The sequence below is a fragment of the Hyperolius riggenbachi genome, chromosome 9, assembly GCF_040937935.1.
Source record: "Hyperolius riggenbachi isolate aHypRig1 chromosome 9, aHypRig1.pri, whole genome shotgun sequence".
NCBI classification, from domain to species: Eukaryota; Metazoa; Chordata; class Amphibia; order Anura; family Hyperoliidae; genus Hyperolius; species Hyperolius riggenbachi.
The window spans coordinates 141,046,173-141,118,261 of record NC_090654.1 but is presented as its reverse complement, the minus strand read 5'-3'; positions in this window follow the sequence as shown (position 1 = coordinate 141,118,261).

Genomic DNA, 72,089 nt, shown 5'->3' with positions numbered 1-72,089 from the left:
GTATTAGACAGACTAGGGAGAGCTGCTGCAGACTTGTTCTTCTAGGGACAGATTAGTTAGGTTCTTGGCTGCTTAGCTTGCTCCTGGCTGATTGTTATTGCTTTTATAGCACCCAGCAACAACTATTGTCAGAGCTCATCCTGTACTTTTTTTTTTTTCTGTGTGTCAAACTGACACTTTTGTTGCATGCACAGCATTGCTAATTGATAGTGTGTGTGCCACTGCCAGCAGCCCAGTACATTCAGTGACTACCTGTGTGTGTGACAGGGAGCTGCACATTGTACTACCAAGTACTGCATATACCCCAGTGCCTGTTGTGTATACTTAACCCACCTCATCACTGCATATACCTAGCTTTGTGTTGAGTGAACCCAGCTCACTGCATCTAAATACCTGTTGTGTTGAGTGAACCCACCTGGCCACCTCACTGCATCTAACTACTGGTTGTGTTGAGTGAGAACCCAGCTCACTGCATCTTAAGTACCTTCACTGTTCAGTGTACCCAGCTCACTGCATCTAACTACCCAGTACCTGTTGTGTATACTTAACCCACCTCATCACTGCATATACCTAGCGTTGTGTTGAGTGAACCCAGCTCACTGCATCTAAATACCTGTTGTGTTGGATGAGAACCCACCTGGCCACCTCACTGCATCTAACTACCGGTTGTGTTGAGTGAGAACCCACCTCACTGCATCTTAAGTACCTTCACTGTTCAGTGGACCCAGCTCACTGCATCTAACTACCCAGTACCTGTTGTGTATAATTAACCCACCTCATCACTGCATATACCTAGCGTTGTGTTGAGTGAACCCAGCTCACTGCATCTAAATACCTGTTGTGTTGGGTGAGAACCCACCTGGCCACCTCACTGCATCTAACTACCGGTTGTGTTGAGTGAGAACCCACCTCACTGCATCTTAAGTACCTTCACTGTTCAGTGGACCCAGCTCACTGCATCTAACTACCCAGTACCTGATGTGTATACTTAACCCACCTTATCACTGCATATACCTAGCGTTGTGTTGAGTGAACCCAGCTCACTGCATCTAAATACCTGTTGTGTTGGGTGAGAACCCACCTGGCCACCTCACTGCATCTAACTACCGGTTGTGTTGAGTGAGAACCCACCTCACTGCATCTTAACCACTTCCCGACCGCCGTATTGACAAATGGCGGCTGGGAAGTGGACCCCGCAAGGACCGCCGTATTGACAAATGGCGGCGGTCCTTGTAGGGGCATGGGCGGAGCGATCGCGTCATCCGTGACGCGATCCTCCGCCGGCGCCTGTCTCCGCTCACCCACCACAACATCCCGCCGGCCATACGGAAGCGCCGGCGGGATGTTAACCCGACGATCGCCGCATGCAAAGTGTATAATACACTTTGTAATGTTTACAAAGTGTATTATACAGGCTGCCTCCTGCCCTGGTGGTCCCAATGTCCGAGGGACCACCAGGGCAGGCTGCAGCCACCCTATGTCGCACCCAAGCACACTGATTTCTCCCCCCCCCTGCCCCAGATCGCCCACAGCACCCCTCATACCCCCCCTGCCCACCCCCCAGACCCCTGTTTGCACCCAATCACCCCCCTAATCACCCATCAATCACTCCCTGTCACTATCTGTCAACGCTATTTTTTTTAACCCCCCCCCCCGCCCCCTGCCCCCTCCTGATCACCCCCCCACCCCTCAGATTCTCCCCAGACCCCCCCCCAGACCCCCCCCTCTGTGTACTGTATGCATCTATCCCCCCTGATCACCTGTCAATCACCTGTCAATCACCTGTCAATCACCCATCAATCACCCCCTGTCACTGCCACCCATCAATCAGCCCCTAACCTGCCCCTTGCGGGCAATCTGATCACCCACCCACACCAATAGATCGCCCGCAGATCCGACATCAGATCACCACCCAAGCGCAGTGTTTACATCTATTCTCTCCTCTAAACGCCCACTAATTACCCATCAATCACCCATCAATCACCCCCTATCACCACCTGTCACTGTTACCCATCAGATCAGACCCTAATCTGCCCCTTGCGGGCACCCAATCACCCGCCTACACGCTCAGATTGCCCTCAGACCCCCCCTTATCAATTCGCCAGGGCATTATTTACATCTGTCCTTCCCTGTAATAACCCACTGATCACCCATCAATCACCCCCTGTCACTGCCACCCATCAATCACCCCCTGTCACTGCCACCCATCAATCAGCCCCTAACCTGCCCCTTGCGGGCAATCTGATCACCCACCCACACCAATAGATCGCCCGCAGATCCGACATCAGATCACCTCCCAAGTGCAGTGTTTACATCTGTTCTCTCCTCCAAACACCCACTAATTACTCATCAATCACCCCCTGTCACTGCTACCCATCAGATTAGATCCCTATCTGCCCCTAGGGCACTCAATCACCCGCCCATACCCTCAGAATGCCCTCAGACTCCAGCCCTGATCACCTCGCCAGTGCATTGCTTGCATCTATTCCCCCATCTAATCACACCTTGCGACACCCATCAATCACCTTCTGTCACACCCTAGCACACCTACCCATCAGATCAGGCCCTAATTTGTCCCGTGTGGGCTCCTGATCACTCGGCCAAACCCTCAGATCCCCCTCAGACCCCCTTCCGATCACCTCCCCAGTGCATTTATTGCATCTATTTTCCCCTCTAACCACCCCCTGAGACACCCATCAATCACCTCCTGTCACCCCCTAGCACTCCTATCCATCAGATCAGGCCCAATACAACCTGTCATCTAAAAGGCCACCCTGCTTATTTCCGGTTCCACAAAATTCGCCCCCTCATAGACCACCTGTCATCAAAATTTTCAGATGCTTATACCGCTGAACAGTCATTTTGAGACATTTGGTTTCCAGACTACTCACGGTTTTGGGCCCGTAAAATGCCAGGGCGGTATAGGAACCCCACAAACTGACCCCATTTTAGAAAAAAGACACCCCAATGTATTCTGTTAGGTGTATGACGAGTTCATAGAAGATTTTATTTTTTGTCAAAAGTTAGCGGAAATTGATTTTTGTTTTTTTTCCACAAAGTGTCATTTTTCACTACCTTGTGACAAAAAATAAAATCTTCTATGAACTTGCCATACACCTAACGGAATACCTTGGGGTGTCTTCTTTCTAAAATGGGGTCACTTGTGGGGTTCCTATACTGCCCTGGCATTTTAGGGGCCCTAAACCGTGAGGAGTAGTCTAGAAAACAAATGCCTCAAAATGACCTGTGATTAGGACGTTGGGCCCCTTAGCGCACCTAGGCTGCAAATAAAGTGTCACACAAGTGGTATCGCCGTACTCAGGAGAAGTAGTATAATGTGTTTTGGGGTGTATTTTTACACATACCCATGCTGGGTGGGAGAAATCTCTCTGTAAATTGACAAATGTGTGTAAAAAAAATCAAACAATTGTCATTTACAGAGATATTTCTCCCACCCAGCATGGGTATGTGTAAAAATACACCCCAAAACACATTATACTACTTCTCCTGAGTACTGCGGTACCACATATGTGGCACTTTTTTACACCCTAAGTACGCTAAGGGGCCCAAAGTCCAATGAGTACCTTTAGGATTTCACAGGTCATTTTGCGACATTTGGTTTCAAGACTACTCCTAACGGTTTAGGGCCCCTAAAATGCCAGGGCAGTATAGGAACCCCACAAATGACCCCATTCTAGAAAGAAGACACCCAAATGTATTCCGTATGGTAAGTTCATAGAAAATTTTATTTTTTGTCACAAGTTAGCGGAAAATGACACTTTGTGAAAAAAAACAATTAAAATCAATTTCCGCTAACTTGTGATAAAAAAATAAAAACTTCTATGAACTCACCATACTCCTAACGGAATACCTTGGGGTGTCTTCTTTCTAAAATGGGGTCATTAGTGGGGTTCCTATACTGCCCTGGCATTTTAGGGGCCCTAAACCGTGAGGAGTAGTCTTGAAACAAAAATGATCTGTGAAATCCTAAAGGTATTCATTGGACTTTGGGCCCCTTAGCGCAGTTAGGCTGCAAAAAAGTGCCAATCATGTGGTATCGCCGTACTCGGGAGAAGTAGTATAATGTGTTTTGGGGTGTATTTTTACACATACCCATGCTGGGTGGGAGAAATACTTCTGTAAATGACAATCTTTTGATTTTTTTACACACAATTGTCCATTTACAGAGTTATTTCTCCCACCCAGCATGGGTATGTGTAAAAATACACCCTAAAACACATTGTACTACTTCTCCCGAGTACGGCGATACCACATGTGTGGCACTTTTTTGCACCCTAACTGCGCTAAGGGGCCCAAAGTTCAATGAGTACCTTTAGGATTTCACAGGTCATTTTGAGAAATTTCATTTCAAGACTACTCCTCACGGTTTAGGGCCCCTAAAATGCCAGGGCAGTATAGGAACCCCACAAATGACCCCATTTTAGAAAGAAGACACCCCAAGGTATTCCGTTAGAAGTACGGTGAGTTCATAGAAGATTTTATTTTTTGTTACAAGTTAGCGGAAATTGATTTTTATAGGTTTTTTTCACAAAGTGTCATTTTCCGCTAACTTGTGACAAAAAATAAAATCTTCTATGAACTCACCGTACTTCTAACGGAATACCTTGGGGTGTCTTCTTTCTAAAATGGGGTCATTTGTGGGGTTCCTATACTGCCCTGGCATTTTAGGGGCCCTAAACTGTGAGGAGTAGTCTTGAAACGAAATTTCTCAAAATGACCTGTGAAATCCTAAAGGTACTCATTGGACTTTGGGCCCCTTAGCGCAGTTAGGGTGCAAAAAAGTTCCACACATGTGGAATTGCCGTACTCGGAAGAAGTAGTATAATGTGTTTTGGGGTGTATTTTTACACATACCCATGCTGAGTGGGAGAAAGATCTCTGTAAATGGACAATTGTGTGTAAAAAAAATTAAAAAATTGTAATTTACAGAGATATTTCTCCCACCCAGCATCGGTATGTGTAAAAATACACCCCAAAACACATTATACTACTTCTCCCGAGTACGGCAATACCACATGTGTGGCACTTTTTTGCAGCCTAACTGCGCTAAGGGGCCCAAAGTCCCTTTAGGCTTTACAGGGGTGCTTACAAATTAGCACCCGCCAAAATGCGAGGACAGTAAACACACCCCACAAATGTCCCCATTTTGGAAAGTAGACACTTCAAGGTATTCAGAGAGGGGCATGATAAGTCCGTGGCAGAGTTCATTTTTTTTTGTCGCAAGTTAGAAGAAATGGAAACTTTTTTTTTTTTGTCACAAAATGTCATTTTCCGCTTACTTGTGACAAAAAATAATATCTTCTATGAACTCGCTATGCCTCTCAGTGAATACTTTGGGATGTCTTCTTTCCAAAATGGGGTCATTTGGGGGGTATTTATGCTATCCTGGAATTCTAGCCACTCATGACAGGTGGTCAGAAAAGTCATAGATGCTTGGAAATGGGAAAATTCACTTTTTGCACCATAGTTTGTAAATGCTATAACTTTTACCCAAACCAATAAATATACACTGAATGTTTTTTTTTTTTTAATCAAAAACATGTTTGTCCACATTTTTCGCACTGCATGTATACAGAAATTTTACTTTATTTGAAAAATGTCAGCACAGAAAGTTAAAAAAATCATTTTTTTGCCAAAATTCATGTCTTTTTTGATGAATATAATAAAAAGTAAGAATCGCAGGAGCAATCAAATAGCACCAAAAGAAAGCTTTATTAGTGACAAGAAAAGGAGCCAAAATTCATTTAGGTGGTAGGTTGTATGAGCGAGCAATAAACCGTGAAAGCTGCAGTGGTCTGAATGGAAAAAAGTGGCCGGTCCTTAAGGGGGGTAAAGCCCACGGTCCTCAAGTGGTTAAGTACCTTCACTGTTCAGTGGACCCAGCTCACTGCATCTAACTACCCAGTACCTGTTGTGTATACTTAACCCACCTCATCACTGCATATACCTAGCGTTGTGTTGAGTGAACCCAGCTCACTGCATCTAAATACCTGTTGTGTTGGGTGAGAACCCACCTGGCCACCTCACTGCATCTAAATACCTGTTGTGTTGAGTGAGAACCCACCTCACTGCATATAGCTAGCATCCCCCCGAGATGGACAAAAATGGACAAACCAGGTAGAGGAAGAGGTAGAGGCAGGCCCAGAGGAAGGCCACCAGGCACCGGCAGGTCTGTGCGAGGTGGTGTTTCTCTGATTTCGTGCGGACTTGCCCCACAATACAGTGCTCAGAAGAAGGCACGTGCCATCACTTCCCAAAATCGTGAGGAGGTGATTGAGTTTTTAACACAGAACACCTCATCTCCCGCAGCCACCAGCGCTACAACAAGCACCACATCCGCTGCATTTGACACTTCGCAGGAGTTATTTGGTGGTGGTGGTGAAATCACTGATTCCCAGCCACTACTGCCACAACAACAAGAAGGCGCAGGTACACCACCACATACGTCTGAGTTAGGTGGCGATAATATGGACGTAACGTGTGTGGATGGGGATGATGGTGGACCACCTGAAGTTGGTGCACTTGAGGAGGTGTCTGAAGAAAGCACAGCTGGCCAGGAGGATTATGATGACGATTATACGGATACCACATATGTTCCCGGTAGAGGAGATGACCAGAGGGACAGTTCAGAGGAGGAGTCAGAGAAGAGAAGGAGGAGACGACTCCATGATAGAAGCAGAGGGAGCCTGTCCTCAGAAACAGCTGGGGGCAGTGTCCGGCGCCATGTATCGCCAGCTATGGCCAGCCAGCACACATGCCCTTCAACGTCAGCTGCTGATGCCACCGTAGCACCATCAGCCCAGGGGGGCTCAGCGGTTTGGAAATTTTTTCACGTGTGTGTCTCAGATCGGAGCAAAGCCATCTGTTGTCTCTGCCAGCAAAAATTGAGCCGTGGAAAGGCCAACTCTCACGTAGGGACAAGTGCCTTACGAAGGCACCTGGAGAGAAGGCACAAACAGCTATGGCAAGAACACCTGAGGAAAAGCAGCACCCCTCAAAAGACAAGCCACCCTCCTTCTCCTCTTCCTCCTTCAGGTGCATCGTCTTCATCCACTTTCTCCCTTGCACCTTCACAGCCACCCTCTCCACACCGCCTCTTCCCTTGAGCGGTTCCTTCTCCTCTGCCCACAGCAGTACCCAGCTGTCCGCGAAGGAAGTATTTGAGCGGAAGAAGCAAATGTCTGCCAGTCACCCTCTTGCCCGGCGTCTGACAGCTGGCGTGGCGGAACTATTAGCTCGCCAGCTATTACCATACAAGCTGGTGGAGTCGGAGGCTTTCCGTAAGTTTGTGGCCATTGGTACACCGCAGTGGAAGATACCAGGCCGCAATTATTTTTCACAAAAGGCCATACCCAAACTGTACCGTGCAGTTGAGAGGCAAGTGGTGTCATCTCTGGCACACAGCGTTGGGTCAAGGGTCCACCTGACCACGGATGCCTGGTCTGCCAAGCACGGGCAGGGCCACTACATTACATACACAGCCCATTGGGTCAACCTGGTGACCGATGGCAGCAAGCAGGGAGTACGTGGCTGCACAGCGGACCGACTTGTCACACCTCTACGGCTTGCAGGCAGGCCTCCAGCCACCTCCTCTCCACCTGCTACCACCGCTTCGCTGTCGTCATCCTCCTCCTCCTCCTTGGCTGGTGCCACGATCTCCTCTCCAGCTACACAGCCCCAGCACCCCAGGGCCTATGCTGCATGCCAGGTACGACGGTGTCACGCAGTGTTAGACATGTCTTGCCTGAAAGCGGAGAGTCACACTGGAGCAGCTCTCCTGGCTGCTCTTAACAAACAGGTGGAGCAATGGCTGACCCCGCACAAGCTTGAGATCGGCAACGTGGTGTGTGACAACGACAGCAATCTGATTGCTGCGTTGAATTTGGGAAAGCTGACACCAGAGGCGTATCTAGGCAATATAGCGCCCATGGCAAACATTGAGATTGCGCCCCCCCCCAAGTAGTCACATGCCTCCAGATAATCAAGTAGTCACTGCCTCCAATTACATTTTTAATTAGTAGTTTTTATTAAGAAGTTACACACCTCCAGATGCAATAATTCAGTAACCAGGTGCCTCACAATAAGCATTACAGTCAGGGGCATCAAGATCAAATAATTAGGTAGCCAAGTGCGGCAAAAGTTAGATTGTAAGCTCCTCTTGCACAGCCAGCCCGATCCCCTCCTCCCCACACAAGGTATACCTGCACCCCTGTAACAGAATTAGCAAATGCATTGCAGAGGACAAATGATTCCGATGATAAATCACAACTAAATGATATCCCTGTGATGGTAAATTAGATGAGACAACAGAGTCTAACAGCATCTAATTCTGGATATCCTGCTACTGTAACATCATCACTTCACTAATGCCAAACATTGCTTCATACAAGAGTCCCAGAAATCAGCCTCCTGTGATGTAAAGAAAACCAGCCTATATTGAGCAGAATAATAAAACGTGATTCTGTAATATTATACATTGTTATTATACCACCAAAAGTGTGGATGGAATCACATAAGCAAATTACAATGATAGCAAGAGGCCCTGTAGTGACATGTAACAGAGTGCAGTAAAGAGGCCCTGTAGTGACATATAGCAGAATGCAGTAAAGAGGCCCTGTAGTGACATATAGCAGAATGCTGTAAAGAGGCCCTATAGTGACATGTAGCAGAGTGCAGTAAAGAGACCCTGTGGTGACAAATAGCAGAATGCAGTAAAGAGGCCCTGTGGTGACATATAGCAGAGTGCAGTAAAAAAGGCCCTGTAGTGACATATAGCAGAATGCAGTAAATAGGCCCTGTAGTGACATATAGCAGAATGCAGTAAAGAGGCCCTGTAGTGACATATAGCAGAATGCAGTAAAGAGGCCCTGTAGTGACATATAGCAGAATGCAGTAAAGAGGCCCTGTAGTGACATGTAGCAGAGTGCAGTAAAGAGGCCCTGTAGTGACATATAGCAGAATGCAGTAAAGAGGCCCTGTAGTGACATATAGCAGAGTGCAGTAAAGAGACCCTGTAGTGACATGTAGCAGAGTGCAGTAAAGAGGCCCTGTAGTGACATATAGCAGAATGTAGTAAAGATGCCCTGTAGTGACATATAGCAGAAAGCAGTAAAAAGGGCCCTGTAGTGACATATAGCAGAATGCAGTAAAGAGGCCCTGTAGTGACATATAGGAGAATGCAGTAAAGAAGCCCTGTAGTGACATGTAGCAGAGTGCAGTAAAGAGGCCCTGTAGTGACATATAGCAGAAAGCAGTAAAAAGGGCCCTGTAGTGACATATAGCAGAAAGCAGTAAAAAGGGCCCTGTAGTGACATATAGCAGAATGCAGTAAAGAGGCCCTGTAGTGACATGTAGCAGAATGCAGTAAATAGGCCCTGTAGTGACATATAGGAGAATGCAGTAAAGAGGCCCTGTAGTGACATGTAGCAGAGTGCAGTAAAGAGGCCCTGTAGTGACATATAGCAAAAAGCAGTAAAAAGGGCCCTGTAGTGACATATAGGAGAATGCAGTAAAGAGGCCCTGTAGTGACATGTAGCAGAGTGCAGTAAAGAGGCCCTGTAGTGACATATAGCAGAAAGCAGTAAAAAGGGCCCTGTAGTGACATATAGCAGAAAGCAGTAAAAAGGGCCCTGTAGTGACATATAGCAGAATGCAGTAAAGAGGTCCTGTGGTGACATATAGCAGAATGCAGTAAAGAGGCCCTGTAGTGACATATAGTAGAATGCAGTAAAGAGGCCCTGTAGTGACATATAGTAGAATGCAGTAAAGAGGTCCTGTAGTGACATATAGTAGAATGCAGTAAAGATGTCCTGTGGTGACATATAGCAGAGTGCAGTAAAGAGGTCCTGTGGTGACATATAGCAGAATGCAGTAAAGAGGTCCTGTGGTGACATATAGCAGAATGCAGTAAAGAGGTCCTGTGGTGACATATAGCAGAATGCAGTAAAGAGGTCCTGTAGTGACATATAGCAGAATGCAGTAAAGAGGTCCTGTGGTGACATATAGCAGAATGCAGTAAAGAGGCACTGTAGTGACATATAGCAGAATGCAGTAAAGAGGCCTTGTAGTGACATGTAGCACAATGCAGTAAAGAGGCCCTTGTAGTGACATATAGCAGAATGCAGTAAAGAGGTCCTGTGGTGACATATAGCAGAATGCAGTAAAGAGGCCCTGTATTGACATATAGCAGAATGCAGTAAAGAGGCCTTGTGGTGACATATAGCAGAAAGAAGTAAAGAGGCCCTGAGACTTGCAAAAGGAGGAGGGATGAAGTGCTCACCTCTACCACATTCCCGGCTCTCTGTTCCTGGACCGGAGTTAGATTTTCGCCACCTCCGCATCTTGTGCCTCCCTCCCATGGTAGATGCCTCCGGTCTTCCGCGCCCCCGCCCGCCAGCTCTCTGTCCCTGCTGTCAGTCAGACTTTAGTTTAGTAGCAAGAGGCGAGACAGAGAGGGCGCACACTTCCCGCCCGGTGCGCTTCAAATGCAGGAAGTAGTTGATGACGTCACTTCCGCATGTGACGCGACGGGTGTATGGAGTGCGCCCTCTCTGTCTCGCCTCTTGCCGCTAAACTAAAGTCTGAAAGCAGGGACAGAGAGCCGGCGGGTGGGGGCGCGGGAGACCGGAGGGATCTAGCATGGATGGGAGGGAGGGCTGGGAAGCACAAGATGCGAAAGTGGCGAATAGCATATCCCCCATGGAAAGGAACGAGGGGGGGGGGGGGGGGCGCGGGGGACCGGAGGCATAGTGATAGTGGAAAGAGCGGCAAGGATGCGTAGGTGGCAGGCAGCATGGGGGCAGGCATGGCGCCCATGGTGTGCTGGCGCCCATGGCACTAGCCATGCCTGCACCCCTCTAGATCCGCCACTGGCTGACACACATACCGTGCATGGCACATGTGCTGAATCTGGTCGTGCAAAGATTTGTGTCCAAGTACCCAGGCTTAGAGGACGTCCTGAAGCAGGCCAGGAAGTTGTGTGGGCATTTCAGGCGCTCTTACAAAGCCATGGCACGCTTTGCGGAGATTCAGCGTAGAAACAACTTGCCGGTGAGATGCTTGATTTGCGATAGCCCGACTCGCTGGAATTCCACCCTGCTGATGTTCTCTCGCCTGCTAGACCAGGAGAAGGCCGTCACCCACTACCTGTATCATTACAGTACAAGGACACAATCTGGGAGGATGGGGATGTTGTGGCCCAACAACTGGACACTGATGCGAAATGCATGCAGGGTCATGGAGCCCTTTGAGGAGGTGACCAAACTGGTGAGTCGCAATGAGGGCACCATCAGCGACTTGATCCCCTATGCCTACTTCCTGGAGCGTGCTGTGCGCAGAGTGGTGGATACAGCTGTGGAGGAGCGTGAACGAGAAGAGTTACGGCAGCAGGAGTCGTGGGAGCCATTTACACACGAACCCGATGTTCCCACAACACCTGCGGCAGCACAGAGGGGGGAGGAGGAGGAGGAAGAAGAGGAGTCGTGTGGGGAAGGAGAGTGTGATGATTTGCTCAGCTGCCTGTGCAGGCAGCCAGTCTTTTGACCATTGTGTAGGTTTGCATGCTGCAGGACTCTGGAAAGAAGAGTTTCTGTCAGTTTTGCAGCTTGTGCTTGCAGAGGAATTTGCATACGTTGTCATGCAAATTGCCTGGCCACATTCATTGGAGGCGTGTACTATAAGTACTATGCCTTTCCCACAATGCTGCGCTGTTCATAAGGATTTCGTCCTATGTAACACTCCTGGTGGGGTGTCAGCCTTGCTCTCTGTTTGAACATCAGCTTAGAGTAATTCCTGAATCTGCGCTAGGCAGATTTCCCTAGTGCAGTTAGGATTGTATTATCTGTATTGCCTGTTCTGTCTTGTCTTGCCTGTTGCCATTGTCCAGTCCCTACGGTGGTCGACAGGAAATGGTTCTGATCTCTGTTCTTGGAGTATAGCTGGTGCAGCGGTTGCTACCAACTATCTCTTCTGTTCTGTCTCCTGGGATCGCGCTAGCTACTTTTCGCTAGCGCTGGGGATCCTTCTGTTCTGTCTCCTGGGATCGCGCTAGCTACTTTACGCTAGCCCTGGGGATCCTTCTGTTCTGCTACTCTGTACTTGGATCGCGCTAGCCACTTTTCGCTAGTGCTGTGGATCCTATCTCTCGCTTGTCCTTGTTTTCGTGTGTCTGTCTGCTACGCTTGCTGGAGGCTTGGTGAGGTAACCGTTAAGCAAGCGCTCGCGTCCTCTGTTTCATGTTTGTCTGTTAAGGGTTAGTTAGGCATGCTTGTCTCTATTGTGCTTATCACGTGGAGACCGCGCATAACCGCGTGCACTGTTGCGAATGAGTGAGGTGTTCACGGTTAGCTAGCGTTTGTTTTTTTTCCGTATCTCCTCATTGTATTATTTGCTGTGCCTTTGCTAACCTTGTATTCTGTCCTGATCTGCCTTGTGTCTAGTCTGGCGATCGCACCTCTCGCGATCGCGTTCCTATTTCATATCTGCTGTTGTGTGTGTGCGGTCGCGGGGTGGCGACTGGATTGGCGCACACACATACAACCTGTCCCTTTGCTCATTCTCATTCGCAATCGCCTCTCTTGCGATTGCGTTCTGCGTTTCGTACAATTCCTGTCTGGCATTTGTGGAGGTACAGAGGATTGGTTCCTCTGCACTCCCCAGCACCATCTGCCGACAGGAATTTTCCCTCTACGGGTGCGTAGCACCTTTTGCTGGGTTCCTGCAAATTATACGCTTGTGGAGGATTTCCGCCTTGTCAGCGCACGCGTTGTGCGCTGATCACGGGGAAAGTTCCACAATCGTTACAGAGAGGAGTCAGACTCTGATGATGGTGATGATGAGGAAGGTGTTTCTGTGGAGGAGGAAGAGGCGGTGGAAGAAGAACAACCGCGGCAGCCGTCACAGGGGGCTTCTGTTGCTCCACGTTCCCGTGGTATTGTTCGTGGCTGGGGGCAGGAAGAGGAGTTGCGTCCCGTCACTGAGGAAGAGCAAGAGGAGATGGAGAGTACGTCTGCATCCAGCTTTGTGCAGATGTCCTCTTTCATGTTGTCCAGCCTGTTGAGGGACCCCCGTATTAAAAAACTAAAGACGAATGACCTGTACTGGGTGGCCACACTACTAGACCCTCGGTACAGGCACAAAGTGGTGGACCTCTTAGCAATTCAACAAAAGGCGGAAAGGATGCAGCACTTGCAGAACAAGCTGTCGATGATGCTTTACAATGCATTTAAGGGTGATGTGGCCGCAATCAAGGTACCACTGGCAGTAACCCTCCTCCTCCCAAGTCCACGCAGGCAAGAACAGGACGCTCCAGCGATCTCAGGGTGATGTCGGACATGCGGACGTTCTTTAGTCCAACTCCTCGCCATAGTCCTTCCGGATCCACCCTCCACCAACGCCTGGACCGGCAGGTAGCCGACTACCTGGCCTTGAGTGTGGATGTAGACTCTGCGAAAAGCGACGATGAACCCTTGGACTACTGGTTGCGCAGGCTTGACCTGTGGCCAGAGCTGTCCCAATTTGCCATACAACTTCTCTCTTGCCCTGCCGCATGCGTCCTGTCAGAAAGGACCTTCAGTGCAGCTGGAGGCATAGTTACTGAGAAGAGAAGTCGCCTAAGTCACGACAGTGTTCAGTACCTGACCTTTATCAAGATGAATGAGGAATGGATCCCGGAGGGCTACTGCACGACCGAAGACTAAGTCAGTCCCCACACACAGCATCTCTGCCTGCAGGCTGCTTGACTGCCTTCTCCGCCACCACCAACAGGGTCCAGGACTCTAGGCGGATTCCTGAATTTTTAAGGCCGCTGCTAGCAGCGGCCGCTACACTAATTTTTCTGGTGCGTGTACATGCCTGCCTAATTTTTCTGGCTGCACTGCGGGCGGTTGCAACAACAAAACAAAAGGCATGTACATGTGCCCATCCCCCTTCATGATCATTACCTTGCCGCGGTGAAGGGGCTTGCGCATTACAATGAAGCAATGACCGCCGGCTATTTGAGTGTCTCGGGTGGGGGTGGCACACAAAAGATAATAAGGTCGTTGCTTCATTGTGGTCAGACCAAATTTGATCAGCTGGACAGTCACTGTTGTTCTATCATTGAGCTACCACAGCCCGGCGACCATATGGGCTTGAAAAACGCCACGGCCTACACTCTGGCCACGGTGCACACAAGTCCAGTACGGCCGTCACTATGCAAACAGCTGTTTGCGCTGCGTTACACAGTGAGTTTGGTGTGTCAGTGTGAAGCAGAACTCTAATTACACTCCCTGATTGATGTATACACATGCAAGACGTTTTAAAGCACTTTAGGCCTGCAATTTAGCATTCGATGTGATTTCTGCCCTTAAAATGCTGCTTTGCGTCAAATCCAGATTTTTGGGCATGTATCCCACTCCGCCATGCCCCCCTCCAGGTGTTAGACCTCTTGAAACATCTTTTCCATCACTTTTGTGGCCAGCATAATTTTTTCTATTTTTGAAAGTTCGCATCCCCATTGAAGTCTATTGCGTTTCGCGAACTTTTCCCGCGAACCGAACCTTCCGCGGAAGTTCGCGAACCGAAAATCGGAGGTTCGCGACATCTCTATAAGTGATACCTTTAATGACTAACTGTACACAATTTCTTTGCAAGCTTTCAAAACTTTAAGTTTCTTCTTCAGGCATGTTTCAAAACTGGAACAGAACGATACTACATCTGTCTGCCCGACATTAATTAGGAGGATTTTTCTGACATTAGGGAAACCTATTTGTCTATAGGCCTCTGCTAAATTCTTCTCTCTCCCTGATGTTAGGGAAGCTGAAGCGACCTGTCCTCTGGTGGATACTAAAGCTGAAGAGGGGAGGGAGGGAGTAAACTGTAGTATTCCTTGGCACTTACCAAAAATCCTGATGGAGCAGGCATCACTGGCAAAGTAGACAGCACCTCTGTTTCTACTTCCTCACCATGTTTCTCTGTCTCTCATCAGTCAAAAAGGATAAGTGGTTTGGCTGCAGGCTGTAGCTTACTTGCTCCTAGGTCAGTACTGCTTATTTCTTGTGCGAGTAGGGCAAATTGTCTCTCTCTGGAGAAATGAGATTTATGTGCATAGATGTGTTCTCTTTTAAGGTAGAACCTGCTTGAATCTCCGGTTCAAGAGCATTAAAGGGGCACTATGGTGACAATTATGCTGTTCCATTATCCCTACATCAGTTATTAAATATGGACAGCATATGAACAGCATAAATTTCACCATAGACATTGTGTTAAATAATATCTCCTAACATTAATTCTGCCCTCCTACAGAGCTGAGCTGCATCATTACCATGCTCTTAGTGATGGACACTCTAAACAGCTGACTGTAATGGATGGCGGAGACACCGCCGCGCGGTGTGGCAGCGGGGCGGCTGTCTCCGCGTTCAGACCGGCGGTTTCCGCACAGCAGCATGCGTCTGGTTTGTCTGAGCCTAGTAGTGCACACAGATGGATAGCTACGTGCTTGCGCGCTAGGAGGCAGGACCTTTATGCCAATAGGAGAGGGATCAGCTGATCAGGACGATCAGCTGATCCCAGCACTGTGGGTGATTGGCTGAATGGGACTGGGCAGCGCTGAGGAGCGCTGCACTATATATACTTCTTGCCTGTCAGTTGCTTGTTGTCTGCCGTTGCGAATACTTACGTGTGAGCACTCAGGCCAGTCAGATCTCTCAGTGTGTTAGAACCAGGAGGACCTGGGAATTCACACTTAGCCAGATTACGTGTGTGTTATACTTTGGACCAGTTTCAGGGTGTTGTGACCGTGGACCTCGCACCCAGGCTTGGGGATACTGTGTCATTTGATGTGTTATACTTTAGACCAGTTCCAGGGTGTTGCGACCACGGACCTTACACCCAAGCTTAGGGATACTGTGTCATTTGATGTGTTATACTTTAGACCAGTTCCAGGGTGTTGTGACCACGGACCTCACACCCAAGCTTAGGGATACTGTGTCATTTGATGTGTTATACTTTAGACCAGTTCCAGGGCGTTGTGACCATGGACCTCACACCTAAGCTTAGGGATACTGTGTCATTACTGTGTTATACTCTAGACTAGTCCCAGGGTGTCGAGACCAAGGAACTCACACCCCAGTCTAGGATTTTGTTACTTATATGTTATGACCATTTGCTCTGTCGACCTTTCTCTTGCTTTCTGATTCGGTACCTCTGCATATCTGCTTACCTGTTGCCAGACCCTGCCTGTACCCGGTTACCGAATCAGTCTCTCTCTCTCTGTACCTGATCTGCTCATGTGTTGTCGACCTGGCCTGCCCGACCACTCAAGCTGTCACTCACCCTGAGTGCTAAGTCTAACTGTGCTAGCAGCAACACCATTCCACCAGGTGTTGGCTGCAGTATAGTCTTATTCCCAGTATTGCAGGGAATCATTGGCTCCCAGGTTATCTCTATCCCCTCTCCTAGGAGATAGTTCCCACACAGCCAAAGGCCACCTGCTCCTCAGGTGGTCCATGCTCATAGTTGCTGCATCTCCCGCTCCACGGGAGATAGCCTACTGTTGCACCAATACATTTACTCATTACTAGGTGTCCAGAGGTTAGTCATACTTGTATTATTGGTGATTCTGCAGATCATCAATAATCGGGTATACATCTGTATTCTTGGTGAATGGTGATACTGCAGATCACCAATAATCAGATTCTCTCTGTGTGCTGACACCAATCGTTACACTGACACACTACAGAGCTGCTGTAGTTTTCACGTTTAACTAAATAAACAGGCTGATAATTTGTTACTAACCAACCTGTTTATTTATTTAGTTACTTACTGTTAAGTAAGTAAAAAATTAGCAGCCTGTTTATTTAGGTAAACGTGAAAACAGCGGCTCTGTAGTGTGTCAGCCAGCCGGGTTAAAAATCAGCTGTTTAGCGTGTCTGCTAGCAGTGCAGTCCATCACTAAGAGCATGGTAATGACGCAGCTCAGCTCTGTAGGAGGGCAGAATTAGTTACATAGTTACATAGTTATTTTGGTTGAAAAAAGACATACGTCCATCGAGTTCAACCAGTAGTGTCAGGAGATATTTTTTAACACAAGGTCTATGGTGAAATGTATGCTGTCCGTATTAAATAACTGATGTGGGGATAGTGGAACAGCATAATTTTCAACACAGTGGACCTTTAACTGTTCACTTGCTTGCTGACTGATGCAGGTATTGTAGGCAACAATTCTACAGATGGAGCCGCAGCGCTGGAATTGATCTAACATAAATTAATGTCCATTCTGAAAGTAGTGTTGGGCGAACACCTGGATGTTCGGGTTCGGGCCGAACAGGCTGAACATGGGCCAGATGTTCGGCATGTTCGGCCCGAACGCCGAACTCAATGGGAGTCAATGGGACCCCCGAACATGCCCATTTTGGGGGCCCCATGGGGTCGCAGGCATAAGGGGGGAGCATGCCCCGGTCGCGGGGGGGGTTGGAAATTCCCCCCACCCCCTCCGCTAGCGCTCCCCCCTCTGCCCGCTTCCCCATACAAAAAGTTTGAAACAAGTTCAATAGTACCTGGGCTGGTGGCACTGGCTGGCAGTGGAGTGAGGAGGAGGAGGAGTCCGAGTAGCAGAGTGACGTTGAGGCCGGGCAGCGAGCGGTTCAGCGCTAGTACCCTTGTGGTACTTCCGCCCTTTCTCTGACCTCACGTCCTCTGCGTGATGACGCATACGAGGGTACGCGTGATGCGTACCCTCGTATGCAGAGGACGTGAGGTCAGAGAAAGGGCGGAAGTACCACAAGGGTACTAGCGCTGAACCGCCCGCTGCCCGGCCTCAACGTCACTCTGCTACTCGGACTCCTCCTCCTCCTCACTCCACTGCCAGCCAGTGCCACCAGCCCAGGTACTATTGAACTTGTTTCAAACTTTTTGTATGGGGAAGCGGGCAGAGGGGGGAGCGCTAGCGGAGGGGGTGGCGGGAATTTCCGACCCCCCCGCGATCGGGGCATGCTCCCCCCTTATGCCTGCGACCCCATGGGGGGCAGTATTCGGCCGAACAGGGCCCTGTTCGGCCGAACAGGGGCCCTGTTCGGCCATGCATTCAGTAGTTCGGCGAACCCCGAACAGTTTGGCCGAACACCACCAGGTGTTCGGCCGAACTCAAACATCACCCGAACAGGGTGATGTTCTGCAGAACCCGAACAGTGGCGAACACTGTTCGCCCAACACTATCTGAAAGCTTCTCCTTTTTTGCAACCAAATACAGTTTTGCACCTTAGTAGTTCTAGAGTTACAGTTTGCTGTGTGTTCCTTCTGTAATTTTCTGGTAACAGGCAAACAATTCATTAAATTTGGACTTACTTGTAAATTTAAACGATTTATGAATTGCAAAACAAAAGGGATTGTATATGCTTTAGTTTGCCCCTGCCAGATTATTTACATAGGGGATGTTAACTAGAATAATGCAGGACTGCCACCAACAACGTTGTAGATTCCTTGGTAATGATCAGATAAAAGGTTGCCCAAGGAGTGTGAAATATATGAGACAGGTACATTTAGGGGACTCCACAAAACCGAGGTTCTTTGGGGTGGAAAAAGTTGTCAAGGATAGAAGGGGTGGAGATTGGCTTAAAAAATTGCTGAGAAGAGAAAGTTATTGGATCTCATTCTTCGATGCAGTCGGACCTCTTGGTTTAAATAAAAGGAATGATCTATCAGTGTTTTTGTAAGTAGTTGCTTATATATTTAAGTTTTTATGTACAGTATACCTTATTACTAAATATTCTTTTTTCCTCTTGTACTTTTTTATTTTTGCAACTTATTGTGTAATTATATATTTATTTAGTGGACAAGCCGATGCCACCGGGCATTGTAGTAACCTTTAGTCCTTTGGTATGGGTGAGTTCTCCTTTAAGATTCTAGCATTTGATTACCGTTAAAAATATATGTTTATATCATGGTTCCCTAGGTAGTGGAGCATGTTAGACATTACACTGACTGTCTTGAGCACTCATGGTTAGAGTTGGGCCGAACCTCCGATTTTAGGTTCGCGAACCGGGTTCGCGAACTTCCGCGGAAGGTTCGGTTCGCGTTAAAGTTCGCGAACCGCAATAGACTTCAATGGGGATGCGAACTTTGAAAAAAAAAAATAATTATGCTGGCCACAAAAGTGATGGAAAAGATGTTTCAAGGGGTCTAACACCTGGAGGGGGGCATGGCGGAGTGGGATACACGCCAAAAGTCCCCGGGAAAAATCTGGATTTGACGAAAAGCAGCGTTTTAAGGGCAGAAATCACATTGAATGCTAAATGACAGGCCTAAAGTGCTTTAAAACATCTTGCATGTGTATACATCAATCAGGTAGTGTAATTAAGGTACTGCTTCACACTGACACACCAAACTCCACTGAACAGAACAGGTATGCAGTGGCGGGTTCACTAAACAGGTATACAGTGGCGGGTCCACTGAACAGAACAGGTATGCAGTGGCGGGTTCACTGAACAGGTATGCAGTGGTGGGTTCACAGAACAGGTATGCAGTGGTGGGTTCACAGAACAGGTATGCAGTGGCAGCAGGATCACTGAACAGGTATGCAGTGGTGGGTGGGTTCACAGAACAGGTATGCAGTGGTGGGTTCACAGAACAGGTATGCAGTGGCAGGATCACTGAACAGGTATGCAGTGGTGGTGGGTGGGTTCACAGAACAAGTATGCAGTGGCAGGATCACTGAACAGGTATGCAGTGGTGGGTGGGTTCACAGAACAGGTATGCAGTGGCAGCAGGATCACTGAACAGGTATGCAGTGGTGGTGGGTGGGTTCACAGAACAGGTATGCAGTGGCAGGATCACTGAACAGGTATGCAGTGGCAGGATCACAGTACAGGTATGCAGTGGGCTGAGGGCTCACTGAACAGAACAGGTATGCAGCCAGGAAGAAGTTAAGCCTAACTAATCTTTCCCTATATGAGAGACTGCAGCAGCTCGCCCTACTCTCACTAATGCAGGCACACGAGTGGCCGTAATGGCCGCCGCTGCCTGCCTTATATAAGGGGGGTGGGGCTCCAGGGGCTAGTGTAGCCTAATTGGCTACACTGGGCCTGCTGACTGTGATGTAGAGGGTCAAAGTTGACCCTCAGGTGCATTATGGGGCGAACCGAACTTCTTCCGCAAAACGTTCGCGTGCGGTACCCGCACGCGAACCACGTTCGCCGGCGAACCGTTCGTCCCAACTCTACTCATGGTGAGTGCCCAACAGTTTTTGTGAGGTTTACCACTCTTAAGCATCATCTACACGCGTAGATGAGGCTCCGATGTTACTTATCAATCGAGCCACTGATGCGGCCCGATTGATAAGATCCCCGCGAGGGGACAATGGCAGGGAATCGAGTAGAAGATAAGCGTCGCGGCGCAGGGACGAGCGGGTATCGAATCCGGCTCACACGCAGGCGAGCGGGTACGCGGCGGGATGCGGAAGAGGCGATCCAGCGGCTAATCGAGCCGGCGGATCGGAGGCTCATCTACGCGTGTAGATGAGGCTTTAAATATTGAATAAATATATAATTTCTTTTTTATGCCACGTTTTGCTATTTAACATTACTTCTAACTGCTCCACTCTAGGGGCTTCCTGATTTAACTTACCATGGCTGCGCTTCTGCGTCATGCAGGCAGAGCTTGGTTGTAATCCTTTTTTGTTCACCTCGCTTGCTGTCTGGTGACAGAAATGCTGTTGCCAGGGGGAGGTACTTTACCCCAGTAATACTAGTCAGCGTCACAAATTAGAGCAATGGTTACCAGCTATTGGTGGCTGGTTTCTGCGAAATTGCATTCCTTCCCGAATGCAAGTGATAGTCAAATAAAATCCCTGGATCAACTCTGCTGGGAGTTACCTAGTAATTATAGCCATGAATACCATATTTATTTCCTTCCAGTTGCCTGGAAGTCCTGTAATCTCTTTGGCTGTTGTTGTGTCTGAACTAGCACACAGCAGCTAATCCCGTCAGATTGTAGTCAGAGACAGCTGATCTGCATGCTTGTTCAGGGCCTATTGCTAAAAGTATTAGAGGCAGCGAGTCAGCAGGACAGCCAGGCAATTTGCATTGTTTGAAAGGAAATAAATATGTCATCCTCTGTGTATTATTTACCTTAGGTTCCATTTAATATTGACAGGGGGCACTAGACAGGGTTACCAAGTTTGACCAGCCCTGACCATACAAGTTTTTATCTTGACAAGAGAATTATTTTGGAGAACAGGCAAAATGATGGAAAGAGAAGGAATACAAAGGGGAAGAAGAGAATGTGAATGAAGAGTGGGATAGAAATTAAAAACTCAATTTATGAAGCTTCTCTGAGACTGGAATTCATTAGAGAATAAAAGTGACCCAGAAAAAACTCACTTAGGGCTCACCTCGGGGATATCTCCTAACTAACATATTTTATCTTTTCAGCATCGCTCAATATGGCTAGCAAGACATTTTTAACACAGGATGATACCATTTATTGGCTAACTAAAAAGAATAAGAATAAGCAAGCTTTCGGCTTTGCAGCCTTCATCAGGCTTAAATCCTATTTGCTTGCAGGCTGATGGTACAGACAGCTTTATACATGCAACATCAAAGGGGATACATAGATTTTTTTCAAGCATAAATACATGTCATTAAGATGCCTTAAGTGAAACAGAACATCTAAATGGTGTGGGAGGTTGTTAGCTGAAATAAGAATCCTTGCTTACACCATGCTCACAGACCTGGGAGTTGGACTGTCACAGAGGCATCGTAAATTCTGAGTTCACACATTTATCTATATAGGCTGAGAAAGAGTTTTGGCATTAAATATCATCAGCCTCATACCAATATAAAAAGTTTTTGTCCTTATTCAAGCCTTTGTCCACCGCTTTGAACTGATGGCTAACACGGTACAATACCCTACTGCTACTCAGTATGGCTAGGTGAGTGTGCTGACTCTGAGACAAAAGTTAGTTTAGTTAAAAAAAAAAAGACCATCCATCAAGTTCAACCAGAAAATATGGTACAACACTAGCTTGCACCCTCAGAAATCCCATGTGAGAAAGGTGAAAACCCTTTCTAGGCTTGGGCCAATTAGCCTTAAAGCGTACCTGAGGCGACATGTGACATTAATGAGATAAACATGTGTATGCACAGTACAAAACATAATAACCAGGCTGTTTTACTTATTTTATTTTGCTGCCTGAAATAATTAATATCTAGGCATGGAAGTGACAGCTTCTGTCTTGTTGATACCATAACAACATACTGTATAGTAAACATCATGGTAAGCAAATTACATCCATAAAAGCTGTCCTGGCAGAATACAACTGCTGAGCTTGGTGAGAGATATAAAAAGGTCAATAATTTATCTAATTTAAATCTGGGACACTTAATAGACTGCCACTGACAGTAAAACATTTAACCTACTTTGTAAATATTTAAATATTAAAAAAAAAACACAATGGAATACTTAAAAAAATCATTTTTAGGAGTAGGAGGATAGAGCAATATAACTGTTTATCTCATCAGTTTATTTTCACCCCGGGCTCAATTTAAAAGGGGAAACATTCCTTCCCAACTGTAAATGGCTCTCTGCTAGGCATTCAAAACTTCAGCAGCAGTGGCTCCAGCACTGGACAGGTCAATGCATAGCAATGGCTTTCTGGCAATAGATCAGACCTAGTCAAATCCTTTGATCTGAATCTGAACATCTTGTGTTGCATGAAAGGTCTTTGTGGTTGAAATAAAATAAATAGCTCAACTTGAGTGGAAGATGAAAAACACTTTAACATTCCTTTACACTCAACAAACTGTCTGTAGCATATTTTTTCACTACAGATGCCTGTCGATTCTTTTAGTAGAGATATTCATGGTATGGTTATGGTTGGAGGGTGTGGACATCGGCAGTAACATGGCTAATGCCTCGTACATATTTTAGACTAATATTTCCTGGTGGGGATTGGGGCATGATCCCTCGGGTGACATTATGTGGACTAGGTTGTACAGACACCTCGCTAGCCTGGAGGCTAGCTATGTGTTTAGTAACTATTGTGGGAGGCCAGTGTGCAGCACACATCAAAGGGGTGAAGCACGGGGGAAACCAATGTAATCAGACAGCGCTGCCGGATCTCTTGCCATGTCAGGGCCGCCATCCACACACTATGTTCTAGGCAGAGGCGGTCTTTAGGAGCCCCCTTAGCTGAGTTTAGTCTAGTGGGTGTATGAACCTTTAGGACAAGAACATTTCTTATGCATTTGGATGCAGAGGTGGGTACTATTTAGGTAAATGCCTTATTATTATTATCATTCTTTTGGAATAACATAGCACCTGCATCTTTTGTGGCACTTTTAGAGAATACGTAGTACAGACATTTACAAGGCAATGGGTTACAGATAAACAACAATTGAACAGGTCAGCAATGCATCATACACAAAGGTGGAAAATATGTAACAGGTTACACAGCAGTAATAACACATAAGGGTAAAGAACCCTGTACAAGTGTGCTTGCAATCTAAGTTACGGTGACCATACGTCCCGCTTTACCCAGGACACGTCCCGCCTTCGGAGGGCGCTGTCCCAGGCTGCATGAGGTCCCGGGAAACGTCCCGCTTTTAGCAGCGGGATGTCCAGGCCTCGGGACTCTGGCCACCGTACAATGAACTAGCCGCAGAGTCTACTAGACGCTGCGCTAGTTCATTCCCCGTAGCCCCGCTCCAGCCTGCAATGTTCTCCTCCGGCAGGCACAGGCAGAGCAGGGCTACGGGAAGATGGCGTCCGGAGGCGGAGCCCTGTATTGGAGACTATTTGTCTCTAGTACAGGGCTCTGCCTCCGGACGCCATCTTGTCGTAGCCCTGCTCTGCCTGTGAGAGGCTGAGCGCGCGGGAGATTGAAGATTGCCCAGGCCAGGGGGAGCTGCACACACCAGAGGCCGGCTGCGTGAGGGGACGTCTTCTGCCAGGTGAGTAAATGCTTTTTCTTGCAGGTGAAGTGTTTGCCCACATTGTGTTCATTTTGTACTGACATGTTTGCCCGCAGTGCGTTTATCTTGTACTGACATGTTTGCCCGCAGTGCGTTTATCTTGTACTGACATGTTTGCCCGCAGTGCGTTTATCTTGTACTGACATGTTTGCCCGCAGTGCGTTTATCTTGTACTGACATGTTTGCCCGCAGTGCGTTTATCTTGTACTGACATGTTTGCCCGCATTGCGTTTATCTTGTACTGACATGTTTGCCCGCAGTGCGTTTATCTTGTACTGACATGTTTGCCCGCAGTGCGTTTATCTTGTACTGACATGTTTGCCCGCAGTGCATTTATCTTGTACTGACATGTTTGCCCACAGTGCGTTTATCTTGTACTGACATGTTTGCCCGCAGTGCGTTTATCTTGTACTGACATGTTTGCCCAAATTGTGTTCATTTTGTACTGCCATGTTTGCCCGCAGTGCGTTTATCTTGTACTGACATGTTTGCCCGCAGTGCGTTTATCTTGTACTGACATGTATGCCCGCAGTGCGTTTATCTTGTACTGACATGTTTGCCCGCAGTGCGTTTATCTTGTACTGACATGTTTGCCCGCAGTGCGTTTATCTTGTACTGACATGTTTGCCCGCAGTGCGTTTATTTTGTACTGACATGTTTGCTCCCATTGCGTTTATTTTGTACTGACATGTTTGCCCCCATTACGTTTATTTTATGCTGACATGTTGCCCGCAATGCGTTTATTTTGTGCTGAAATGTTGCCCATTGCGTTTATTTTGTGGTGTCTGGGGTAACTGTTGCTGCATTTATTATTTAATGTTCATAGTTGGCTGTGTTTGCTGCTTTGGGGTTATGGCATACTATTAAATAGCATCACACAGTTTCTGCACACCTATGATGTGAATCCACGTTTGACCACATCACGGCGTAAACACTGCTTTCTTATGCCTCGCTGTTGCATCATTACGTTAGCTCCGCCCATAGAATGTCATGACCACGCCCATTTTCACGCACGCTGCAGCGCCGCAGCTGCCCGCCCCCCCCAATTCCCCCCGTCCCAGGTTGAGCCTACAAAAATCTGGTCACTCTATCTAAGTTGGAGAACAAAAGGTAGGGGAAGCTGTGTACAAGAAGGTGGTTGGTGACTACAATCAAAATCAGAATCATTTATCTCGCCAAATACAACGGGGGATATACCTGAAAGTATTTTAGCCTCATCCAGGGTCAATGATGGTACATACAACTAGCATCGCAGAGAGAAACCAGAGGGGGCATCTGAGTGCTATGTTGAGCGGAGCTGCCACATTTCGCTGCTGCACTCACCTGCACTGCAGCAATTTCGAATGCCCACTTTATGTCCTTGGAAAGGGAAAGTGCAGCGAGAAGAGAAAGAGAGAGAGCAGGATAGAGAGAGATGCGAGAGAGGGAAAAAGAGAGAAGAGAGGAAGGAAAGAAGAGAGGTGAAATGAGAGAGTACTTTTTATTTGGATGTGTTCACATGTATTTAAACTTAATAATTTTTCAAGATAGTGGTCCTTTAATATGCTTAGAAAGATATTAAATCATTATTGATTAAATGGCCTGTATGGTAGTTATTTTCTATATATTTATGCAGAGGTTGTCTCATTTTTTACAATCACTTCATTGGTTGGTTAATAATTAATCCCTGATTATACCATTTTGTAGAACATGTCAGAAGCAGTTTTACTTGAAGTGCTCTGCAAAGGCTTGATTACTGCATGAACGACAATAGTGAAAAAACAGCGAAACAAAAGAGACAAATGTGACAAACCCTTATGGCCCTGACACACTTGAGAGTGTTTTGTGGGTAATTTTAGTTTTTAAATAAACCTACCTATCTAACCTATACTGAGGGAACCTACCTATCTAATCTACACTGGGGGCACCTACCTATCTAACCTATACTGAGGGAACCTACCTATCTAATTTATACTGGGGAACGCTGCCTATCTAACCTATACTGAGGGAACCTACCTATCTAATCTATACTGGGGGACGCTGCCTATAAAACCTATACTGAGGGAACCTACCTATCTAATCTACACTGGGAGCACCTACCTATCTAACCTATACTGAGGGAACCTACCTATCTAATTTACACTGGGGACGCTGCCTATCTAACCTATACTGAGGGAACCTACCTATCTAATCTATACTGAGGGAACCTATCTATCTAATCTATACTGGGGGAACCTACCTATCTAATCTATACTGGGGGAACCTACCTATCTAACCTATACTGAGAGAACCTACCTATCTAATCCATACTGGGGGAAGCTACCTATATAACCTATACTGGAGGAACCTACCTATCTAATCTACACTGGGGGAAGCTACCTATACAACCTGCACTGGGGGAACCTACCTATCTAACCTACACTGGGGGAACCTACCTATCTAACCTAGCTGGGGGAAGCTGCCTATATAATCTATACTGGAGGAAGCTGCCTATATAATCGATACTGGGGAAAGCTGCCTATCTAACCTACACTGGGGGAAGCTGCCTATATAATCTATACTGGGGGAAGCTGCCTATCTAACCTACACTGGGGGAAGCTGCCTATATAATCTATACTGGGGGAAGCTGCCTATCTACAGCCAAGCAAAGCCCCAGCCCAGCAAAACAGAGCCCTCAGCAAAGTAAACCCCCCAGCCTAGCAAAGCCTCCTGGTCCCAGCCCAGCAAAGCATACAGCCAAGCAAAGCATAGTAAAGCCCCCAGACCAGCAAAGCCCCCCAAAATGCCCCCAGCAAATTGCCCAGCCCAGCAAAGCCCCAGCAAGTCACCTAGCCAAGCCAGGCCGGCTCAACATCACCGCCAGCAAGGCCGGCACAGCATCACCGTCAGCCAGGCCGGCACAGCATCACCACCAGCCAGGCCAGCACAGCATCACCACCAGCCGAGTACAGCACACAGGACAGGACAGCCAGCCGAAGGCAACACAGAAGCCAGGTGAGGGGCTTATATATGTGAAATACTACCTATTGAATATATTTAAGTTACGCCACTGCTATGTTCAAGTACATTTGGCCCCACCTATGACCACGCCCACTTTACATGGCATGACCACGCCCATTTTTGCCACCGCACACTCGTTTCCTCTTGGTGCCCAGGGGTGCCCTGAATCTTTCAGGAACCTAGAAACGCCCCTGGGCCTAGCTAATACAGTACTATACCCCACTCTATATAAATACCATGAACTCTGTATTAAATGTTAAAATACAGTAATTGATAGTATATTAGCCTTGGGGAGCGTGGAACCCAGTCTTTAAGCACAACTGAGCCCACAAACAGCCTAAGAAGTTGTAGGTACAGGCGGCCATTTGCGCTGGTTGATTGAGACTGCTGGTTAGTTGAGTTCCGGATAACCAGGACTCTACTGGACAAAAGTAATTAATAATGTTTTCCCTAACATAACAGACTGTTTCTGTAGGACACATGTCACTAATACATTATTCTTTTTTCTTTTTTTTTATCTCTGCAGCATTTCAAACTGAGCATGATGTAAGAGAGGGTGAGATGTGTGGCTCTAGCTGGGCACTCCAGGGACAGAGTTTAGCAGAAGGAGATTTTTGTTGTAAGTCTCTTAGTTGTGATAAGGCACAGTGGGCCCCCAGTGTATTAGGGTAATCAGTCAGTGCGAGGCCACAGGCTTCACTTTACAACAGAGATGTTCAGCCAGCGCTTCGTGCTTGCAATAGAAGGGACCCGGGGGGCTGCTGAGCTGTCTGGGCAGCAGAAGATGTCAGATTCTGTCTGGCACCTCGTCCAAGGTAAAGGTGATGGAGACAAAGTGGCCTTGTGGGAGACAAAATGAATCATGCTGCAGCTGTTACCATTACAGGAGGGTATGTTTTCACAGAAGTTATCATCAACAACAACAAGGGACTTGCAGACCGTCTATTGTAACCCACTTTGTAACTAAGAATTTACTTCTGGATCTTTCTAATTTACATGGAATTCCAGCCATATTTTAACCTGTTGCGGATGCATGTAATTGAAATCTATGCCCTGCTTGGGCCTGCAGACCATACCCTTCCAGATTTCCTAATAATTCCTGGCTATCATCTATTAATTTCTCTGTTATTCCCACCATATCATAGTTTGTGTCTCTCACTCTCAATTCAAGGTGGTTAATCTTGTACCTTTCTTGTATTTGTTAGCATCGCACTACATGCACTTTGTGTTTTACTTCTTAGTACAGCTTGTTGTAGCACATAAACATTTAATCACATCCTCTCTCTTTTTTTACTAGCCCCACCCTCTCTCTCACCCATATAATCCCAAAGCATTAGCTATCTAATTGCCGTATTTGCCGCCATATAAGATGCACTTTTTCTCCCTCAAAAGTGGAGAGGAAAAGTGTCTTATATATGAATGCACGTAATCCCCGACTTCTGAACGCCTGACAATATGAACCACCGACCCACTGCCATGTTTGGGACTTCCTACATTGCCCCTTCTGTCCCCAATGTGTCTGCTCTAACCCCAGTGTGTGTCTACTCCCCCGTGTGTCTTCGATCCCCCTCCCCCGTGTCTCCTGCTACCCGTGTGTAAGCAGAAGTGCAGCGGCAGCTGTCTTACCTAATCCAGCAGGGATAGCGTACCTCTCCTGTCCTGCACATATCTCCTGAGTGACGGCATCTGCTGATGATGCGATCAGCAGAAGCCATTACTAGAGGAGTAGAAGTAAGAAAGATAATAGGCCTGCAATCTCCGCAAGAGTTGCTGGATTAGGTAACAGCTGCCTGTACACTACTACTTATACAGAGGGAGCAGGAGACACTGAGGGGGGGGGGCACTGGGAGCGGAAACACACTGGGGACAGAGCGGACACACAGGGGGAGCCAGGGACACACTGGAGTCAAAAGTGTGTGGGGGGGGGGGGGGGGAGACAGAACAGAACACACGAGAACAGGAGGGGAGGGGACACATGGAAGACACATGGGGTCACAGGAAGACACATGGGGACACAGGAGCACAGGAGGAGGGGGGCGGAGACACACAGAGGGAGTGGAAACACACTGGGGACAGAGCGGACACACAGGGGGAGCCAGGACACAATGGGATCAAAAGGGGGGGACAGAACCGAACACAAGAGAACAGGAGGGGACTCAGGAAAACACATGGGGACACATGGGGACACAGGAGGACACCAATTGGGGGAGAGCATCTAAAACATGCTGCTGGAACATGGACACACCAGGCTTAATATCCGTATTTATTCCCTGTTTTTCTCCCTCTAAACCTAGGTACACTTTAATATTCCGAAGTGTCTTATACAGCTGAAAATACTGAAAAGTCAGGTCCACAATGTGCTGTGTGTTAGTGATGATTATAATCTGTTTAACCACTTGATGACCCACCCTTTACCCCCCCTTAAGGACCAGCGCTGTTTTGAGTGATCTGTGCTGGGTGGGCTGTGCAGCCCCCAGCACAGATCAGGTTGCAGGCAGAGAGATCAGATTGCCCCCCCCTTTTTCCCCCCTATGGGGATGATGTGCAGGGGGGGTCTGATCTCTCCTGCCTGCCTGGGTGTTGCGGGGGGGGGGGGGGCACCTCAAAGCCCCCCTCCGCGGCGAAATCCTCCCCCTCCCTCTCCTACCTGGCCCCCCCGGTGATCGAGGCTGCACAGGACGCTATCCGTCCTGTGCAGCCAGTGACGGGACGTCCCCTGTCACATGGCGGCGATCCCCGGCCGCTGATTGGCCGGGGATCGCCGATCTGCCTTACGGCGCTGCTGCGCAGCAGCGCCGTACAATGTAAACAAAGCGGATTATTTCCGCTTGTGTTTACATTTAGCCTGCGAGCCGCCATCGGCGGCCCGCAGGCTATCCACGGAGCCCCCCGCCGTGATTTGACAGGAAGCAGCCGCTCGCGCGAGCGGCTGCTTCCTAATTAATCAGCCTGCAGCTGGCGACGCAGTACTGCGTCGCTGGTCCTGCAGCTGCCACTTTGCCGACGCACGGTATAAGCGTGCGGTCGGCAAGTGGTTAATATGATTACGTGAACTTTAGCATAAAATTTTGCAGTTACATCCATTCGTAAGTACAATTTGGAAATTAATTTGCATAATCCCTTTACAATTATGTGAAATTTTGCATAATTTGTGATGTTTACATTTAAGGGGGCTTTGCTGTTAACTACTTAAGTTGGAATAAAATTCTGTGTAATTGCGAAATTACGGTTCTTGATTATGGTTACAAACAAAATTAATTATGTAGAAAAGGTAGTCACTGTGGGGATACCACGGTCACCTGTATGACAAGAAGAGACCAGGAGCCAAATGGTGTAGTATTGTGGGGTATTAGATGTTAGATTGTAGTATAAGAGTACACTCACAAAGGTGGGCTGCAGTCCCTACCAGGGGCGTTTCTAGGGTCCCTGGAGATCAGTGGCACCTGTGGGCACCAGGAGGGGAGGTACATGCGGCGCGCGCAGCGGCAAGAAATGGGCGTGGCCATGCGGTGAGTGGGCGTGGCCATGGGTGGGGCCAAATGTACATGAACTTAGCAGCGGTGTAAGCTACGGATAACGGGCCTGCCCATCGAAATATTGGACGGAGCCCCCTGTCCTTTATTTCGATCATTTACAATCAGTATAGGCATAGATCAAAGATGTATACGCACATACAATTTTGATTGGTCAATCACTGACCCCCAATTTCCCACCCCCGTGCAGTAAGTGGGCCAACAGACAATGAATTTTATGAACAGAGCTAAAATTGGCTAATCAAAATTGTATGTGTGTACCAGGCTTTACAGCTAATACTGTACATACTGAAAGTAGCAGGGATCAGCATACAATACAGCTGGTTTACAATCAATAAAGGCACAGAGTAACACCTTACACTGTACACACTGGAGGTAAATCAGCACACAGTGCAAGCACTAGAGAACAGCGTATACTGTACATACTGTAGGCAGCAGAATTCAGCACACTGCAGCTAGCGTGCCAAAAATATGACGATCACGTTGTGTGGCGTGCTTATCGCGCCGCACCAAAAAATGGGTGGGCCATGGACCAGAATATATGTGTGGTAACGGGTGGAGACAAATTTACATGAACCTAGCAATGGTGGGACATCAGATTAGGACAGTGGTGGCGAACCTTTTGGAGGCCGAGTGCCCAAACTGCAACCCAAAAGTCACTTACCGGTATCTATCGCAAAGTGGCAACAGCAATTTAAACTAAATACTGTACAAACGTTTTAACTCATACATGAACATTATGGAAAATCCAAGTTGAAAATAAACTGTGAAGATAAACAATTTCATCCATCCTACTCCTGAAAAATGTATTCAATTTTTTAGAACCTCCCAGTTTTATTTTCTGTTTTAAAACGCTAAAAAAGTAGGTTTAATGCTATTGTCTCATATGATAAGGATTCAGCTTTTCCCATAGTCTCGCAGTTAGCAATCATGTGACCCCCAACAAGACATATTCAGCAATCATGAGGCCCCCAACAAATCAGGAGGCCCCCAACAAGACAAATTCAGCAATCATGAGGCCTCCAACAAATCATGAGGCCCCCAACAAGACAAATTCAGCAATCATGAGGCCCCCAACAAGACAAATTCAGCAATCATGAGGCCCCCAACAAATCATGAGGCCCCCAACAAGACAAATTCAGCAATCATGAGGCCCCCAACAAATCATAAGGCTCCCAACAAGACACATTCAGCAGTCACGAGGCACATAAATAGACAGCATTTCACATAAATAGGCAGAATGCCCCCTTAATATGGTAGCCCCCCCAAGTTAGGTAGTGAGTGACAGGGACCCCCAGGTTAGCTAGTGAGTGACAGGCGCCTCCAGTTAGGTAGTGAGTGACAGGGACCCCGATAGTGAGTGACAGGGAGCACCTTTAGGTAGTGAGTGAGTGCCAGGGAGCCCCTTTAGGCAGTGAGTGAGTGCCAGGAAGCCCCTTTAGGCAGTGAGTGAGTGACAGGAAGCCCCTTTAGGCAGTGAGTGAGTGACAGGGAGCCCCTTTAGGCAGTGAGTGAGTGACAGGGAGCCCCTTTAGGCAGTGAGTGAGTGACAGGGAGCCCCTTTAGGCAGTGAGTGAGTGACAGGGAGCCCCTTTAGGGAGTGAGTGAGTGACAGGGAGCCCCTTTAGGGAGTGAGTGAGTGACAGGTAGCCCCTTTAGGGAGTGAGTGAGTGACAAGGAGCCCCTTTAGGGAGTGAGTGCCAGGGAGCCCCTTTAGGGAGTGAGTGAGTGACAGGGAGCCCCTTTAGGGAGTGAGTGAGTGACAGGTAGCCCCTTTAGGGAGTGAGTGAGTGACAGGGAGCCCCTTTAGGGAGTGAGTGAGTGACAGGGAGCCCCTTTAGGGAGTGAGTGAGTGCCAGGGAGCCCCTTTAGGGAGTGAGTGCGTGCCAGGGAGCCCCTTTAGTGAGTGAGTGAGTGACAGGGAGGCCCCCTCTCTAGCCGCCGCCGCTCCCCCCCCCCTACCTCTCAGCAGACCTCAGGATCAGCGGCGACCCGACCAGATGTACGAGCGGGCGCTGGACGCACCCGCTCGATATGCGGAAGTGATGTCACTTCCGCATATCAGTGCGGGCGCTGGGTCCTAGCGCCCGCACGATTGGTCGCCGGCTCGCCGCCTGATCCTGAGGTCTGAGACTGTCAGTGACGCGGCGGCTGGAGGGAGCCGCTGAGTCTGACAGAGGGGGCGGCCGGGCGGAGATCCGTGGCACCCCAGGAAAGATTGGGGGCACGTGCCCCCCTAAAACAGGGCTAGCGACGCCCCTGGTCCCTACAACCACCTTATATCGCCAATGAGGAAATAACTGTCTCTGCTTGGTATTCCACGTCGTTCTGGAACTGGATGGTTGCGCTACTGGTTGGTACTTCTTAGCTGTAGATAATACCACACCCGTAAGGTAAACACCTCCAAAGGAGATGTAATTATGTAATGTATAGTACTGGGGGGTGGAGGCACCCAAAAGAAGGTAATGTAATGAAACAAAAAATAATAATAATCTGGATGTCTACCAATCCAGATGGAAGAACCCAAGCCACAGGGTAAATGAAAAAAGATTAAATTATTTATTAAGCACGATTAAAATGACTCTTAATTGTGCTGAAAAAATAATTTAAACTTTAGGCCTCATTCAGACTATACGCGCTGTCGTGCGCATTTTGGCAGTGTGCATAATGTGTGACACACAAGAACGGTAGAAGGGCATAGACAGCGCTATTGCGCTGCTGCATGCATTTTCGGGAATCGCACTGTAGTGAATGGGATCTTAGGCAGCTGTTTTCTTATGTACACACTGACTGCTGTTTGTAATTTGACCTACATTACCACTATTAAAAGTATCTATAGAAGTCATTATTATGAGCACAGGACCAATAGAGAGCTAATACTACAGTTGAGGGAGGGCCCCTCTGGCCCAAGGGCCCCGATGTGGTTGCTACCTCTGCACCCCCTATTGCTACGCCTCTGCCTCCATCCTCTTCACTGTCATCCTAGGCTGAGTCCTCCTTTACTGCTGCTTTGCCCTCCTCTACTCCAAGTGCATGACCCCAGCTCCCCAGGGTCTATTCCACATCCCAGGTATGACGGTGTCAGGCTCTCCTGGGCCTGACTTGCCTGCAAGCTGAGAGTCACACCGTACAAGCACTCCTGGATGCTCTGAACGAACAGGTGGATCAGTGGCTGACCACGCATCAAATGGAGATCGGCAAAGGTGTGTAACAATGGAAGCAATCTGTTGGGGCATTGAATTTGGGAAAGTTAACACATGTGCACAGGGCCGGATTACCAACCAGGCAACAAAAGCAGTTGCTTGGGGCCCCATTCAGAGTCAAAGGGGCCCCATCAGCACATAAACCAGCCCTCGCCATCCTGTTAGCGGTGGCTGGATGGTATAATGGTTAAAGGGACTCTGAGTAGTGCAGTAACTATGGAAAGATGCATATCATTTTAAAGCTCTCTTTCTCCTCTTTCCAATGATATATAAACTGCCACCCTATGACTTTTATTTTTCGAAATTTTCGCGATTAATATCGCGGCAACAGCAATTTGTCATTATCATTGGAAAGAGGAGGAAGAGAGCTTCAAAATGATATGCATCTTTCCATAGTTACATTGTATTACACAGGACGACGTTTCTCCAAAGTCGGCAGCTTGATTCAGCACAATGCAATGAAATATAAGGAACCCAGGGGGATATAATTACAAACATCATGCTGGTAGGTGTGAGGATGTAATTAATTAGTTGTGGGTATGCTTAAAGGCATACCCACAGGCACTGCTCGGAGTCCCTTTAAGGGCTCTGCCTCTGACACAGGAGACCAGGGTTCAAATCTCGTCTCTGCCTGTTCAGTAAGCCAGCACCTACTCAGTAAGAGACCTTAGGCAGTGGCGTAGCTAAGGAGCTGTGGGCCCCGATGCAAGTTTTACAATGGGGCCCCCCAAGCACTCTATACATAATAATTGATACGGCGCACCAAAACCTGCCAATGGCAACTACAGTGTCAGAGGTGCAGGAAGGAGATGGGGAGCAGTTTGTTAATGATTACCACTATTCAAAGTATCTACAGAAGTGATTATTATGAGCACAGGACCAATAGAGAGCTAATACTGAAGTTCAGGAAGGGCCCTACGGGGCCCCTCTGGCCCAAGGGCCCCGATGCGGTCGCTACCTCTGCACCCCCTATTGCTACGCCCCTGACCTTAGGCAAGTCTCTCTAACACTGCTACTGCCTATAGGGCGTGTCCTAGTGGCTGCAGCTCTGGTACTTTGAGTCCGCCAGGAGAAAAGCGCGATATAAATGTTATTTGTCTTGTCAAATGATGCCATGTGCTGCTGATTGTCTTCAGAGCCAGGCTCTCCTCCTAGGTCCCCCTCCTGCTACTGTGCGCTCTGCCGCTGCCCACTCCTCCCTCCCTTCCCACAGAGAACCACAGCTGCAGCAAGAATGATAGCAGCAGATGGCAAACGCTCACTCACCTATCCATGATCCAAGCGATAGAGATCCCCGTCATCTGAAACCCATCTGTCTCTTCTACAGTGCAGCCGCTCGCTCTGAACTTCCTAATTCTCAGATCAGACAGGAAGTAGGAAGTAGTAATAGTAGTAGCAACAGAGCAGCAGCACTCTAGAGGAATCAGATGGGCTCCGGATGACGGGACCTCTATTGCTTGGATCGCAATAGGTGAATGTGAGTCATCTGGTGCTGTCATTCTCCTCTGCTGCGGCTGCCTTCTCTGCTGGACTATCGTATTCAACTGGATGGAGGCTGCATGGTGGCTGTCTAGTTTGGGAGGAAATCTGTTGTTCGGTGGTGGGGTGGTTATGTAATTCTGTCTGGGGAACGGCTTCCGGTTTGGCGGTGTCCAGAGCTTTCTGCTATTGCCAGGCTGGAGATGCAGGGGGAAAGTGCTGCTGCTGTGATATCTGGCGCTCTCTTCACAGGGGTGCCCCAGCCCCTGAGTGCAAATGTCCCAGCCATTCATCTCTCACTCTGCATTTTGCCGCTGCTATTCCCTGCATTGTGCTGTGCACCCACAGAGGAAAGCGGGCTGTTGCCCATAGCAACCAGTAGCTCGGCTGCCCCGGTGTGTGCGGCATGTTGCTGTGCAGCTGCATCTTCTGATTCTATTACAACATGATGGGGGGCCCAAATCAGTTACTTTGCTTAGGGCCCCATTTAGCCTTAATCCGGCTCTGCATGTGCACTGCATGGCATGGCACATCTGTTGAATCTCATTATACAACACTTTGCGTCTAAGTATCCTGGCGTACAGGAGGTCCTAAAGCAGTCCAGGAAGGTGTGTGGCCATTTCAGGCGTTCCTACATGGTCATGGTGCGCTTTGCAGAGATTCAGCGGCAAAAGAACCTGCCAATTAGGCGCTTGATTTGTGACAGCCTGATTTGCTGGAATTCAAGTCTGCTAATGTTCGACTGCCTGTTCCAATAAGAAAAAGCCATAAACGAGTATCTGTACGAACATGGTGCTAGGACAGGCCGTGGGGAGCTGGGGAATTTTTTTGGGCCGCTTTACTGGAAGCTCATGCGCAATGCCTGCAGGCTCATGCGTCCTTTTGAGGAGGTGACAAACCTGGTGAGTCACAGCAAAGACACCATCAGCGACCTCATCCCATATGCATTCTTCCTGGAGCATTCCCTGAGAAGAGTGCTGGATCAGGCTGTAGATGAGTGAGACCAGGAAGAGTTGTGGGCGCCATCACCACCAGAAAAAGCCTTGTCATCATCACCTGCAGTACCTGCGGAAACACAGAGGGAGGAGTCTGAGGAAGAGAAGTCAGAGGAGGAAGGTAGCTTTGAGGAGATAGAAAACCAGTTTTCTAGTGAGCAGTTTCTAGGCTCAAATGCACCCAGTGCGAAAGTGTAAAAATTGCGCCCCCCACCTTCCATGGAGCCAGAGGTATAGGTGCCCACAGTATAGGTTAGCCAAGTCTAGTTGCACTCAGTATAGGTAGCCAGCTATAGGTCCCCTCAGTATAGGTAGCCAGGCATAGGTGCCGCAGTATAGGTAGCAGGCTATAGGTCCTCCCAGTATAGGTAGACAGGCATAGGCGCCCCAGTATAATTGCCCCCAGTATAGGTTAGCCAGGTAGGTGCCTCCAGAATAGGTAGCCAGTATAGTTTCCCCCAGTATAGGTTAGATAGGTAGGTGCCCCCGCTATAGGTTAGATAGGTAGGTGCCCCCAGTACAGGTTAGCTAGGTGGGTGCCTCTAATATAGGTAGCCAGGAAAGTTGCCCCCAGTATAGGTTAGATAGGTAGGTGCCCCCAGTATAGGTTAGTTAGGTGGGTGCCTCCAATATGGGTAGCCAGTATAGTTGTCACCAGTATAGGCTAGCTAGGTAGGCACCCGCAGTATAGGTTAGCTAGGTAGGTGCCCCCAGGAAGTAAAGTGTGTATACACGGCTATGCAGAGAGGAGAAGACCAACGGCAAGTGAGCAATGATTGGAACCAGGGAGGTGAGTAGCTGTATACAGTGCTTCCCTGCGCTAACTCTGCAGTCCGAGGGGGGAGCACGGAGGGCGGCCGGGGGAGAGGAAGGGAGAGAGAGGTCGGGCTGAACTCCCCGCAGCTGCCGCTACCCCCTCCATTACAGCCCCCCTCCCTCAGCGCTCAGGGCTGCCGCACGGGCCGCATGGCCCTAGAAACGGGCCTGCCAGGGGGCTTGTGGTCCCCTTTTGTGTAGCCTTGGTGTTGTATAGGGTTGCTCGTCGGATTACACGGAATAGAGATTTCTGCGATTCTGGTCGGAAATTGGCAATTCCGTTCCGGTATGCCGGAACAGAACATCTATAGCGGTAATCCGAGAATAGCGGAATTTCTATGCGGAATTCCGTCGGAATTTAATCAGAAGCGTGTAAAAGCTGCATTTATTGTTAGGCAGAATTTTTAAAGTGGACCCAAACCACCATTTTTTTAATTGACAATCTGACTTATCTGACACATACAAAGATAAATAAGCACTCCTTCAATCCTGTGAAATTTCAGTGCATGCTTTTCACCCTTCTCTTTTCATGACTAGGGTTATACAGGTGGCAGCCATTACTTCTGAGCTTAGTAGGTTTTAGATCATGGGTGTGTTTGTCATCAGTTACCCTCCCTCACAGGGGCGTCGTCTATGTGAAATCTCACAGAAGCTGAGATCACCTCCCCCGTGACATCATCAGAAGCAGCCTGTGTTTTGTTTTCATTTTTTATCTCCTCCACCAGTTTGCCGGATTCTGTCCCGGCAATATGAAAGGAAGGGAGGGGTTCCTCCAATAAATGTAAAATATTTTATATTTGTCATCATGCAGCTGAAAAAAGGCTGCTATTTATTATTATAATTTAGAAAATAGATTTTATTTTTGAAATCTTGTATTTTTAATGTGGGTCCACTTTAAGCCAATCACAAGGATCAGAAGGGATAGGCCCATCACAGAAGCTTAGAACATGCTGATTTCTGCACTAAAATCGTAATTTCTGCACCAATTAGAGTCTTAACAAAAATCAACCAATCCTATGTTAGCAAACAGCTCCTAGCTACCTATCATCAGCTATCCCACCCATTTTGTATATAAGAGAGGTGTGACAGTCACGAAGCTTGTGGGTTTCAGTCTAGTGTTTTTGGAGAGAGGAGAGACAGACCCATATTAGTTGTTTCAACATAAAACAATAGTCTTGTTAAAGACTGTATATAAAACAAAAGTCGTTTTAAAGACTGAGAGAGAATTTTACTGAGTGTGAGCTATTAGTAGTAGTAGCTAGCTGTATTTGTGAGAGAGTGACAGTAGATTGTTAGTTTGAGTGATAGATTGTAGTGTAGTGTAGTAGTAGTTGCTGTGTGGAGAGGGTTAGAGAGAACCAGCCAAGCTGCAGGCTTAGTGTTTGACAGAGTGAGAGAGTTAGGTGATTGATTAGTTGAGTGTAGTGTAAGTTTTTTGTTTTGTTTTCTAAGTTCATGTTTTTTTCGTTTTGTTTTCTTTATTTTGTTTTTGATTTATTTTCTTTATTTCACCCCCTTATTTTCTTATCTGTATTTTAGTTCAAGTTAGGTAGATTTATTTTACTTCGGTTCTGTCGCTCATACCCCTTCCCTAATAAACGTTTTGGCCCCAAAACAATGGAGTGAGAGCAGCAGCAATTTCCTGCCACTCCTAAAAGAAAATGGAGGATCAGGTTGAGGGTGGCAGCAGCAGCAGGAAGCATTCCACCCTGATAAGAGATGTCTTCCCTGTGTTCGCACGCAGGAAAATGTTGACAGAGCAGCAGGCGAACAGAGTTGTTGATTATTTCGATCAGGAACCCTCTACCCAGTGTGAGGAACTTGAAGCTAGTTGCAGCAGCACCAGTAGTGGCCAGGTTCCTCATGACCAGAACCCGACGGCAGCTGCTTCTCTTGACGAGGTTGCTTCCTCCCAGTACTCTCCTCCAGAATTAAAGCACACCTATGTCAATGAGAGAGATATGCAGAAGGATTGGGATGGGGCATTGGAGGAAACCATGGGACCAAGTTCCCAAGAAGTGGTGGGTTCTGTGGTGGCAGAAATGGCCCCTGTGTTTTCTTCATCCAGTAATCCATCACAACTGGGAGCTTGTGTCACCACCAATCAACATCACCACCAGACCAGTCAATTACAGAGGTGTTTCATGGCCAGGTGGAGGGTCCAGAAGAGTCACTTATGGGTTCCAGTGCTTTGGTTGAACTGGATGGTGTTTTGGATGATGAGGCGGCTGATCCAATGTGGTCGCTATCTGGTGGCGGGTTGGGCTGTAGCAGGTCTGAGCAGCATGGAGAAACAGAGCAGACAGTTGGCCTGCAGCCTGCAAGTGCTTTCCCGTCTGTCAGTACCCACCAGTCCAATGCTGAGCATAGATGTGCTAGAACAGGTCGCAAGAAACAAAGAGGAAAGAGAAACGTCCGGGCACCTTCCGTCTGTAAATTTATTCAGCAAAGTCCATAATCGTTGAGGTTACATACCACAAGTGTGTCGCACGGGTGGTCTTTAAATGGTGGCTTGTGAGGTGGAGGTGGGGATGCCGGGCATCAGTAGGGGCTTGCGACGGCCGTTTCGCGTCCTGCTGGACGCTTGGTCACGCTGTGCTCCAGTTACTGTGGCATTGCGCAGACGTCCGGTAAATGCGGCGGTAAACTCCGCCCCTTCCGGATGACGCGCATGCTTGTGATTGGAGACCAAAAGGAGGGGTTGCTCCAATCGGGATGCATGTCATTGGACAATAATAGGAGGAACTACATTACCCATAAGCCTGTGCGTGGGTGGACTACGAGAGGGGGGCGGTATGTCTCCGCCTAATCTCCTTCCACCAATGAGCGGTGGCATAAACTGCCCACTCTATCCAATAGGCAGAGGCCCGAAGTGCCTGCATACATTTGGGCAGGCACTTAGGTAAAAAATATATGTAGTATACGAGGGTGAATTTCACAACCACCGTCTTCCTCCTAAACCATCCAGATGTGTCCCAAATGAGCATATCCCTCAGTGATGTGTGTTGAGTGACAAACAGTGACTATTACTGTGACTTTGTAAACAAATAAGCACCAACGTTTAAAAAATTGGGTTAAAAACACACAAGACCTGGGGAAATTCAGACTCAACTGCAGTCAAGGAGCCGGTAGGACTACAGTACACCACTTCAAAATATATATATATTGGATCATTAATTTTGGATTTTAAGTGCGGGGGATGGGGGAATACATCGTATAGGAATACCGACAGATGCCATCGATAGGGATCCCCAAATCCTTCACATCAGCCGCGTAATTACAATACCTAGTATGCACAATAATCACAGGTCACTTAATGGAGGGCAATGGTTAAACACATAATGAATATAGATAAACAAAAGATCTCAATCCTCATATGATCTCCATCAAGGATCCAGCATACAGGCCAACTCTATTTTCTCATTCAAGCCCGCTGGTCCCATGGCTTCTGTCCGTAATATTATGCATGTCTCCCTTCTAAGGAGCAACCTCTCCCTGTCCCCCCCTCTCCTAGGGGTTTCGACTTTTTCCAAGATCGCAAATCTTAAACCATGAATCGATCCTCCATGCTCCTCCTTCATGTGCTGGACTAATCTGGTACAACTCTTCCCAGCCTTAATAACACTAATATGTTCGCCAATACGCTTCTTTAAGGGTCTGGTTGTTTGACCTATATAGTACCTTTTGCATGGACAGAACAACACATAAACCACATGATCAGTCTGGCACGTATATAGCCCCTTACTTCGAAACTCAACCCCTCCAACATCAATAGTTTTCTGTGTGAGCATTTTGGGACAGTACTTACAGAATCCACATCTGAAATTTCCCCTGGTAGAGTGACGTTCCAACCAGGTTGTTTGTTTAGGTGACACAAATTCACTTCTGGTCAAGTAGTTCCCCAAAGTGGGTGCTCTTCTGAACGCCACCCTGGGGAGTTCCTTAACCTTCCCTGTCAATTCTGGGTCCTGATTGATCATACCCCAATTTTTAAAGATACTTTGTCTAATTCTACCCGCCATAGGGTTATAATCAAAGGAGAAAACCATCCTATTATCTTTCTCGCCTCTTATGGTTCTACCCTTTAACAATGTTGCTCTATCCTGTTCAGCGGCCCGCCCTCTTGCTCTGATCAAAAGTTGTGGATCATAACCTCTTTTAACAAATCTGGCCGTTAGCTCCGTCGCCTGTTCGTCAAAAGCAATACGCGACCGATTGTTCCTCCGTAGGCGTAGAAATTGGCCATATGGAATAGCATCCACTACATGCTTAGGGTGGAAGCTCATTGCATGGAGGACAGAATTGGTCGTGGTTGGCTTCCGATACCCCTCGCTCACCAAACTCCCATCCACTACCTTGAGTCTTAAATCGAGAAATACTACCTCATCCCCAAACATTTCTGTTGTAAATTGCATATTTATTTGGTTGACATTTATGTAATTCACAAAGTCCCCAAATTCTGTTTGGGTTCCAGACCACACCACCAGGATGTCGTCCACGTACCTGGACCACCGTCTGATGTGCCTCCGGAAAGGGTTAGAGTCCGAATGCACAGCAGACTCTTCCCACGCCCCCAAGAACAGGTTCGCAAAGGAGCACGCCACCGGGGTCCCCATAGCCGTCCCTGCGACCTGTTGGTACCATCGGCCGTCAAACATAAAAGCATTATGTGTTAACACAAAGTGTAAACACTCGCAAACGAACTCGATGAATTCATCATCCTTATTAGTGCGTCGCAAAAATTTTTTGACCGCCTGTACCCCCAGGTCTTGGGGAATTCTGCTATACAGGCTGACCACATCTATAGTGGCCAACCTGTCACCTGGGACCCAGGTGGTGCGCTCCACCTCTTGCAACACCTCTAGGGTGTCCCTCAGATAAGAGGGCACCCCTGCCAATAAGGGGCGGAGAAGGTGGTCCAGGTACCTGGACAACCTCTCTGTGAGCGATCCACAGCCAGAAACTATGGGCCGTCCCGGCGGTGCGGTCATTGATTTATGCAATTTTGGGATGTGGTACCACACCGGTCGTCTGGGAAAAGCCGGGACAAGATCCTCCGCCAATTTTCTTGGCAGAAGGCCCCTCACGGCCCCCCCATTTAGCAGTGCTTTAAGGCCCGACCGGTATTGGTTGGTTGGATCACAAGGGAGCGGACAATAGGTGTCCCTATCACCAAGTTGCCTATCGGCTTCTGTCTTGTATTGTTGAACCGTCATTATGACCAAATTGCCACCCTTGTCCGCGTTCCTAATGATCAACCTATCGTTCCTCCTCAACCAGTCTAACGCCTGTTTCTCCTGTCTGCTCAAATTAGGGATGGCCCGATCATGGATTTGGGCTTTCATGTCGTTTAGGACGGCATTGAAGAAATAATCGAGACTCGACCCTGGGCTTACTGGGAAGGGTTGTACCGATCTGCATGCTCTGAAGGAAGAATTATCCCCCAATTTAAGCTCTTCATTAATTGAGCCGTTAGACCAATCCATCCTCCCACCTTCCTCCCAGAGTTCCTGGAGTATTGCCTCTATTTCCTCATCGGTGGGATCCCACCGCGTTACTGGATCAGAGTCCAGATCGCCAGTGACTGAACCCTGCGTCATTTGAGGAAAATGAAGTATATCACCCTCTATTGCCTGACAGGTTGCTGCTGGGGTTAACCCCCGCTCCCCTGTCCTTGTGGCTGCTGTCATAGGGTGTGTATTCAAATTATCAGAGGCTACACTATCTTGATTGCCAACTCCATTATTCAATTTGCCAAATCTCTGACAGATGGCCAACTTGCGTACTGATTTATAAAGGTCAATGGTGAAAGCCACAATATCAAATTCCTGCGTGGGGCTAAAATTTAGGCCTCGTCTAAGAAGGGAGATACAGTCTTGCGGAATGGATTCTCCTGAAATATTCACTACTTGCAACGTGTCCCGTTGTTCGTCGCCCACTATGCGGTGGCTTTCCGTTTTTTCTTCGGTTGCTTGACATCCTTGATCCCTTCCCAATGCACTGTCTTTGAGGAGCTTCCTCCGTGCGTTCCCTCTTCCTCGTCGGATTCTAGATCTAAAGGGCCCGCTGCTCCTGCACATGATGGATCTGACGGATCTTCCTTCCCCTGTTTTTTGGGGTTTTTTATATTCTTTTTAGGTTTTCTCCTGGGGGGCCTCTTTGGTTGTTTCCCCTGATCTGGGTCGCTATCGGAGCCTGAGTCCGTGGTCCAGTATCCCCGGCCTTTCGGATTTCTGGGGACAGGGGCTGGACCCCAATTAAAGATCTTTCCTTTCTCAAAATCCTCTTTATCACGGAAGAACTTTTTCAACTTTCTGGTTTTAATTTCGTCCTGGATTTTTATTACTCTATCTTCAATTTTGGAGGTTACTGCCTTGAATTTCTCTTTGGTGACCGAGATCTCATATTTCTGTTTCGTGTCACTAAGGTCAGCTGATGTTTTGTTGTATTCTAGGATGGTACGTGCCAAAACTATATTTTGCAATCTTTTGGCAAGGTCCAAATGGGCCTCCGTCCAATCCTCTACGAATTGTTTATCATCCCGGTATTCGGATGGTTCCCAATATCGTCGAAATCCTCTCGCTACATATCCATCATCTTTGTATCTTTTCAAAGTGGTGACTGTCCAAAACAGCTTCGTTTCCTGCTCGCTGAGTTTCCCCAATTTGGTCTCCAAAACCCGGGCCCCCACCTCCTTGTTTGCTTCTGTAGATGTTGCTGTGTTGGAGAAAAAATTACTTAAATCCTCTCTTCCCACAGCTACTTTGTCACTGACACATAACAGCGATTCAATATCGAGTGAATCTATCTCATTGTCAGAGTCGCTGAACGCATCTGCACTTGCTATAGCCTCATTGGATTGTGAGGTCATGGTAGGGGTGCTCAACTCTTAATAGAACAAGAAGAAAGGGGAGCACACTTGATATGACATGTAGACACAGCGTATCGTGAGTGGTACTCCCCACCAATATTGTAAGCAGTTGTCAGTGACAAAAGTGTAGGCAAACAATCACTCCTCTCACCTTCCTTCCAGTAGCCTCTGATTCGTATCTTGCCAAGACGTGTGCACTTCAGGACAGCATGGTAGACATGACAGGTATCAGAACTCAAGAAACAAAGAGGAAAGAGAAACGTCCGGGCACCTTCCGTCTGTAAATTTATTCAGCAAAGTCCATAATCGTTGAGGTTACATACCACAAGTGTGTCGCACGGGTGGTCTTTAAATGGTGGCTTGTGAGGTGGAGGTGGGGATGCCGGGCATCAGTAGGGGCTTGCGACGGCCGTTTCGCGTTCTGCTGGACGCTTGGTCACGCTGTGCTCCAGTTACTGTGGCATTGCGCAGACGTCCGGTAAATGCGGCGGTAAACTCCGCCCCTTCCGGATGACGCGCATGCTTGTGATTGGAGACCAAAAGGAGGGGTTGCTCCAATCGGGATGCATGTCATTGGACAATAATAGGAGGAACTACATTACCCATAAGCCTGTGCGTGGGTGGACTACGAGAGGGGGGCGGTATGTCTCCGCCTAATATCCTTCCACCAATGAGCGGTGGCATAAACTGCCCACTCTATCCAATAGGCAGAGGCCCGAAGTGCCTGCATACATTTGGGCAGGCACTTAGGTAAAAAATATATGTAGTATACGAGGGTGAATTTCACAACCACTGTCTTCCCCCTAAACCATCCAGATGTGTCCCAAATGAGCATATCCCTCAGTGATGTGTGTTGAGTGACAAACAGTGACTATTACTGTGACTTTGTAAACAAATAAGCACCAACGTTTAAAAAATTGGGTTAAAAACACACAAGACCTGGGGAAATTCAGACTCAACTGCAGTCAAGGAGCCGGTAGGACTACAGTACACCACTTCAAAATATATATATATTGGATCATTAATTTTGGATTTTAAGTGCGGGGGATGGGGGAATACATCGTATAGGAATACCGACAGATGCCATCGATAGGGATCCCCAAATCCTTCACATCAGCCGCGTAATTACAATACCTAGTATGCACAATAATCACAGGTCACTTTTTGCGACGCACTAATAAGGATGATGAATTCATCGAGTTCGTTTGCGAGTGTTTACACTTTGTGTTAACACATAATGCTTTTATGTTTGACGGCCGATGGTACCAACAGGTCGCAGGGACGGCTATGGGGACCCCGGTGGCGTGCTCCTTTGCGAACCTGTTCTTGGGGGCGTGGGAAGAGTCTGCTGTGCATTCGGACTCTAACCCTTTCCGGAGGCACATCAGACGGTGGTCCAGGTACGTGGACGACATCCTGGTGGTGTGGTCTGGAACCCAAACAGAATTTGGGGACTTTGTGAATTACATAAATGTCAACCAAATAAATATGCAATTTACAACAGAAATGTTTGGGGATGAGGTAGTATTTCTCGATTTAAGACTCAAGGTAGTGGATGGGAGTTTGGTGAGCGAGGGGTATCGGAAGCCAACCGCGACCAATTCTGTCCTCCATGCAATGAGCTTCCACCCTAAGCATGTAGTGGATGCTATTCCATATGGCCAATTTCTACGCCTACGGAGGAACAATCGGTCGCGTATTGCTTTTGACGAACAGGCGACGGAGCTAACGGCCAGATTTGTTAAAAGAGGTTATGATCCACAACTTTTGATCAGAGCAAGAGGGCGGGCCGCTGAACAGGATAGAGCAACATTGTTAAAGGGTAGAACCATAAGAGGCGAGAAAGATAATAGGATGGTTTTCTCCTTTGATTATAACCCTATGGCGGGTAGAATTAGACAAAGTATCTTTAAACATTGGGGTATGATCAATCAGGACCCAGAATTGACAGGGAAGGTTAAGGAACTCCCCAGGGTGGCGTTCAGAAGAGCACCCACTTTGGGGAACTACTTGACCAGAAGTGAATTTGTGTCACCTAAACAAACAACCTGGTTGGAACGTCACTCTACCAGGGGAAATTTCAGATGTGGATTCTGTAAGTACTGTCCCAAAATGCTCACACAGAAAACTATTGATGTTGGAGGGGTTGAGTTTCGAAGTAAGGGGCTATATACGTGCCAGACTGATCATGTGGTTTATGTGTTGTTCTGTCCATGCAAAAGGTACTATATAGGTCAAACAACCAGACCCTTAAAGAAGCGTATTGGCGAACATATTAGTGTTATTAAGGCTGGGAAGAGTTGTACCAGATTAGTCCAGCACATGAAGGAGGAGCATGGAGGATCGATTCATGGTTTAAGATTTGCGATCTTGGAAAAAGTCGAAACCCCTAGGAGAGGGGGGGACAGGGAGAGGTTGCTCCTTAGAAGGGAGACATGCATAATATTACGGACAGAAGCCATGGGACCAGCGGGCTTGAATGAGAAAATAGAGTTGGCCTGTATGCTGGATCCTTGATGGAGATCATATGAGGATTGAGATCTTTTGTTTATCTATATTCATTATGTGTTTAACCATTGCCCTCCATTAAGTGACCTGTGATTATTGTGCATACTAGGTATTGTAATTACGCGGCTGATGTGAAGGATTTGGGGATCCCTATCGATGGCATCTGTCGGTATTCCTATACGATGTATTCCCCCATCCCCCGCACTTAAAATCCAAAATTAATGATCCAATATATATATATTTTGAAGTGGTGTACTGTAGTCCTACCGGCTCCTTGACTGCAGTTGAGTCTGAATTTCCCCAGGTCTTGTGTGTTTTTAACCCAATTTTTTAAACGTTGGTGCTTATTTGTTTACAAAGTCACAGTAATAGTCACTGTTTGTCACTCAACACACATCACTGAGGGATATGCTCATTTGGGACACATCTGGATGGTTTAGGAGGAAGACGGTGGTTGTGAAATTCACCCTCGTATACTACATATATTTTTTACCTAAGTGCCTGCCCAAATGTATGCAGGCACTTCGGGCCTCTGCCTATTGGATAGAGTGGGCAGTTTATGCCACCGCTCATTGGTGGAAGGAGATTAGGCGGAGACATACCGCCCCCCTCTCGTAGTCCACCCACGCACAGGCTTATGGGTAATGTAGTTCCTCCTATTATTGTCCAATGACATGCATCCCGATTGGAGCAACCCCTCCTTTTGGTCTCCAATCACAAGCATGCGCGTCATCCGGAAGGGGCGGAGTTTACCGCCGCATTTACCGGACGTCTGCGCAATGCCACAGTAACTGGAGCACAGCGTGACCAAGCGTCCAGCAGGACGCGAAACGGCCGTCGCAAGCCCCTACTGATGCCCGGCATCCCCACCTCCACCTCACAAGCCACCATTTAAAGACCACCCGTGCGACACACTTGTGGTATGTAACCTCAACGATTATGGACTTTGCTGAATAAATTTACAGACGGAAGGTGCCCGGACGTTTCTCTTTCCTCTTTGTTTCTTGAGTTCTGATACCTGTCATGTCTACCTTGCTGTCCTGAAGTGCACACGTCTTGGCAAGATACGAATCAGAGGCTACTGGAAGGAAGGTGAGAGGAGTGATTGTTTGCCTACACTTTTGTCACTGACAACTGCTTACAATATTGGTGGGGAGTGCCACTCACGATACGCTGTGTCTACATGTCATATCTAGAACAGGTCGCACCACTGCTCCACGTGCACGCTAGTGTTGATCAACACCCAGTTATTCAGGCTCGGGTTGGCTCGGCCGAACATGGTCCAGATGTTCGGGATATTCGGCCGAACACCAAGCCTAACTGAAGTCAATGGGGACCCGAGCATGCCTGCTTTGCAGGCCTGAAAAAACTTGCAAAATGAGGGAAACGTCTGCAAAATGGGTTGGAAATAGTGGGGGGGCATTTACACATAGATCTTAGGCTCAGAATAAAAGCAGGGACACATGTTTGCAGAGCAGTGCGCCAATTATACTTGACTGCCAATAAAACAAATAAAACTCCAGAAAAAAAGGCGTACACGTGTATGGGGAAAAACTGCACGCTTAAGGCCAATGCAGTTTATCGCCATGCATTTATAAATTTTATACAAATGAGATCCTGAAAAGCTGTCCTAGTACCAATGGGACCGGCAACACTATCCCAGCACACATGATGGAAGAGGAGGTACAGGAGTACAAGGCCACTCTTTGTGACACAACTCAGGCCTTGCATGATGACAAAATGCATGCTTAAAGAGAACCCGAGGCGGGGTTCTTCCATCGCAATCCCCATACAGAGTCTGGGTCTGCCTATAGAGTCCAGCCTCTGTTGCTATGTAGCTTCCTCCAAAGCACCCCCGCCCCCCCCCCCCTGCGCGCTGTGAGACCCCATTAATCACAGCCGCTCTGTCGACACGCAGCATGTCGCAGTGCGCTGTGTTTACCTCACTAATGCTAGTCTCGCCGCTCCCCCACCTCCTGAATCGCTCCGGTCCCTGCCCACGTCCCTTCCCTCGCCGCTGATTGGAGGGAAGGGACGTGGGCGGGGACCGGAGAGATTCAGGAGGCGGGGGAGCAGCCGAGACTGACATTAGTGAGGTAAACACAGCTGCATAGCGCAGCTGTGTTTTATGGGGTCTTGCAGCGTGCAGGGGGGGGGGCTTTGGAGGAAGCTACATAGCAACAGAGGCTGGGCTCTATAGGCAGACCCAGCCTCTGTATGGGGATTGCGATGTAAGAACTCTGCCTCGGGTTCTCTTTAAAGCAATGCATTTTGTCGCCATGCATTGATATATATAACAGAAATGAGATATTCCTGAAAAGCAGTACTACCAATGGGACCAGCAATGCTAACCCAGCAGACAGGATGGAAGAAGAGGTACAGGAGAACAAGGCCACGCTTTGACACAACCCAGTCCTTGCATGAGGACAAAATGCATGCTTAAAGTGAACCTGAGGTGAGAGTGACATGGAGGCTGCCATATTTATTTCCTTTTAAGCAACACCAGTTGCCTGGTTGTCCTGCAGATCCTCTGCCTCTAATACGTTCAGGCATAGACCCTGAACAAGCATGCAGCAGATCAGGTGTTTCTGACAATAATGTCCGACCTGGCAAGATTACCTACATACTTCTTTCTGGTTTAATTCACACACCACGGCGTCCAAATAGATCATTATGGCTGCCAGGTAACTGGTTTAGTTTAAAAGGAAATAAATATGGCAACCTCCATCTCATTCTCACCTCAGGTTCACTTTAAACCAATGCATTTTGCTGCCATGCATTGATAAATATTATACAAAGGAGATATTCCTGAAAAGCAGTCCTATTCTTATCTGGGACTGGCAACGCTAACCCAGCACAGATGTTCATGGTGCTTGGTTGGGGGGTGTTGCGAAGTCGGTTCCAATACATGATTTATTCATTTTTATTTGTGTCAGACGGTCTGCATTTGCTGTGGAGAGACGGATACGCCTATCTGTAACAATGCCTCCGGCAGCACTGAAACAACATTCGGACATAACGCTGGCGGCAGGGCAAGCCAGCACCTCTATTGCATACAGTGCCAGTTCGTGCCAGGTGTCTAGCTTAGAGACCCAATAATTAAAGGGGACTGATGGATCGTTGAACACGGCTACGCCATCTGACATGTAGTCCTTGACCATCCTCTGCAGGCGAGCGGTGTTGGAGGTGGAACTGCGCGAATGCTGTTCTGTGGGCTGCTGCCTGGGTGTCAGAAAGCGTTGCCACACCTTGGACACTGCCGATACCCTTCCCTTGTGGGCACTAGCTGCAGCTTGTGTTGTTCTTTGCTCCTCTCCTAGTCCTAGGTTAGCGGAAGTCAGTCTGTTGGCGTGGCTGGAGGAGGATGCAAATCCCCTCACCAATTTCTCCACAAGGTCCTTCTGGTATTCTTGCATTTTTACCTGTCTGACACTTTCTTCAATCAATGTTGGAAAATGTTCTTTGTACCGTGGATCCAGAAGGGTATAAACGCCAGAATTCAGACAATGCGCGGGTCGCATTCAGTGCAGCCTAACATGAACTGAGCCATTTGTGCCAGAGTCCCAACAGGTTGCTCGTCATCATCATCATGTTCTGTGCTTGCTTGTGATAGACCATCACCAGCATCATGCCCACCTTCTTCCTTGTCTTCTCCTGCCTAGAGTTGAGCTGAAATTTTCGAAATTTCGCGTTACTATAATTACGCATGCGAAATTTGCGATTACGTTACGAAAATATGGTAGCGTAATTGCCTTTAAAATCGTAATTGAAAATACCGTAAGCGTAATTTTCAACGCGAAATTTCGCATTTCGTTCATAACGTAATTTCGCGTTAAACCACGCCGTAATTTCGCGTTAAACCATAACGTAATTTCGCGTTAAACCATACCGTAATTTCGCGTTAAACCATACCGTAATTTCGCGTTAAACCATACCGTAATTTCGCATTTCTTCGTAATTTCGCGAATTTCGTAATTACTTGTTAGCTATAAATAGAAATACATTGTAATTTTGAAAATGAAAGTAATTTCGTTTACAATAGTAATTACTATACACAGGAAAGTGTCTGGGTATTGGAGATTGTCCAATCATATTACAGGCTTCTTTTGAGATACATCCTAAACAACCAATTGTAGTTTGACCCACCCTCCTAGCATATAATCTGGCAGCCATGTCAGTTTCACTTTGTGGGTTGTTGTTTCTGTAGGAGAAGGAGTGAGAGAGAGCACATTGCAGAACTCATATACACCATTTCTTTGCCTTTTCTAGCATTTTGCTTTATTTTAGTCATTGCTATAGACTGTGAGGAAGTTCATTTGTTTATTTAACCATTTTAGGGCATTATTCAGACTGGGATTTGTTTGTTTCAGTGTTTATCAGCTATTTCAGACAGATAGAGACCCAGTGGTAGGCTCTGTCTGTGTTCATCAACAGCCAGTGATATATATATCTGTCTGTTTTTATCTTTAAGTACTTGTTTTAAGTGTCAGTAACAGGCAGACACGACATAACCCCTGTATGTAAGTTCTGTTTTTCCACTGAGCCAGTGGAAGTTATTTGGATTTATTTTCCTTTTTTTTTTTTTTTTTCTAATTTTCGTGTTTTGTACTTTTCAAATTGTTTTATTTAATTTAATTTTGCTAGTTTTATTTTTTTCCAACAATTTCTATTGTACTGTTGCCCATCCCCTACAATAAAGTTCTATCTGTGTTACTACTCCCCAAAACTTTAGTAACATGTCTGGAAGACGTGGTGATCGTGGCATAAGCAGGGGAAGTACTGCTAGAAGATATCTGTTCGGTGATTTGTCAGGCAGGGATCAGCCAGCCTCAGGCAGGGGACATTTCAAATCAAATGTGGGACAATCAGTGACAGGCAGGGGAGGGTCTGATACAGGCAAGGTACAATCTGCACGAGCCAGGGGACAGTCCACAGCAGGCAGGGTTACATCATCAGCAGGTAGAGTCGGCTCAGCTGCAGCAGGTGCTGGCCACTCAGCATCAGGCAGTTGTGATGAACCACCAAAAAGAGGCTTAAACCTAATGCGGTCCTTTTTATCTTCAAAGGCACCACAGCGCATTGGTGAAAGACAGGCTGATGAAATTGTGGCCTGGGTGACAAGGGACACTAGTAGCCAGTCCCCTAATGACGATGTACCTAGCAGCTGCAGTACCATGAGTAGCACACCCATGCCTGCTCAAAAAGCTGGCCCCAAAACTCCTGTACCTGAGGAGTCTGCACTGTTGTTTGATGACCATATTTCCAACCTTGTGGATGAAGCTCTTCAGCAGGCAGACATAAATCTGCCTGATGGCCAGAGTTTACTGGAGGTTGATGTTGAGGAGAATGCTAACCTTGACATCACGCATGCAGTCGTAGCAGGTGATAATGAGAGCATAGCGTGCAAACCCAATAATCCATTGCAGCTGTCAAGGGAGCAAAATTTAAACCCGGTGGAAGTCTCCCCGCAACAAGTGCCTGCCTTTGGTGTTCATGATGAGGGGGTGGGTTCTGAAGAGGGAGACAGTGATGATGAGCTCTTGGATGAAAATTATAACCCTGACTGTGATGCCAGTTCTGATGAATCCAATCGGCAAAGGAGGAAGAGGGTGCATCGGCGTATAATGGCGTCTCAGCCTAGTGCCCACACGGTCTCCTCTGGTAGTGTAGGTGCAGCAAACAGTAGGCAGCAGCCGCAGACAGAGCCTTCATCTGAAGGCACCCTCTCCCATACTGGAGGGCCTGGGACTGTAACCTCATTAAACAAACCTTCACAGAAGAAATCACCAATTTGGAAATATTTTACCGTCTCAAACGTTGATCCTCTGATTGTCATTTGTACTATTCCAGGGTGCGGTGTCAGGATGCGCAGAGGGAAAAAATTGTCAAACGTGGGAACAGGTGCACAACACTCCCACCTAAAAAACTACCACAAGAGGCAGTATAACCTTATCCAAGAAGTTCTAGAGGGCAGAAAAAGCAAAGAGAGTAATACTGTACAGTCCCATTCGCCGACGCCTTCCCTTTCTTCTCCAGCGTCTGACATTGTCCCGCCTCTTCCAACTAGGTTTCCCTCTGCAACACAGTCAGGTAACAGAGGCCAGACCTCATCCTCCTCCATTGCACGATCCTCATCATCTCGCAGCACCCAGCCCTTGATCAGCGAGGTAATGCGACCGACAAGGCCACCACTTCCATCCAATCGTAGAATCCGTAGGCTAAATGGCCTATTGGCACAGGCTATGGCCCAGCAGCTGCTGCCCTACTCTATTGTGGAGGAGGGGTCCGCTATTCGCCAATTACTTGAGTATGGAATACCAGAATGGCGGATCCCAAGTCGCCATTATTTTTCTAAGACCGGGGTCCCTGCTCTGTATCAACACACGCTGGAGAATGTTACCCTGTCACTTGATCATTCAATAGGTGACAGGGTACATTTCACCATGGATGGATGGAGCAGCAGCCACGGGCAGGGACATTACCTCTCATTCACTGCGCATTGGGTCACCCTCCATAATCAGGAGGAGGGTTCCGGTCCTGGGCCTGTCAGTGATCTGGTTTCACCACCTCGTGGTGTCAAGGGGAACAGTTGTGCATTTCCCTGTGCCAATGTCTCTACTGGTACTGTAACCCCCACCCCCGCTAAGCGAGCACGCTGTTACACCAATGTGGCTCACCGACGCTGTCAGGCGGTGCTCCAGCTTGTGAGTGTTGGGGAACACAGACTTACTGCAGTCAACATCCTTTCCATGCTACAGCAACAGGTGCAGAAGTGGCTAACCCCACGAAGACTGCAGATTGGTCACGTCGTTTGTGACAATGCTGCAAACCTGCAGGCTGCCCTTAGAAATGGCAATATCACTCATGTGCCTTGTTTTGCACATGTACTTAACCTAGTGGTTCAGCGATTTTTGCGATCCTACCCAGGCCTGAGTGATTTGGTAAAGACTGCAAGGAGTATCGCTCTTCATTTCAAAAATTCCTCAGTTGCCAACACATTGTTCACTCAATTGCAGCGGCGCCATGGCCTGCCCCCCCCCACAGGCTCATGGTAGATAGTCCAACAAGGTGGAACTCCACCCTCCACATGCTGGAGAGGTTATGGGAGCAGAAAAAAGTAGTAACTGAGTATATCCTGGAGCAAAGCACCCAGAGATCAGGTGCAAGTGCAACACTCAGATACATCACTAGGGAAGAGTGGCACATGATCCATCAGTTCTGCTATGTTTTGGCTCCATTCCATCAGGCTACTCTGATAGTGAGCAGTGAGCAAGTCAGTATTAGTAATGTGCTCCCTCTTGTGTTCATTCTGGATGAGTCACTCACTAGCCTGTTGACAGCTGGAGAGGATGCCCTTGCTGCGATGGAGCAACAACACTCACTCCAAAGCAGCCAATCTCAGCCACAGGTGGAGGATGAGGATGTAGATGTTGTGGAGGATTTCCTGGAGGTGCCTGAGCATGATGAGGAGGGAGAGCAGAGTAGTGCGTCATCTCTGGTTCATGGTTGGGGTGAAACTGTAATGCAAGATGAACATCAGGATGATTTTACAGTTTTAAGTACACGTGGGGAGGAGGATGTGGAGGAGCAGGCTCTGGTCTTCCCAATGGCTGGTCACATGATAAGATGCTTCCAAAGGGACCCCCGGATACGCAATATTAAGGAGAGGGAAGAGTATTGGTTGGCCACCCTCTTAGACCCGCGCTGCAAGGGTAAGCTTGTTCAATTCATTCCTTCCAGCCGGCAGGAGGAGAGGATGGGTGAGCTACAGCAGGCCCTCGTCCAGCGTCTGTTAGCGGCTTTTCCAATGCCTCAAAGCCCAGCTATCCTCACTCATCCTACGCAACAGGTGTCTGTGCCAAGCAGAGCCAGTAGACCAGGAGACCTGTTTGGTGCCATGAGGCAATTTTATGGTTCAGATCAGCCTGCTGCAGCAGCAGCAGTACCAGGAAGTCAAGAGCAGCGGCTTCATTGTATGGTTGCTGACTATATGGGGTCACTCAGTGCACCAGACAGCATGCGCACAGAGGACCCCATGGAGTATTGGGCCGCCAGACTTGATACCTCTCGTGAGCTGGCTCAGTATGCCCTTGAACTCCTTTCATGCCCACCTTCCAGTGTCATATCAGAGCGGACATTCAGTGCGGCAGGCGGTGTGGTCACGAATAAGCGATCCCGTTTGTCCACGGATTCGGTGAACAGACTAACATTTCTAAAAATGAACCAGTCCTGGATTGCCAGTGACTACTTGGGTCCTCCTGTCATATCAAGGGACAGAATGGGTGCACATTAAGTTCCCTCTCCATCGCTAGTCCTGTTTTTATTCTTAGCAGTGTTCCCACCATTAGGAAGCTCTGGCAAAAAAAAAATTCTGACAAAAAATTGTTGATCTTAATAATGGTGTTGTCATCACCATATACATATACCAAATAGCAGCGTTGGTTCGTCACAGCGGTGTTCCCACCATCAGGATTCACTGCCCCCCCACCACCACCACCACATAAACCATAACTATAGCCTGTTGCTGTCATTCATCTCAGTGTTACCACCATCAGGGTGCTCTGCTGAATACAATTTTATACAAAAACCTGCTGCTGTCTTTCATAGTAGTGTTTTGTTGCTACTCCCCTCTCATGGCTAAGATTAATTTTTTTTTTCAGACTTTTGACAGAAATGTCCTGGGAATGAGGGTGATGGTCTATGTCTAGGCTGAGCCGCTGCTCCCCTCTTTGTGTCACAGATTAATAGTCTGTTAACTTACACTATAAGTGTCCTGGGAATGAGGGTGATGGTCTATGTCTAGGCTGAGCCGCTGCTCCCCTCTTTGTGTCACAGATTAATAGTCTGTTAACTTACACTATAAGTGTCCTTGGAATGAGGGTGATGGTCTATGTCTAGGCTGAGCCGCTGCTCCCCTCTTTGTGTCACAGATTAATAGTCTGTTAACTTACACTATAAGTGTCCTGGGAATGAGGGTGATGGTCTATGTCTAGGCTGAGCCGCTGCTCCCCTCTTTGTGTCACAGATTAATAGTCTGTTAACTTACACTATAAGTGTCCTGGGAATGAGGGTGATGGTCTATGTCTAGGCTGAGCCGCTGCTCCCCTTTTTTGCTAAGATAATTAGTTTGTTAAATGAGTCCAGAAATGTCATTAGAATGAGGGTGATGGTGTAGGCTGAGCCGCTGCATCCCACTGTTGTTTCTGACTGTTTTTTTTTTCCCCATATATCCGGTTTGAAGTTGTTTATTAAGCACATAGAATCCAAAAAAAAAAAGTTATTAAAAAAAAAAAAAAAAAAAAATTATAAAAAAAAATATATAAATAAATAAAAAAAAAAAATAATAAAAAAAAAAAAACTGGGCATAGCTGCTACCTCCACGTGGTGCCTGGTGGAAACGGCGAAAGCTGGCAAAATGCAGTCTCAAAATACAGTAAAATGTACCAATTGTGTCCAGAGAAAAATGTCTCTATACAATGTCTGTAACGTATGTAGTCATTTATCATGTATAACATACCATATCGCCGTAGACGGCTGAAGGGGACAACAAATATTTCTCTGCCCAGGTCAACCTCCACGACCCTAGAGCCGCCCACGCTGTACATTTTGTACTCCGATATTTCTTCACATCGATTTCACCACCATCAGTGTGCTGTGTTTTAAAGAATGTTATCCAAAAAACTGCTGCTTATTGGTTGAGATGATGTGTGGCCAGCCATGGTTTTTGTAATACTAGCCGACCCGCGACGTAGCATACGCCGCATAAGGGGGTAGAGGGCAGGAAGGGGGTATTGGGCACAGCGGCGGGGAAGGGGGTTGGACCCCCCCTCAACTGGGTCCCTCATGTGTGCTCCCCCTCCAGCTTAAGCTCAGTAGGAACCCCCCCCTTCCCTCACCTGGGACCCCCATGGGCACTCCCCCTCCTGCTTAAGCACAGTAGCAGCCGCCACTATTAGTAAGAGACAGTGGGCGGGGATGTCTCACCTCTTCCGTGTTCCAGCGTGCATTCCACTGTCGTAACTTCCTGCAATGCTGCACACTGTATTGGTGTAATTTGCCTTTCTAAAAATAAAGGAAATCTGCAATAATTCAGCTAGCCTATAAGTGAACATTTGTGGTTACCCACAATGCACTGCAACTAAATACGCCAGTTATTCTTTTTCGTCCTTAGTAACCCAAGCAAGCATCCAGATCCACTGGTGTATAGCAAGCTTACAGCTTTAAATTTTGCACAGCCATATCAAAACAACATGTGACAGCCTGTTTCAGACTTTTTGTCCTCATCTGTACATGGCAAGGATTGCTATGGCTGTATGAGATAAGGCTTGGACCAGTACAACAGAGTAACCAAGCAGCTCAGGGTGACCCAAACCACTCGGAATGTATAGGGGGATAAAAGGGACCAAAAAGACCTCCAAAAAAAAAAAAAAAAAGCAAAGCTTGGTGTAATTTTCCTTCTTAAAACAGAAGCAAATCTGCAATAATTGAGCTATAAGTGAACATTTGTGGTTACCCAGAATGCACGGCTACTGAATATGCATGCAAATTATCCCTCTTTGCCCTTGGTTTGATATGGCACTACTTCTTCTTGCTTGGACCAGCCCCTTCTTCTTGCTTGGACCGGCCCTGGGGGCAGGACGCTACTTCTTCTTCTTGTTTGAAGGTTGAGGCATTTACTCTATTATATATATAGATTGTATTTAAACATGGTCATTCAGTGATTCAGTGCCTGTAATAGTATGTAGCTGGTGCTGTGCTGCTGGGTGTGGTCTCATTATCTTTTCTTGTTGCTGAACCTTGCCTGTACTTTTACTACCTTTGAGGCTTCATGTATTGATCTCAGAATTTCCTTTACCTATCCTGTGAATGACCCCTTGTGTACTGCAATACCTCACCTATGTATGACCCTGAATTCTTATTGTTTTGGCCCAGTCTTACGATTCTGTACCTAAATTACCTGATGTACTGTGTATGCCCCTGGCCATGTTTGTGACCTTTCCTGACAATTTATCCCCGGATTCTGTGGTTTTCCTTGTCCTTCAACCTATCAGCCTTTGCACATTACACAGTAATATATATTTGAAACCTTGAAATTATCATAAAAATATCTTGTGTTATCCACAGAGGGTTAAAGGACAACGGTAGTGAGAGGTATATGGAGGCTGCCATATTTATTTCCTTTTAATCAATACCAGTTGCCTGGCAACCCTGTTGATCCTCTGCCTCTAATACTTTTAGCCATAGCCCCTGAAAAAGCATGCAGCAGATCAGGGGTTTCTGATATTCGTGTCAGATTTTTTTTACAAGATTAGCTGCATGCTTGATTCAGTTTTGATTCTGATACTACTGCAGCCAAATAGACCAGCAGGGCTGCCAGGCGACAGGTTTTGTTTTCCTATCAATATGGGCCGACATTTCTAAAGAATGCTTTCAGCACCTTGTTGAATCAATGCCACGTAGAATGAAATCAGTTTTGAAGGCGAAAGGGGGTCAAACACTGTATTACTATGGTGCTCCTAATAATCCTTTAGTTAAATGTATAGTGAGAAGTGAGATCGTCCTATTGTGCTCTAAAAGATACACAGGAGTATAGTAACCTTTAAACAAAAAACATTTATTTTTTTGTGGGAGGGGTTTCTTGTGGGAGGGGTATCACCACAATATCAGCCATACAGCACCCCCGGATGGTCTTATTTTTTTTTTTTTTTTTTTTTTGTAAAAGGGGTTATCAACTACTGATTGGGATGAAGTTCAATTCTTGTAAAAAAAAAATCAAAACTATTTACAATAAAACAAAAAAAAAGGTAAATAAAAATTAGGCGTCAGGTCGCCCCCCGACACCCATCAGCCGTGCTATCTGTTCCTCATGCCGGGCGGAACTTTCTCGCAGCTCCAGGACCTGCTTCTTGAGGATGGGGATCGCCCGGACATTCCTCCTGAGCCTCCTCACCTCTGCGGTCACCTTATAGTAGGTGGCTAGAGAAACTGTAGAAAAAAATGGGGAAAATAGTGTAACCAGTTGGTATACAATGATGATACTTTTTATATGAAACAATGCCACCATTACACTAATAAATGTAGTTAATCATGTGATTGATATTATGTGTTTGGTTTGGTTTCTTTGGGGAATAAAAAAGAACCTATAATGCCCAGCTTACACAATAACATTTAGTGCCCATTGCCACTATCGTAGTGATGCTGATGCAGCTACCTCGTCTTATGAAATCACTTCTGCTTGCCTTGGCATCACTTCTGCATCTCCTGATAGAGGAGAGTGGACACGTGTACAGGTGGATGCAGTTGTGCGAGAATCTGTAGCATGCTGCACATTCTTGGATCACTGCGCCGCTCGGCATAAACCCACATGCAATGGAAACTGTTCCATTACCGTGCATTGGTTTGCGGACAGCCGCGGTGGTATGCGGCTATGTAGCCGCATCGCACGTAATGGAAACAGGACCTGACTTCAGTTAACCTAATATGGGATATTAATTATAAAGTTTAAGATTTTTACCATATCGGCCTGATGTCCGTCGAACTCGCCGCTCGCTGTGGTGAGAAGGCCCAGGAGAAGAACCCCGGGAGGAGCTGGGCCTGGCCACTCTTCGGCGCTGGGGCTGTGCAGGGGGGGGGCCAGCATGTCCAGCTGTAATTGAAAATAATACATAATATATTGTGAAACATATACAGTATGTCATAAAATGGATACAAAGGATTAACTTTTTAGTCTAAATACAAATATTTTTATTAGTATTTTAAAAAATGATTAGAAAAGACTCTACTTCATTTAAAGTGAACATTAAACAGAGTCTGAAGCAAGAAAAAAAATCTCACTTTTTGTCTTATATATAGCAGGGGCATGTGTGCCCTTGCTAAACCGCCGCTATCCCGCCGCTGAACAGGGGTCGCTTACCTCCCAAATCCCCTCCGTTCTGCCCGGGGATCACTTACTGGTGAAGCAGGGCTAACGGCTATAGCCCTGCCTCTCAGTGCATCTATCAGCGCTGACCACCGCCTCTGCCCACCCCTCTCACTGTGCCTTCACTGAGAGGGGCGGGGAGAGGCGGAGATCCGCCACCTTATAGACGCGCTGAAAGGCAGGGCTGCGGCCATTAGCCCTGCCTCTCAGTGCATCTATCAGCGCTGACCACCGCCTCTGCCCGCCCCTCTCACTGTGCCTTCACTGAGAGGGGCAGGGAGAGGCGGAGATCAGCCGCCTTGTAGACGCGCTGAAAGGCAGGGCTGCGGCCATTAGCCCTGCCTCCAGCAGCAGCAAAATCCACGACCAAGAAAGTAGTGGGTTTTGCAGGGGGGGGGGGGGGGGGGTGGGGGATAAGGGACCCCCGTTCAGCGGCGGTTTAGCAGGGGCACACATGCCCCTGCTATATATAAGAAAAAGTGAGATTTTTTCCTCCCTTCAGAGTCTCTTCAAATGTGAACCCCCCCCCCCCAAAAAAAAAGAGTCACATACCTGGGGCTTTTACCAGCCCCCTTAAAACATCCTGTGTCTGTGCAGGACAGAGACGGGAGCAAGGATGCACGGTGGCTCGAAAAACAAAACTCAGCCATAGCAGTGGACCAAATGATCATTAAGTACAGGACGTCTTCAAGAGATTGGTAGAAGCACCAGTTAAGTGACTTTTTTTTGGAGGGGGGAGGGGGGTTTAGAGTTTAAGAGGAACTCCATCCTAAACAAACATAGTCTCATTGCCTATACAACTCCGCTCTGTAAAGCCCTACAGTGTACACTGGCTCCACATCAGCTTTAGGAAATTAGGATCAATTTCAAAATCCTGTGGTTGGCCTGTAAATCAGTGCACAAGACCTGCCCGACTTACATCTCTGATCTGGTCCACAGGCACATACCGGCCCGCCCCCTCCGATCCTCCAATGACCTGCGCGTATCTCAGTCCCAATGGCATTTTGTATAGGATCAATAGATACAGTGCATAACACCCAAAATAGACCTACATATAGTAATACTATGATGACTTACATCGGGTTTCAGCGGTCACCCTGGCCACCAGATCCCTATTCCTCCGCTTTATGTCGGACCAGAGGATCTGGACCTTTTTGGTGCTGAGGACACGGTTGTATTGTGTCCTCAGCACCCCCTGGACCCTCTCAATCAGGACATGCTGGTCCCTCCTGCACACATGGTCATAGCGACCTCGGATGAAGGTCTGTAAAATAAATTAAAAAAAAGTATTAATACCAAATATATGTATTACACAATAGTTAATTAGTGTTTTTCTTACATACAACTAGATGAAATACACATGTAGAATATGATATTATTAATAATTACCGGGTTTAAAAATTGTGGTAGCCAACTATGACTGCTGCTAGTAATTTGAGATTAACAATGAGTATCAGAAGATATAAGGGGACACGATGTTGGGGCCTCCCTTTGGATAGGGAGAGATTTTAAGAACCACCAATGGCTATAACAGAAACCGATTATTGCTTTCTATAAATATAGTTGATGGCTATTGGGAGAGATTATGCACAAGATATGACTGAGTGACTATAAAAACCATCTGCACCCCTACACTGGGTGGCATAAACATACACTGCTCTCATCAGTAGATGCCAGTATGGGGTCCACTGTATCACAGGGCAAGCCAAATCCATCTACAATTGCTACTGCCTTTCTCATGCCTAAATGAACCAAAAAATTTTGTTAAAAAATAAAAAATTGACGCAATATTAAACGCCAGGGTGGTTAACAAAACTGTATATCAATCAAGGTAACCAGTGGCTTAGCTAAGCCTAAGGAGCTATGGACTCCGGGGCAAATTTTATACGGGGGCCCCCCCAAGCACTATATACATAACAAAGATAACCGCAGTGTCAGAGGAGCAAGTAGGGGATGGTTTGTTAATAATTACTACTATAAAGGATCTATAGAAGTGATAATTAACAGCACAGGACCAAAAAAGAGCTAATATTATGCTTGATGGAGGGCCGCTCGGGGCTCATATGGACCAAGGGCCGCGATGCGATCGGACAGTCGCAACCTCTGCACCCCTATTGATACACCACTGAGGCCGCGTCACATGGCAAAAACCGCTTGCAGGGAAAAATGCATGTAAACAACGCTTATGCGTTTTAAAAAAAAAACAAAAAAAAAAAAAAACATAAATAGTTACCCAAGGGTCTGAACTTTTTAATTATGCATGTCAAGAGAATATGTTATTATATTATTTAAAGTTATAAGCTTATAAATAGTGATGGACACAAATTGAAAAAATGCACCTTTATTTCTAAATGAAATATCGGCACCATAAATTGTGATAGGGACATCGTTTAAATGTTGTAATAACCGGGACAGATGGGCAAATAAAATACATGCGTTTTAATTACGGTAGCGTATATTAATTTCAAACTATAATGGCCAAAAAAATGAGAAACAATGAATTTTTTCCGTTTTTCTATTATTCTTCCTGTTAAAATGCATTTACAGTAAAGTGGCTCTTAGCATAATGTACCCCCCAAAGAAAGCCTAATTGGTGGCGGAAAAAACAAGATACATTGTGATAAGTAGCAATAAAGTTATAGGCGAATGAATGGGAGGTGAACGTTGCTCGAATGCATGAGATTTTCGGCACTGCGGTGCTGAACCGGTTAAAGATCTATGATGTTTTTCCACTTTCTGCTGTTTTCCCAACCATTTTTCATATACAAAAAAAAAATTCAAACACATACGCGAACCGCAAATGCATACAAACACACGCAGTAAGCATGAAAAAGGCACCTGGATATAAAAAAAAGCAACACCAAAACACACCAAAAAAAACAGTAAAAACACATTACCCTAACACAAACGCACCTGCGGAAAGCGCTATGTTATATTATATGTGAAGCTAGCCTGAAGGTAACAATGCTACAATACAAACCCTCTGTAAAACCTGTGAGCCTTTTAGATGGTAAAGACATTCACAAAAACAGTTTAAAAAATGATATACAATGTGTTTGATTCATTACCGTAATCAGCATCTCCTTCATTCCTCGAGGCATTCTGGGAGGCATCTTGCAGACAGTCTGTGACACACCCTGCTCAGCTACTGTCCTCGCTTGTGCTGTAGAACGTGCAGGCAGCCTCTTCCCCTATGAGATTGCTCAACTTCCTGTTATTGTTCGCATCAGCCAATCAGAAGCGAATCAACAGTAGTCAGACGAACGCTAACAAATTTTCGCATACGAACGCTTACATTACACTGTGATCAATGAGAGTAAAAAGAACTATCGCGAAATTACGTTATGTTACTAAGCTTACAAACGGTTGCATGCAAGGCAAACGTAATTTCGCGATACCCACCGTAACGCGAAAACTAAGCGAAAATTAACGCTTACAGTAATATGAACTATCGCGAAATTACGTCATGTAACTACGCTTACAAACGGTTGCATGCAACGCAACCGTAATTTCGCGATACCCACCGTAACGCGAAAACTAAGCGAAAATTAACGCTTACAGTAATATGAACTATCGCGAAATTACGGCATGTAACTACGCTTACAAACGGTTGCATGCAACGCAAACGTAATTTCGCGACACCCACTGTAATGCGAAAAATACGCAAAAATTACGGTTACGCGAAATTTCACGAAATACTTCTTCATTACGATTATGTACTTACGGCCATAATCGTTATTACAGTAATTACGCGAAATTTCGAGAAAGCGAAATTAGGTCATTACGCTCAACTCTACTCCTGCCCATTCCCTCTGAATTGTGGAAGTCAAACGTGCACGGCCATGTCCCTCGGCAGTGGAGGCAACCATGTCCTGCTCTAACTTCTATTCCTCGTCCTCTTCATCATACAAGGGACCAGCAGTTCCTGAGGCAGATTGCCTGATGTGGATATCACACTGTGCGGTGTCCTCTCTGAATTCCTCCTCTTCCATCCTGATCTTCAACATTGATTTCTTCAGTAAACAAAGCAGTGGTATTGTAATGCTGACTAATGAGTTATCACAAGCAAGGTGGTTTTCTCAAAATTTTGGAGGACTTTGCAGAGGTCCAACATGGTGGCCCATTCTGAACCACAGAAGTTTGGCAGCTGACTGGATAAGCCTCGGTACTGCTCCATCAGGTACTGGACGACTGCACTCTTCTGCTCGCAAAGGCGTGCTAACATGTGCAGCGTCGAATTCCAGCGCATGGGGACATCCCACACCAAGCGATGGTTGGGTAGACTGAATCGCTGCTGCAACTTGGTGAGTGCGGCCAAAGCGGTACTGGATTTGCGAAAATGCTTTGCCACTCGTTGCACCTTCTGCAGAACATCTGCCACGTCTGGGTATGTCCTCAAGAACTGCTGAACCACTAGGTTTAGAACGTGGGCCAGGCAAGGGATGTGTCTCAGCTTTGCCAACTGTAACGCACTAATGAGATTGCTCCCATTTTCACACACAACCAGGTCTGGTTCCAGGTCCAGCGGTGCCAGCCACAACTGGGTCTGTTCCTGTATTCCCTTCAAAATTTCAGCACCTGTGTGCTGCTTATCTCCAAGGCAGATCAGCTTTAATAAGGCCTACTGACGCATGGCAACAGCTGTGCTGCACCGCTTCCACGCACCTATTGCCGAGTTAGCGCTACCGGATGAGGTAGAGTTTGGAGAGGCGGTGGAGGAGAAGGAGCCAGAGAGGTAGCTGCTGTCAGCAACTCATAGGGAGCAATCATCAAAGGTCCGCACCATCCAATATTCAAGTTTCAAGTTTCTTTATTTATAGCTCTTGTAAAAAGACATGATTAAAAGCAAATCTGCATGATGATGACGCACAGGCGTTTCGATACTTCTTTCTCAAATCATTGCAGCATCTGACAATACATTACACACCACACACATCTTATATAGGTCTCGAGTGGACCTGATGGAAGACTTACAATTTGCATATTCATGAGTGAACTCTACCATAGGCTGTGAACACTATCTTTAGTTTTTCACAAACAACTCATTAGGCATAATTAAAAACCCAATTTCCAACTTCAATTCACATTTCAAACATTTAAAACCACTCTCCAATGTCTAATTTGCTGTTTTTAGCTCCACGGGAGAAAATTATCACATTGTGGGACACTCAACCAATCACCAGTACGCCTACAACGTCCGCCTAAGACTACATAAATACGCAATAAAATACGCATGTACGCGTACGTCATAGCCAATCATAATCATGCCTACAACGTCCGCATAAAGACTGTTGACGCGTCACATGCGTACATATGTACGCGTCCAGTCAAGACAAGCGTAAAAACGTCCGCAAAGCGACATTTAACGCGTAATAAACGCAAAAAAAAACGTGAAAAATGCAAAGGGACACGCAATAAACGCGAAAAAAACGCGTGATCAAAACCGTAAAGTTCCAAAAAAACGGCACATTGATTGAAAATGTCTCCACACATGACAACCATCTCCCAACTAAACCTCCATCTATTCAACTCAAGATACGTTATATAATAAGTTTACAAATATCGTATTCACGATTTAACCCCTTGGGTTCCAAGGTATCAAGTCTTTTTATCCAAAAATACTCCCTTCTTAACAACTCCTTTAGTCTGTCACCTCCCCTCCTCTGCGGTGGCACCCCCTCCAAAACCTGTACCCTCAATTGGTACACACTGTGTCCAAATTTACAAAAATGCTCGGAAACAGTCAGTTCCAAATTCTTAGTCCTAATAATCGACTTGTGTGAAGCAATTCTGTCCCTGAGGCACTGGGTGGTTTGACCCACATATCCAGTGCCACAGGGACACTTCAGCAAATAGACTACATATCTTGATTCACATGTATAGTATCCATTAATTTTAAATTTCGACCCTCTACTTGGATGTGTAAATGTGTCCCCTTTAACAATGTGACCACACCACAGAGGTGACACCCAAGACAGGGAAACGTTCCCCTCCTGGCAATCACCCCTGCAGTCTCTGTACCAATGTCCCCTCTAACCATCCTATCCCTCAGAGATGGTGCTCTTCTGAAGGACAGGAGTGGATGAACATGAAACTCACGTATTGTGGGCAATCCTTGTTTCAACATTGGCCAGTGTCTATTGACTATAGCACCTATTTTTTCTGACAATACATTGTAAGTAGTAACCAATGGGATTCTTTCCCTAATATCTGCCCTTCCATTTCTCAGTGTGATTTTCTGTACCCCAAATCTTCTTCTGCAAGCTCTCATATCAAAATCTTTTTCCAAACATATAGCTGGATAGCCCCTGGCCAGAAATTTATATTTCATTTCTTTCACCCTTTGTTCTCTCAACTCCGGGTTACTTACAATTCTTTCAACTCTCTGGAATTGACCCTTTGGGATATTTAATTTAACCTGAGGGGTATGAAAGCTGGCAAAGTGAAGAATTGAGTTGCTATCTGTCGGTTTCACAAAAAGATCTGTCTCCAATCTACCCTCCTTTTTGACCACCCAAGTGTCAAGGAAGCTAACTCTCTCATAATCGCAATGAACTGTCAGGACAATTTCGGGGCATTTTGCATGCAAATCTTCAACTAAGGAGTCTAGGCTCGAACGTGGCCCCGCCCACAAACAAAAAATATCGTCAATATATCGACACCAAAAAAGGGCATGTTTACAAAAAACATTACTAGAGAAAACAAAAGCCTCCTCAAATAAACACATAAATAAATTAGCATAGGATGGGGCCACGTTCGAGCCCATTGCCGTACCCCTTCGCTGTACATAAAAAGAATCTCCAAAAAGAAAATAATTTTTTCTCAATACAATTTCCAACAAAGTAATCAAAAACTTTCTTTCAGCAACAGAGAAATCAGTATGAACCTCTAAATAGTATCTAATTGCCTCCACACCCCCTTCATGGGGTATGGACGTATACAAAGCACCAACATCCATGGTTACAAGTAATACTTCCTGTTCTACATTTTTCGATTTGTCTAATATCCTGCAAAAAATGTCCCGTATCCCTAATATAGGAATCTAATGTAAGAACAATTGGCCTCAATATCTTATCTAAGAATATGGAGATGTTAGAAAAGACAGAATCTATACTAGACACTATGGGCCTCCCAGGGGGATCTTTCAACCCTTTGTGAATTTTGGGCAAAATATATATAATTGGGACCCTTGGAAACCTCTTAATCAGAAACTTTTTCAAATCACTGTCAATCAGACCCTGGCTTTCTGCCGACATAACAGTTTCTTCAATTAATTTCTGAATGTCTCTAGTGGGATCACATGATAATTTCTCATATACATCACCATCCTGTAGTTGTCGAATAATTTCTTTCTTGTAATCCTGAGTGTCCATTATAACGACCGCTCCACCCTTGTCAGCTGGCTTTATTGTGATTAATTTATTCTTAGATAGTGAATTCAAGGCAACTTTTTCATCCTTTGTCATGTTCCATGGGATATTCTTGATCTTTTTAGATTCAAAAAGTTCCTGTAATTCTTTCACATCCTGATTCACCTTGTTAGCGAAACTATCAATTACGCCATGTGATGTAGGAAGAAGGGCACTGTTGTTCCTTAGGCCCCATTCTCTCAGTTTAATACACTCGCCAGAGGATGATGATGGGTAGGACAAAAATTGGTTGACTCCAAAAAAATACTTTAATTTTAAAGCTCTGTAAAATCTAACTAGTTCCACGTCGAGTAGGAAAAAATCGGGATAATTAGTCGGGCAAAAGGACAGTCCGTAGTTCAACACCTTGTGTTCCACTACGGACAAGCAGTAAGAGGATATGTTCACCACTAGGTCTACAGGGATTATTTCCGATTTCTCAATTCCATTTTCGAATTGTTTTTCTTTTTTTCTTTGCTTTTGCCTTTGGTATCTTTTTCCTCCCCTCCGCTTGCACTGTCTGACTGCAGTGACTGTTCGTCTGTCGTGGTTAAAAAATCAGTAGAGGAATGTCCTGTATTATCGCCCGGAGGACGGGGAACTGGGTTTTTTTTAGGTTTCTGTGGTTTTGCAGGCCGTGGGCGTCTAGGATAAGTGCCTCCCCCACTCCTTTGCCATCTGTATACATAACCCGTCAGGTAATCTTGAATATCTCGATGGAATTTGCTCCTCTTTGCCTCCTCTAGCGATTTTTCATATTCCTTTAGGGCCCTTTTCCACTAGCAATCGCAATCACAAATCACAAACGCCAGTGATTGCGATTGCGATTTTTCATTAATTCTGTTATGCGATTGCGATTTGCGATTTTCATTTGCATTGCATTATCATTGTAAAAATCGCTCCAGCAAGCGATTGCGATTTGCGATTAGCGATTTCCAAATCGAATCACTGTAGTGGAAAATACTTCTCATGCTTTCTATGATAAAGTAACAACCCTAGCGATTTAAAAATCACTAGCGATTTGCGATTTTGCGATTCAGCAATCACAATCGCTCTAGTGGAAAAGGGCCCTTAGTGTTCCGTCCAAGGTCTGTTTAAACTTATCGAAATCTTCCTTCTCCAACATCTCCGCTAGTGACTGATACAATTTTGAAATTTGTTCCTCCAATAAGGGTAATTCTTTCATAATTTTCTGAACAGTACACAGCATTGCATCGAATGATGCTCGATTCCAGATCTGTTCCCATGTGTCGACATGTTCCTTGCATTTCGAAAACAGGGTCGGAGGAATTTGTATACGCATGCTCCTTGGGATTTTCCCTTCTTTATAGTACTCGACTAACGTCTTTGCATGCAAATCAAGATCAATGTATTTTTTCTTTAAACTCTCTAGGTCCCGTTTTATCAGCTTGACATCTGGTTTCTTCAGAAAGCCACCACTGGATGAGACCGAGGTCACAATACTAGCGGCTTGTTCCTGGGAGTATGCAAGAGGAGGCAAAGAGGAGCAAATTCCATCGAGATATTCAAGATTACCTGACGGGTTATGTATACAGATGGCAAAGGAGTGGGGGAGGCGCTTATCCTAGACGCCCACGGCCTGCAAAACCACAGAAACCTAAAAAAAAAACAGTTCCCCGTCCTCCGGGCGATAATACAGGACATTCCTTTACTGATTTTTTAACCACGACAGACGAACAGTCACTGCAGTCAGACAGTGCAAGCGGAGGGGAGGAAAAAGATACCAAAGGCAAAAGCAAAGAAAAAAAGAAAAACAATTTGAAAATGGAATTGAGAAATCGGAAATAATCCCTGTAGACCTAGTGGTGAACATATCCTCTTACTGCTTGACCGAAGTGGAACACAAGGTGTTGAACTACGGACTGTCCTTTTGCTCGACTAATTATCCCGATTTTTGCCTACTCGACGTGGAACTAGCTAGATTTTACAGAGCTTTAAAATTAAAGTATTTTTTTGGAGTCAACCAATTTTTGTCCTACCCATCATCATCCTCTGGCGAGTGTATTAAACTGAGAGAATGGGGCCTAAGGAACAACAGTGCCCTTCTTCCTACATCACATGGCGTAATTGATAGTTTCGCTAACAAGGTGAATCAGCATGTGAAAGAATTACAGGAACTTTTTGAATCTAAAAAGATCAAGAATATCCCATGGAACATGACAAAGGATGAAAAAGTTGCCTTGAATTCACTATCTAAGAATAAATTAATCACAATAAAGCCAGCTGACAAGGGTAGAGCGGTCGTTATAATGGACACTCAGGATTACAAGAAAGAAATTATTCGACGACAACTACAGGATGGTGATGTATATGAGAAATTATCATGTGATCCCACTAGAGACATTCAGAAATTAATTGAAGAAACTGTTATGTCGGCAGAAAGCCAGGGTCTGATTGACAGTGATTTGAAAAAGTTTCTGATTAAGAGGTTTCCAAGGGTCCCAATTATATATATTTTGCCCAAAATTCACAAAGGGTTGAAAGATCCCCCTGGGAGGCCCATAGTGTCTAGTATAGATTCTGTCTTTTCTAACATCTCCATATTCTTAGATAAGATATTGAGGCCAATTGTTCTTACATTAGATTCCTATATTAGGGATACGGGACATTTTTTGCAGGATATTAGACAAATCGAAAATGTAGAACAGGAAGTATTACTTTTAACCATGGATGTTGGTGCTTTGTATACGTCCATACCCCATGAAGGGGGTGTGGAGGCAATTAGATACTATTTAGAGGTTCACACTGATTTCTCTGTTGCTGAAAGAAAGTTTTTGATTACTTTGTTGGAAATTGTATTGAGAAAAAATTATTTTCTTTTTGGAGATTCTTTTTATGTACAGCGAAGGGGTACGGCAATGGGCTCGAACGTGGCCCCATCCTATGCTAATTTATTTATGGGTTTATTTGAGGAGGCTTTTGTTTTCTCTAGTAATGTTTTTTTGTAAACATGCCCTTTTTTGGCGTCGATATATTGACGATATTTTTTGTTTGTGGGCGGGGCCACGTTCGAGCCTAGACTCCTGAGTTGAGAGAACAAAGGGTGAAAGAAATGAAATATAAATTTCTGGCCAGGGGCTATCCAGCTATATGTTTGGAAAAAGATTTTGATATGAGAGCTTGCAGAGGAAGATTTGGGGTACAGAAAACCACACTGAGAAATGGAAGGGCAGATATTAGGGAAAGAATCCCATTGGTTACTACTTACAATGTATTGTCAGAAAAAATAGGTGCTATAGTCAATAGACGCTGGCCAATGTTGAAACAAGGATTGCCCACAATACATGAGTTTCATGTGCATCCACTCCTGTCCTTCAGAAGAGCACCATCTCTGAGGGATAGGATGGTTAGAGGGGACATTGGTACAGAGACTGCAGGGGTGATTGCCAGGAGGGGAACGTTTCCCTGTCTTGGGTGTCACCTCTGTGGTGTGGTCACATTGTTAAAGGGGACACATTTACACATCCAAGTAGAGGGTCGAAATTTAAAATTAATGGATACTATACATGTGAATCAAGATATGTAGTCTATTTGCTGAAGTGTCCCTGTGGCACTGGATATGTGGGTCAAACCACCCAGTGCTTAAGGGACAGAATTGCTTCACACAAGTCGAATATTAGGACTAAGAATTTGGAACTGACTGTTTCCGAGCATTTTTGTAAATTTGGACACAGTGTGTACCAATTGAGGGTACAGGTTTTGGAGGGGGTGCCACCGCAGAGGAGGGGAGGTGACAGACTAAAGGAGTTGTTAAGAAGGGAGTATTTTTGGATAAAAAGACTTGATACCTTGGAACCCAAGGGGTTAAATCGTGAATACGATATTTGTAAACTTATTATATAACGTATCTTGAGTTGAATAGATGGAGGTTTAGTTGGGAGATGGTTGTCATGTGTGGAGACATTTTCAATCAATGTGCCGTTTTTTTGGAACTTTACGGTCTTGATCACGCGTTTTTTCGCGTTTTTTGCGTGTTCCTTTGCATTTTTTACGCGTTAAATGTCGCTTTGCGGACGTTTTTACGTTTGTCTTGACTGGACACGTACATATGTACGCATGTGATGCGTCAACAGTCTTTATGCGGATGTTGTAGGCATGATTATTATTGGCTATGACGTACGCGTACATGCGTATTTTATTGCGTATTTATGTAGTCTTAGGCGGACGTTGTAGGCGTACTGGTGATTGGTTGAGTGTCCCACAATATGATAATTTTCTCCCGTGGAGCTAAAAACAGCAAATGAGACATTGGAGAGTGGTTTTAAATGTTTGAAATGTGAATTGAAGTTGGAAATTGGGTTTTTAATTATGCCTAATGAGTTGTTTGTGAAAAACTAAAGATAGTGTTCACAGCCTATGGTAGAGTTCACTCATGAATATGCAAATTGTAAGTCTTCCATCAGGTCCACTCGAGACCTATATAAGATGTGTGTGGTGTGTAATGTATTGTCAGATGCTGCAATGATTTGAGAAAGAAGTATCGAAACGCCTGTGCGTCATCATCATGCAGATTTGCTTTTAATCATGTCTTTTTACAAGAGCTATAAATAAAGAAACTTGAAACTTGAATATTGGATGGTGCGGACCTTTGATGATTGCTGTGGATTCCCTGTGACTCCAGGGGTGGTCTCTGCACGCCAAACCCATTGGTGCAACAACGCTGGTTCTGAGCAACTCATAGGGACGCAGGTCCGGCTGTTTGAGGTGTTGGCAAAACCTGTGCCATAGTAGGTGAGGAGTCACTCCCAGGCTCCACAAGGTTTACCCAGTGCGCCATAAGAGAGATGTACCGACCCTGGCCAAACGCACTCGTCCTCGTGTCAATGGTGAGGTGCACCCTGCATTTTTCAGGCTTCGGGTGATGTTTGCAACCACATGCTCCTGTAATGCTGGCACGGCAAAGTAGTGGCGGCTGGGAACCACATAACGTGGTATGGCCTTCGACATCATGGATTTGAAGCTCTCTGTCACCACCACTCTATATGGCAGCATTTCGCAGGCCAGGAATTTGGCTATGCTGGCTGTTAGTGCCATGGCTTGGGGGTCGTTTGCAGGCAATTTTCTCCTGCGCTCCAACATCTCCGGGACAGACAACTGAACAGTAGGCTCGCACGCTGAAGGGCAGTTGGTTGTTGTTGTTGATGACTGGGAACAGTCAAGAGCACTACTGCTGCGACTGACATCGGGTACTGATGGTTGTCCAACACATAATGGCTGGGTTGCTGAGGAGCTGGTGTCCAAAACGGAGGCAGTGTTGCTGGGGGCTGGAAGCGAGCCGGTACCCTGGCCTTGTGTGTCTGCCCACAGATTGCAATGGTTGGCTTCCATGTGCCGGCGCATGCTGGTGGTGATGAGGTTGTTGACATTTTTTCCCCTGCTCATTGTGGTCC